The sequence below is a fragment of the Leptodactylus fuscus genome, chromosome 2, assembly GCF_031893055.1.
Source record: "Leptodactylus fuscus isolate aLepFus1 chromosome 2, aLepFus1.hap2, whole genome shotgun sequence".
NCBI classification, from domain to species: Eukaryota; Metazoa; Chordata; class Amphibia; order Anura; family Leptodactylidae; genus Leptodactylus; species Leptodactylus fuscus.
Window position 1 is genome coordinate 97,024,839 of NC_134266.1, and position 72,089 is coordinate 97,096,927.

Below are 72,089 nucleotides of genomic sequence, written 5' to 3' on the forward strand. Positions count from 1 at the left end.
CTATATACCAGTAGCAAGAAATGAGGGTATTTATAACCCCAATATATTCTTTGAATTCCCAGTCAGACAATGGCACTGTATACCAGTAGTAAAAATTGTGGGTGCACGTAACCCCAATATATTCTTTGAATTACCAGTCAGAAACTGGCACTATATGGAAGTAGCAAGAAATGAGGGTATTTGTAACCCCAATATATTCTTTGAATTCCCAGTCAGAAACTGGCACTGTATACCAGTAGTAAAAATTGTGGGTGCACGTAACCCCAATATATTCTTTGAATTACCAGTCAGAAACTGGCACTATATGGCAGTAGCAAGAAATGAGGGTATTTGTAACCCCAATATATTCTTTGAATTCCCAGTCAGAAACTGGCACTGTATACCAGTAGTAAAAATTGTGGGTGCACGTAACCCCAATATATTCTTTGAATTCCCAGTCAGAAACTGGCACTATATGGCAGTAGCAAGAAATGAGGGTATTTATAACCCCAATATATTCTTTGAATTCCCAGTCAGACAATGGCACTGTATACCAGTAGTAAAAATTGTGGGTGCACGTAACCCCAATATATTCTTTGAATTACCAGTCAGACACTGGCACTATATGGCAGTAGCAAGAAATGAGGGTATTTGTAACCCCAATATATTCTTTGAATTCCCAGTCAGAAACTGGCACTGTATACCAGTAGTAAAAATTGTGGGTGCACGTAACCCCAATATATTCTTTGAATTACCAGTCAGAAACTGGCACTATATGGAAGTAGCAAGAAATGAGGGTATTTGTAACCCCAATATATTCTTTGAATTCCCAGTCAGAAACTGGCACTGTATACCAGTAGTAAAAATTGTGGGTGCACATAACCCCAATATATTCTTTGAATTACCAGTCAGAAACTGGCACTATATGGCAGTAGCAAGAAATGAGGGTATTTGTAACCCCAATATATTCTTTGAATTCCCAGTCAGAAACTGGCACTGTATACCAGTAGTAAAAATTGTGGGTGCACGTAACCCCAATATATTCTTTGAATTACCAGTCAGAAACTGGCACTATATGGCAGTAGCAAGAAATGAGGGTATTTGTAACCCCAATATATTCTTTGAATTCCCAGTCAGAAACTGGCACTGTATACCAGTAGTAAAAATTGTGGGTGCACGTAACCCCAATATATTCTTTGAATTCCCAGTCAGACAATGGCACTATATACCAGTAGCAAGAAATGAGGGTATTTATAACCCCAATATATTCTTTGAATTCCCAGTCAGAAACTGGCACTATATGGCAGTAGCAAGAAATGAGGGTATTTATAACCCCAATATATTCTTTGAATTCCCAGTCAGACAATGGCACTGTATACCAGTAGTAAAAATTGTGGGTGCACGTAACCCCAATATATTCTTTGAATTACCAGTCAGAAACTGGCACTATATGGCAGTAGCAAGAAATGAGGGTATTTGTAACCCCAATATATTCTTTGAATTCCCAGTCAGAAACTGGCACTGTATACCAGTAGTAAAAATTGTGGGTGCACGTAACCCCAATATATTCTTTGAATTCCCAGTCAGACAATGGCACTATATACCAGTTTCAAGAAATGAGGGTATTTATAACCCCAATATATTCTTTGAATTCCCAGTCAGACAATGGCACTGTATACCAGTAGTAAAAATTGTGGGTGCACGTAACCCCAATATATTCTTTGAATTCCCAGTCAGAAACTGGCACTATATGGCAGTAGCAAGAAATGAGGGTATTTATAACCCCAATATATTCTTTGAATTCCCAGTCAGACAATGGCACTGTATACCAGTAGTAAAAATTGTGGGTGCACGTAACCCCAATATATTCTTTGAATTACCAGTCAGAAACTGGCACTATATGGCAGTAGCAAGAAATGAGGGTATTTGTAACCCCAATATATTCTTTGAATTCCCAGTCAGAAACTGGCACTGTATACCAGTAGTAAAAATTGTGGGTGCACGTAACCCCAATATATTCTTTGAATTACCAGTCAGAAACTGGCACTATATGGCAGTAGCAAGAAATGAGGGTATTTGTAACCCCAATATATTCTTTGAATTCCCAGTCAGAAACTGGCACTGTATACCAGTAGTAAAAATTGTGGGTGCACGTAACCCCAATATATTCTTTGAATTCCCAGTCAGACAATGGCACTATATACCAGTAGCAAGAAATGAGGGTATTTATAACCCCAATATATTCTTTGAATTCCCAGTCAGACAATGGCACTGTATACCAGTAGTAAAAATTGTGGGTGCACGTAACCCCAATATATTCTTTGAATTCCCAGTCAGAAACTGGCACTATATGGCAGTAGCAAGAAATGAGGGTATTTATAACCCCAATATATTCTTTGAATTCCCAGTCAGACAATGGCACTGTATACCAGTAGTAAAAATTGTGGGTGCACGTAACCCCAATATATTCTTTGAATTACCAGTCAGAAACTGGCACTATATGGCAGTAGCAAGAAATGAGGGTATTTGTAACCCCAATATATTCTTTGAATTCCCAGTCAGAAACTGGCACTGTATACCAGTAGTAAAAATTGTGGGTGCACGTAACCCCAATATATTCTTTGAATTACCAGTCAGAAACTGGCACTATATGGCAGTAGCAAGAAATGAGGGTATTTGTAACCCCAATATATTCTTTGAATTCCCAATCAGAAACTGGCACTGTATACCAGTAGTAAAAATTGTGGGTGCACGTAACCCCAATATATTCTTTGAATTCCCAGTCAGAAACTGGCACTATATGGCAGTAGCAAGAAATGAGGGTATTTATAACCCCAATATATTCTTTGAATTCCCAGTCAGACAATGGCACTGTATACCAGTAGTAAAAATTGTGGGTGCACGTAACCCCAATATATTCTTTGAATTCCCAGTCAGAAACTGGCACTATATGGCAGTAGCAAGAAATGAGGGTATTTATAATCCCAATATATTCTTTGAATTCCCAGTCAGACAATGGCACTGTATACCAGTAGTAAAAATTGTGGGTGCACGTAACCCCAATATATTCTTTGAATTACCAGTCAGAAACTGGCACTATATGGCAGTAGCAAGAAATGAGGGTATTTGTAACCCCAATATATTCTTTGAATTCCCAATCAGAAACTGGCACTGTATACCAGTAGTAAAAATTGTGGGTGCACGTAACCCCAATATATTCTTTGAATTCCCAGTCAGACAATGGCACTATATACCAGTAGCAAGAAATGAGGGTATTTATAACCCCAATATATTCTTTGAATTCCCAGTCAGACAATGGCACTGTATACCAGTAGTAAAAATTGTGGGTGCACGTAACCCCAATATATTCTTTGAATTCCCAGTCAGAAACTGGCACTATATGGCAGTAGCAAGAAATGAGGGTATTTATAATCCCAATATATTCTTTGAATTCCCAGTCAGACAATGGCACTGTATACCAGTAGTAAAAATTGTGGGTGCACGTAACCCCAATATATTCTTTGAATTACCAGTCAGAAACTGGCACTATATGGCAGTAGCAAGAAATGAGGGTATTTGTAACCCCAATATATTCTTTGAATTCCCAGTCAGAAACTGGCACTGTATACCAGTAGTAAAAATTGTGGGTGCACGTAACCCCAATATATTCTTTGAATTCCCAGTCAGACAATGGCACTATATGGCAGTAGCAAAAATAGTGGGTGTATATAGCCCCAATTCTATTGCTAGGGGACTTGCAGGGTATTTCTGGGGTGAAGGTGGGGGGGCACACCGTTGGAACGGGTATCGGGGGTATATATCGGGTATACGGGAATACACTGACAGTGTATTCCATTCAGGATCCTGGGAAAGCTGGGTTGCGGCGATTGAGCCCGTCAGTGCCACGTTACACTGACAAGCTTCTCCCTGGAATTTAGCTCTTACAAGAGCTGTTGTGGTTGTCTTCTCCTTCCTATCCTAGCCTGTCCCTGCCTACCCAGAATCTAAGCCCTAGCTAGCTGGACGGAAACCTCCGTCCTCGGTGAATTGCAAGCTCAGAATGACGCGAACCTGGGCGGCGCTGTTCTTTTAAATTAGAGGTCACATGTTTTCGGCAGCCAATGGGTTTTGCCTACTTTTCTCAACGTCACCGGTGTCGTAGTTCCTGTCCCACCTACCCTGCGCTGTTATTGGAGCAAAAAAGGCGCCAGGGAAGGTGGGAGGGGAATCGAGTAATGGCGCACTTTACCACGCGGTGTTCGATTCGATTCGAACATGCCGAACAGCCTAATATCCGATCGAACATGAGTTCGATAGAACACTGTTCGCTCATCTCTAGCTGTTAACTATCATCAATCTTTTAGTCTCTCTCGAACTTAATCAATATTCTGTCCCATTTTACGACATTATCAGGCCTTAAACTAAACACATTTATATTCGAAATTCATCACTGTATTGTCCCTTCAGCCACTGCCAAGTTGATTTCCCTGAATTTTGGCTTTCGGTCAAGAGACAAATGTCTGCCCTAAGCATTAACCTTTGAAGCCCATTTTAAATGGAATTATGCCATGTTGATCCCGACTCCGATGTCTTCTACCTCCTTAGCACCCCTCCAGAAAGAAATTTTTAAATTTATTTGGACCTACAGTATGCCAATGCTTGTTTAGAGCGGTGGATAGAGGCTCCCTTTATTTCACATATGGTTTGCTTAACACCCCCTGATAGTAAGCTTGATTTTATGGTGGCTTGGGAGCGAGACCTTAATACTACCCTGACTTAAACCCAATGCATTGGCCCGTTGTACGTCCATTAACAAAGGCAGTTGGAAGATCAACCTTAGGTCCTATGAAGGACTTTTACAGAAGATTCCATATTTGGTCCATTATTGACTAGTCTTTGGACAGTCTTTTTCCATATTTCTTCTCAACCTTATGCCAAATATATTCCAAATTTTTGTTATTTTAATAAATTTTGATGGCTGTCCAGATCCACATTGTCTTCATCTGAAGAAAATCTTTTCTCTCAGTAACAGATGTTATACAATGGGCTGACACCATCATGCTACATGAAAAGATATCACCCGATATTTGAAAAGGTATAGGCACCTTGGGCCTACAGGTCTTCCATATTGTCTTCAGTTCAGATCGTATAGCTGGATTGAGTACTTCCCTTTAACACTCTCAGGTGACTTCCTGGTTTTCCCTTTTCACAAGCTGTATGGGCCATTTACCCCCTCTCTTTCCTTGCCCAAGTTGGTTGTCAAGTTTTTAATATCCCCTTACCCTCCCTTATGTTATGTTTACGCTGATGGATGTATAACAGGTTTACACTTGCATACCTTTGTATACGTGCACTTATATTATGTTTACCTTGATGTTTACTCTGTTTTCTGTTACTGCAATATTTTAATAAATGACTTCAAAACTATGAATTTGTGTGATATTTTGGAACTCCTTGTGTCCTGTATTTCCGCGACCTCGGCCTTCTTTATGCGTTGAGTTTTAATTGTTTTTAACCATATATTTTTTGGCTTTGTAACAATAAAATTGTTATTTTGTGGTATTTTTTGTGTTATTTTTCAGATATTCAGTACACCTAATACATCTGTATAACATATTGGAGCATATGGTATATCACAGGTTACAGTCCTTCCTTCTAAATACATCACATTATCTTTTTGTACTTATTTAGTCCATGTCTTTCAATTCAATGATATATAAATTTCCTGTGCTGCTATAAGGCTAGGTTCACACGGGGTTTTTTGGCCCAGATTTTGACGTGGAATCCACATCAGATTCCGGCTCAAAAAACTGTCTCCCATTGAATTCAATGGGTTCCTTTTTCCACGAGCAGTTTGTTCCTGTTCGCGGAAAAAAGAAGCGACATGCCCTTTCTTCAGGTAGATTCCACGGCTGATTCAGCCATGTACGTCTGCAGCGCAACACTCTCTCCCAACTAGGACCTTTCATTTGAGCCTAATCTGGAGTGGAATGGCGGGGCACTGTATGCACTGCACCAGCATCCAGTCACGGCTAGCCATTTTTTGGACCAGATTCTGAGGTGGCCTTCGCCTGAAAATCAGATCCAAAAACCCCCCATGTGAACCTGGTATTACACTTCATAAAAACTGCATCCATCCATCTCCATTCTTTATAGAGGGGATAGTGCTTCCCTTCATGCATTCCCTACATCATAAAGGGGTTTTCTGGGCATTTTTCTTTCTTATAAAAAAGGTCTGTTACAGCTATTAATGGGTTAAAAAGTGCCCTCAAATACTTTTACTTTTTTAAAGGGATTTCTAGATTTCTCTGGAAGCTCTTGGCATCCTCTGCATTTGTTTACAGTTGTAGCTTCCTGCCTAACTTCCACACTACCTTCATCTCAGTCCCCCTCTTCTCTCACTCCCTATCCCACTCACTAGTAGACCTTCCCAGCTAACTACCATTGCCTTCTCCCCCCCATACTTACCGATTTTCCTCTTTAGACAGTAACACCTCCTATTTTTCTTTCTGCTCTCCTGGCTGTGCACAGGCTGGAGACACCTGCGCAGTAGAGATGACACCTTTGACAGTGCACATACAATCTCTACTGCGCATGTATCAGAGGTACCTCCAGACTGTGTAAGCGCCAGCAGCATGGAAGAAGGAGAAGGAACCATTCCCACACAGGAAGACACATAAGTATGATGGCGCGGAGGGATGGGGTGGGTGGAATACTGATGATGTTCTGTTTTGGGAACAGGGAAACAGAACATCCCTGGATTATTAGAAAGAGTCCCTGGGGCGGTTACATGACCGTCCCAGAGATATGGCTTATTAGAGATTATATTTAAACAAAGTAAATTAGAAATTAGGCGGGGGGAGGAGGTTAAGTTTAGAGGTTAATTTTGATTTTATCCCAGACAATCCCTTTAATAATAAAAGATTTTGATAGGAATAGACACTTTTGCACTTGTTGGCATTCTAGACGCAAGTACAAAATACATAAAAAACACAAACACAGGGTAAATAGAATCTTAATTTGGCTTTATTTTATATTGCTTACCTGCATGGATCATTGTAGTATTAGATTCATTAGAAATCATTCACATATATATAAATAAAATAAAATCTCTGTCAAGCAGATCATCATAACATGCTGATAAAGGAGTCAGTATTTGGCTGTGCGTGTCTTACAACTATAAGGGTTGTGTCAGATTTCAGCCACTTACTCAATTAACAATCACAGACAGCAAAGCAGTATTTGTGAGCTTCTATTCTCAGGGACAGTCTACATGTGCACCCCAGCAGAGGTTACAAGAAGGCAAATATCACATGCATAGCATGGGACTTCTTGAGCACCATGAAGCCAAATCAAGGGCTGTTAATTCACATTTTAGGAATATGGCGTTTGCTGGAGATATCATTATAAATTATTGCATGGCAGGGCACATAAAAGGCTAGCTAAGAATCACATTCATCTAAAACTCAAATCTATTGCTAAAACAGCTATGTCTGGAAATAAAAAGGGAAAAGATCACAAGCCTGAGATTATGATTCAAGGATAAAAGCAAAGCTTATTGTATTCACACTCTGAGCTCACAGTGCTATACAGGGTTATGTGTACAGTGCAACGGTGATTTAAGAAAACTCTGTCACAGAGGCAAATTGCCTTCCTGTGTAGCTTTCAAGGAAATGCCAACATGCAGCTGCAAATGACTCTACAGTATGTAACTCCAAGGCGTTGACGTGTTCTGCGAGTCATCCACAATAGCCTGACACAGAGAACTGGGACAGCACTCACAACAGAGAAAAAGTGCATATCTTAAAAGGGGTGTTCCTATCTTTGACAGGTTTCCAATCTCATCCATTAAAAGTCTCTGTGGTGGCCACTAGTGGGGCGTTGTACACTGATTGTAAACTCCCCCATAGAAGTCCCATTCACCTCTATGGAAGTTACAGAAACAGTCTAAGGGTCCCTTCACGTGGCCTAAGCGCGCCGCTCATTGAAACCCGTACACGTGAGCGCTTCAAAACACATCCCATTCACTTCAATGGGAGCGCGTGTAAAGCCGGCTTCACGCGCGCTCCCATTGAATTGAATGGGATGTGTTTTGAAGCGCTCGCGTGTACGGGTCTAAATGAGCGACGCGCTTACGCCATGTGAAGGGGCCCTAAGAGTTCCTGGACAATGATTTTGACATTCATTTAGCAGATCCATTCTACTACTACCTTCTTTTTTTCGATTAACACCACTGTTCCATTGTAATCCCGGTTTATTATTTTATGCAAATGAGCCCACCGAGCACCCTGGGCGTTTCCCAGGGCCTCCAAGGACCTCCCACGTCATAACTTTATTCACAGCCCTCCATTGCTTGTGCTCTGTCTGCCCTCCTCCTCCATGTATGTTCTTCCGACCAGATCACACAACATGAGGTGGTGGTGGTGGGGGGACACGCTGGGGAACGTCCAGGGTGCACGGTGGGTTCATTTACATAGATAATTAAACCAGAATTACAATAGAATGGTGGGGTGAATCGAATAAAAAGAAGGTAGTAGTAGAATTGCCTTTTTAAAGGCTATCCAGGAATGTCTTTATCTCAAAACCACTAATACCAATAATAGAACATTTAACAGATCTGCCTACATCCATATGGATATATTTTACAAATGGATCTGCTAAACGGATATTAAAAACATGGTGGCTGGACACTCGACCATCACAAACCATTGCAGAGATTGGCATTTCTATCTCAGGGGAAACAAAATTTATATTGATAGTTTTATGGCTCACATAAAAATTTTTCTTTAACTTGCAGCTCCGGTAAATATTTCCCTGTGTTTTTTCACATTGTGTCATGTGTGAAGTTTCTTGACAGCACATCTCATTTTAGACATATAGAACAAACAGCCGGTCCTCACCCTGGACTTACAACCGTGGTGATAAAAGCAAACTATTGCTAACCTGGATTATTCAGCCAATAACATTTAGCGGCCACTAGCCAGTGACACACACAATGGCTTATTGGGATTGTCCAGCTCTGCTTACAGACATACATGAAACTAAATAAAGAATGAAAAATAAAGAGGTACCATAGTGAATTAAGGCAGCAGTATTGCCAGGGCTCATAGGAGACATTCTTTATATTAAAAACAAAAGACTTAAAGGTCAAGTATAGCCTAGATATGCAGTAGCCTACCAGGATCAGAAGTGCCAGAATCTGCCATCTTGACAATTGATTTACTCTATCTTCTGAAATACACGCAACCTCAGGCAAAACAAACAAATCACATGATACTGAATAACTCAGGTTTCAATATCATGAAAGGATTATTATATTTTCAAATGAATTGACCAGTGTCGAGTAAGAAGGCAAACAGAAGAAAACTCTGAACGTTGTCTGAGATAATCTTGGTGCGGCTGACATTAAGTTCAACAATGGCTCCTTTATGAATATAGCATTCCCAAATACTTGAGCTTAGGCACCAAGGACCCAAATAAATTGAAGTGGTCTCGCAGATCTAATAGTTAAAAAAAATCAGATTTAATGACAGGCGCAGGCCTATTTGCATGCATAGAGCAGCCCACTGAATGTCATTTTTTTCAATAGATTTTTAGCTTTTTTAGGATTCTTTTACTCTTTTAATATATATATTTTTTTCTAATATCCAGGTGATACTTCCACTTTAAGCTTTAACACTGTCATTGGAATATAAAAATTACATTCCAGGAGCTCTGCACTGCAAAATAAACCTTCCCACACAAGGAAGGGAAAACATGCAAACATACAGACACTGACATGATAGAAATGTACAAACACACAGACAATGAGGCTGGTGGTTTTCGTTCTAAAGCTGTCTTGAGATTTCACAGGTGATTTGTCCAATTTCAAGTATTAGTATCTAAAACAAAATCATCACAAGACGTTAAATGATCGCAAGATAACAAAAATACAGGTGTTAAAACACTATAAAGAGATATATACAAATTTTAATATTTTATATAAAAGACATTTATAGAAATTTTAGGACATAAAAAAGCTCATATCTCCTGTATGCACATGAACATTTATATTAACTTATTATTTTTTTTTAAAGGACCAAACCATAGTGCTATACAGTGACTGAATTATATCACAATACAATAGTCGAATAATTAGTAGGGTTTTGTACAGTTGTGCTAAAAAGTTTACATACCCCCGCAGATTTTTTGGCCTTTTTAAATCATAATGACAATCAAAAACATTAGGGTGTTTTTTTACCATAGTGTGTTGGACTTGACGGACTAATGTCTTTATCCAACCTCATCTACTATGTAACTATGTTTCCACTATACTGAGTTTTTGGGGGGAGGGGAAGGAGGTTGGCCTGAAGTTTCACGGAGTTAGACATATAGTCTCGGAGCTCTGTTCTGGCGAACATTACATGGGCAAGCTTTTCCAGAGCTCCTGAATTGTCAATAAAGTGGAATCTGCAGACATGTGAAACTACACCACTGAAGGGAATTACCAAGTGGCGTAATGAGCATTTTGCAATTTTTTTCAGAGCTACGCCATTTCAGTGCATCAGCAGAGACACACATTCTAAAAACTGTTAAGCAGGTATCCCAGGCACAACAGCTTTTAGAGAACTCGTCTCTGGCAGTCCCATAAAAGTGAATTTAGAAGCAACACGGGTGACCGGCTGCTTCATTCATTAAGGATATAAGAGACCCTCCTCATGATCAGGGGGGATTCCAATGTGTCAGATGACCAGTAATCTAGTAATTATCTCCTATCCAGTGGAAAACCCTTATAAGATGCAAGTCAGCTATGTATTAACAGTAGTTTTCAATAGATTTACCATTAGACTGAGTTTATTTAAACCTATAGATTCTAGATTTTATCAGCCTAACATTTTACCTGTAGTAGTTGGGCTTAAATGGTCCATTCTTGTTGAGTCCGAGATATTTGGCTTGGTCATCAGTTAACTCAGTTAGATGGGCATCAAATGAAGGCAGATGCAAACTGGCAACGTATTCATCTATAGAGAAGAAAATTGATCTGATTATTATGTGCTTTACAGTAGCGAAGTAATTTAGTGTATCCATGTGGAACATTTGGGAGGGCCATCTGTCCATCCACCTAACTACTCTCTCTAGGAACAAGGATTTTTTTTTAAGAAGGATCATAGTCCAGTGAGACCATTGCTCTTCATTCGGTAGAAGCATAGTTAGGAGTGAGAGGGACTGGCAGTCGGAGTAGTGCAGATACTATGTCTATGCTTTTCATTATTTTAGTTGGTTTAGCAGTTATACTGCTGACATACTGAAAGTGACATTTAGAAAGTGTTTCCCACCATTTCAGATTTTTTTCAGTAATCATATAAAGTGAATGTATACAACACTGTAGTATCGCCAATGAATAAATATATCTACAGTTCCATAACCTACCCATTTTCTTAGGTAGGAGGTACACATCTTGCTTGTATCTGCCTTCAGGGGCATTGTATAGTTCAATTAGCGCTAATGCCTATGGGGAAAAAAAAGAGGTTATAATAACACATTCAGCATATTTGTATTACAGATAAAATGAGTAGATGGGTATTATTAAACGAGAGTTGGATTTTGCAAAAATGAAGCTCACATGCCACCATTTTAAGGGGAGTTCCAATGACAACATTTAGTATGATGTCAATTAGACAAGTCAAAAAGGTAAAGTATCCTGTGGGCTGAGTGAGATACAGTACACTTCCAGCACTCACTCACTCTTCAATCAGTGGAAGTGCTCTCCCTCTCACTCTTGCTTGATACAGCAAGAACTGTAAAGGGAGCCAAGATTATCAAGGAAGGCACAGAATTGTTCAGAATAAGGGCCCTGGCAAGGCAGTACTAAGATATTTGCTGATAAAATGTCTGCAAAAATCATAGCCCATAAAAATACAGGTTAGAAAAGAGATTTTCTCTCAACAAAGAAAACAGTTTTATTTTATATTCATAGCATTTTCAACTTCCAGAGATCTGTACGCATAAAATAAAAAAGGAAGTATATATCATAAACACACACGCAAGTACAGCACAATAGTAACAGACTGAGGCACTGTGCACTCTGCATATCAGTCCAAAGTTTAACATATATGCCGAGAACATATTCATCAATTCAAAATGTTACATAAAGGAGAGGGAGCCCTACCTGAGGTCCAACACACATATACCCTATAATATACATCCCATTTTTTTTTCATTCTGGTCACTACAAATCCACATTCGCATACACAAAAAAAATGATATTGTAGAAATCTAAAGGTATCTTCCCATGGTGGAAAATAAAGAGCAATTCCTCTTCATTTTCTGCCGCCAACATTTTCACCCACGGTTGTCTGCGGTCATCGGCATTCAGTCGCGGCTTCCAGCTGCTGATTAGTCCCAGATGAATGGGCCCAATCAACAGGGAGTCTCGAGCCGTGGACTGAATGAAAACAATCCACCCCCATCCGCAAACCGCCCCCAAATCCGCCATATGAACATGCAATGTTCCAGGTCATCCGCTAGACTGAATATCAGGAATACCATTCTTTGCAGCCAGTTTTTCTCTCTAACTTAAATTCAATGGAGGGGTACCAACTGAAGACAACACTCTATTACATCTATTTATCCTAATGTAATGTATGTAAAGGAGTTATAAAGAATACCCAAAAGAATATGTACAAGTTTTTACGTGCCCAAATTATGAAAACAAAAAAGAAAGGATAGGTAGGTAACTATCAGGGACGTATTAAAAACACACTTTTATTGATATATATTAAAAGCACAAAATGTCCAAAGACGTATTAAATCAAAATTAATGATAGTAATATATATAGTATATAGTTACTATCATTAATTTTGATTTAATACGTCTTTGGACATTTTGTGCTTTTAATATATATCAATAAAAGTGTGTTTTTAACACGTCCCTGATAGGATAAGTAAGTAACTTTCTTTTATGTAAAGAAGTTACTTTTATGTCTCTTAAAATTTCTAAAGAGATTTACACTTACCTCAGTAGTTGCAGTAATTGACAGTACAAATGTTGGAATGGTTGAGCAACTCAGATTTAGAAGACGGCCCTAAAAGACATAACATAGTTAATAATATGTCCTGAAACTATTGTATCACACTGCAATTGGGCATGTGAAGATGGCTGCCAATGCTGTTGACAGTATTGGTTTATAGGGAAAAAACTAAAGCAGGAAACGGTTTTGAAAAATGCTGCTGTGGTAGATATTTTCCACGAACTGGAAAGCCTGAAAGATGATAACATGTAATATTAACTTCTGTACAAATATATTAAAGGGGTTGTCCCATCACAAGGATCCTATCTATACTGCTAGTATATGTGGATTTAAGACTTTTCCTAAATGTATTGCTTTATCAAAACTGCTTTGTTTGGCCGCTATTTTAATTTATTCACTTCATTGTTTACACTCCGTTTCTATGGCCCTTGGGATTATCTGCTCATTTGTCAAGTGATGTAGCTGCCTGCTCTCAGAGGGGGAGGGAGGGGCTGGGAGCAGCTCTGAGCTGTTTGTGTCTGATAAGTAGCGGAGCTCCTCAGATAGGGGAGGTGAGAGCTCCGGGATTTCTGAGCTCTTATCAGTCGGTTTAATTGAATTTGGCTGATAAGGGCAGAGATAGGGAGTCCGTTACCTCTGTATGTAATGCAAACTGACTCAAATCCAGCTCTGCTACATCAACTTCACACTGTGGTAATTCATTAACAACCAATCCCGTGCAAGTGAAACCCCGCCCACCTATGTGCCGAGAAAAGCAGGAAGTGAAGAGAGTACAACAGCCTGAAGGTTAGTGAACAAGCGTCATGGGAATATCCCTTTAAAGGGGTACTCCCACGTTGCATACTCACCCGTCTTCGTTCCTCTAAAATCTTCTGTCTTCCGGCTTTGTTTCGTCATTGGTGGGCGGGGTCACATATGCAAAGCCAAGCGGTGAGATGCCGCTGGCCCTGCGTGCGCACTCATAGACCAGTCTAGCCTTCACAATGCAAATACAGACCCGACACCCTGCGGGTCTGTATTAGCATTGTGAAGGGTAGACTGGTGTATGAGCGCGCACGCAGGGCCGGCGGCATCTCGCCGCTTGGCTTTGCATATGTGACCCCGGAGCGGAACAGCATCGCTTCTGCCGCTGCTGTCTTCATGCAGGGCAGAAGCATAGCGATGTGCCTGTGCCGGCGTCTAACAGTCCCCAGCATCCGCCTATTACAGCGGATGCCGGCAACATCGCTATGTGCCTGCCCTGCATGAAGACAGCAGCGGCAGAAGCGATACTGTTATTCCGCTCCTCCGACCCCCCCCCCCCGGCGGCCCCTTCCCCCAAAGGGTAAACTACCCCCCCCCCCTCCTCCCACCAGGCTCGCTCCCGTGCACTTAGCCCCTCCTCCCTCCCCCCTCAGAGCAGGCTGACACATCACTTGACTCAGGAGCAGCTAGGTCAGGGCTGTGGCCACAAAAAAATGAATAAAGTAAGATAGTGGCCAAACAAAGCAGTTTTGCTGAAGCATTGTATTTAGGAAAAGTCTTACATTCACATTAATAAGCAGTATAGATAGGATCCTTGTGATGGGACAACCCCTTTAATGTTAAATTAGGGAAAACCCATTTCACAAGGCTTACAAATAAACTGCCTATCTCCAGGATTAAACGATTTGGAGTCAGATCCTTCTGCCATGCAGCCCTTACTCTCTAGAATGTGTTACCGGGACCGATCACAAGAACTCATCTTTGAATAATTTTAAATCAAAACCCAAAATGCATGTCTTCAGTCTGAAATTTGAGAGCAAACAACCCCCTCGCTATTCGTAGGATATCGCTAAATGCTGGTTAGTTAACTGCTGGACTGCACTCTGAGTCTATTGTGAGAAAAGTGCATTACAGAAAGTTGCTGTTGTTTTACCTCAGCCAGTAGAACTATCCTCTTTCCATCTGGCCAGATTACATGATCCACTTGAGATCTGATACGTTCCCATGTAAGCTCAGGAGTGCGTAAACTGGTCTGAAAATAAAGTTATAGATTAAAAATAGGGCAAAATAAATTATAGAATTAAAAGTAATAAAACTGGTCTGATATTTCAAGACACTTCCTAAAGTTGGGAGCTTACAATTGTCCAAAATGTCTTTGCATGCTAAGGTATTAAGATTCTCATTCACAGGAACTAAGGGGCCTAGGCAACCCCTGGCAACTCCCCCCCCCAAAAAAAACAAACACCCCCCCCCCCCCCCAAACATAGCTTTATCCCTCCTTCAGACAGGTTGCATCCTCCTGGCATTTGCCAAACCAAGACTTCATTACTGCCAGATAGAGAAGTGTGATTTACCACTCCACAGATCACTTGTTCAGTACTCCAGAGTCTAGTGGCAGAATACTTTACAACACTCCATCCAAGGCTGGACATTGAGTTTGGATGGAGCTTTCTGCAGCTGCTCGACCAGGGAAACTCATGCAATGAAACTCTGAAACAGTTTTTGCATAGCTGTTAATGCCAGAGAATATTTGGAACGCTGCAGTTATTGAGTGAGCAGTACAGTGCCAGCTATTAAGCAGTAGGCAGCTCAGTACTTGGTGACCCTGCTATGTAACATTACATGGTCTGCTGCTTTGTGGTTCAGTTGTTATGGCTCCTTTACTTCCTATCACAGTACCACACTTAAATTCAATGGCCTCTTTAGAACACATTCTATCATAACTGTCCGTAAAGACGACTGCATGACTGTGCTAGATTTTGTATACCTATGGTAACACCTGAATTCAATAAATAAGAGGTATCTCCAAGAATCTTCTCACGTGTGTATAGATAGATAGATATTTGCTAACTGTTCTGAATATAACAAAGTGATAATGATATTGTATGACTATTAATGGTAAAATAGTATAATGCTTACTACATCGATCTCTGTATTAGAGTGTCCCATATTACATACAATGCAACCATTCTTCATACGGTCAAGATGCTCCCGCATGACCACATTTTTGTTACCTATAGACCAAAGTAAGAAAGATCACAAGGCTTATTGGGAAATAAATACTAATACCATCTTGAAAACTTCCAACGTTGTCTATTTCTTCATTTTAAACTCTGCTTTCATCTCTACTGGCTATGGGATTTTATGGTCTATACCTGAAAATCCCAGTTGTCATATACCTGTTACCTGTACAAGTGATGACCACATCCACTTGTCTTATAACTTCATTGAGTTTCACCACACGAAAACCTTCCATGCTGCATTGGAGAGAAAAGTATTTACTGCCAATGTAACAGCCCGCAAACATACAAAGGGGTATTAACATTCTACATAGATTTTATTATTAAAGGGGTTCTCCAGTTCACCTAAGTGTTTATCATACTGATGAACAATGCATAAGGCATGGACACTGCACTGATCATCTGATGTAGTTGCCTCCAGGGGCAGAGAGCTAGAGAGATGGATAGAGCAGGACGCAGCTTTGCTCCTATTCAAGTAACAGGTCATCAGCACAACAATACTTGGGGGAGGGGGCAACCCTTTTAGAAAGCCAATTTCATGTATCCATTTTGAACACTTTATAGAGGGGAGTTAAGATCTTCGTGTCTTAACCAGACTGGAACGCAGTTACAAAAGCCCCCTCTCTGGAAGACCTGTTTACCATTACATAGACAGGACATGGACACTGTGTAATACTTAATTATCCCTGTGGTGGCAGTACAGGAAAACTGGACACTTACTGCCAGATTTATCAACAGATTACAGCTCATTGCATCACTTTGTGATCAACATATTGTAAAAACACAGCAAGCAAATATGGAAATAATGGGTATCCTGACATTTTGATTTTCATCAGTAAAGAGAGGAGAGAAGAAGACTGAACCTTTAGGACCTTGATTAAAAAGCTGTATTTGTGGCCTCTCTTCAAAAGCTATATTTGTGACTCTACCTCCTACTCATCATTGCATATACATAGTACTAGTATATTTTACAGAATTTGTATACACTATAAAAAGGATAATACATTGTAATGCCTAGTCATGATAACAGGACATGAGGGTTTAAGGAGTTTTAGGATAGAACTCAGATTATGAATTGTTGGAGGTACTTGAGAAATGAAGATAAGAAACACTGACCTGCTAGGATTAAGGAATATGTTTATACCATTGACTGAGAGAAATGTAGATGTAGTGTGTGTCAGCCTTACAAGTGGTTTACGGACCATGGTCATGTGACCAGCACACAGGTGCACAGCTGATTACCAGGCAGATGTCTGAATATTGTGCTGTGACTGTAACGAGCGGCACCTGTATTCTCATCACATGACCATGGACCGTAAATCACATGACCATGGTCAGAGTTTTATCCTCTAGAAGTAACAGAATGAATGACAACAAGCCGAAATCTAGAAAACCGTGAGGAATTGATACAGAAAGTATATTGGAAAATTGTATATCTTTTTTATTGTACATTTGTTTGTCAATATTGGTCTGAAAGCGGCCAACCCCTTTAATGTCGTGTTTTCTGGTAACAACCTATATTAATACTACTAGGTGGCATAACTCATAAGCGAAGCAAACCGATTGTATAAAGAATAAAGTGCCAACTCTGGAACCTATTTATTTAGAGTAGCCACTACTTCTTACCAGGCTTGTAGGGCACAGATAGGATCAATCTCTGTGACATGCACAATAGCACCTAGGGCCTTTAGTGCTGCACAACAGCCTTTTCCAACCTGTATAGAAAAGACAAAAACATGTAGAAAAACATGGCTGAATTGCCTATTAGTCAGACAGTTATGCTCAGTTAAGTCTTCTATACTCATATTCAATATGATGTTTGTATGCAGTACTGATACCTGAATCAAAATGTGCACCCCTCAAAACTAGCTAGACACAGTACTGTGCAAAAATTGTAGACAAGTGTGCTGCCAAGTCAGAATGCCTTCAAAAACAGAAATATTTATTTTTGTCAATTAACCCCTTCCTGCTCTGCACCGCACAATTACGTTGCACTGAGTGTATACTTAATGCTCAGCACCATAATAGTACAGCGCTGTAATGCCGTGGGAACACGAGATGTGCCTGTAGCATTACATACGGCTGTCAGCTGAGACCCAGGACTAGCTTCTGGAGTGAGAAAATATCCCCACTCTGGTGGCTTAATTCCTCAGGCGCCATGATCAATAGTGATCACTGTATGTGTGGTTCAGGGGCAAAATCAGTATCCCTCAGAAATTGCGGGGTCCAAGAGGTTGCTATGGCAGCCAGGAGGCCAAGCCCACCTTTTTCTATTGAGTGTCTGATATACACATGTGAAATATCAGTTATCTTTGCTGTTCTAAAGGAAGTTTGCTACCAGAACCCAGCCTCAGCTTACAGTCAAACTGTTTTCCCTTTGTGAATTGGCTTCTCATTTGCAGAATTGTTTTTTCAATTTGTCATTTTGCAAATGAACTCTTTGGAGCAATAAGCCGGCCTGTAGAGGAGTTGGTAGCCAAAACTACAGACTCAGACTCTTATTTCTCCACAGACTAACTCCAACATAAGAAACTTCATAGCTTGTCTAATTTACAAAAAAGCCAGCCACTAAATTCTTATGGATGTAAATATACAATAAAATCAATAAGTGTATAATAAAAGTATAAATAAATCATATTAATTTGAAGTAGGAGACACTAATTGCTTTCCAAATCCAACTCCACCCAAATGGCCCTGAATCCAATTCCACAGCCCTGGCTATAGGAGTGTACTTACCTCTTTTGAGCTATGGCAATGCCCTTGTTGCTGAAAGGGGCTTATCTGCATTCTGACAAAAATGGCAATATATTGGCAACGGAGGCACCAATTCACAAGGGGAAATCTATTTCAGGAGCTGGGTTGATATACTAATTAATTTATACATTGATTAAACAAATTGGATCATGCCTTATACGTTACTCACCTCTCCATATCCACACACAACAACCTGCTTTCCACCAAACATAACATCTGTGCTTCTTTTAAGTCTGCAGAAATAAAATAAAATAAATACGTCACCTCCAATCACAGATATTGCCAGTGAGTACCTGCTCTGTGAAACAGCAGAGAACAAGGGGGTATAACAAAAAAAAAAAAAAAAAGAGATTTAGCTAAGAAGACAAACATATTGATATAACCCAAATATTCCAGTGTAACCTGTAAGACAAATGGACAAAAAAATACTGAAGTGTATAATTAAAATAATTACAAATAAACCCTCATCTTATACTCACCTACAGGAGTCTTCAGTGGTAACTGAATAGAGACCAGAGCTCAATGAACTAAGATTTCTATTCTGGTGCAGGGGAGCTGTAGATGAGAATTATGTCTCTTCTTAAAGGTCCATTAGTCTGTTCCATAATGAAATAGTGCAGAGTGTGTTTTTTTTTTTTCAGGTTACACTGGATCACTTGGAATACATCCGACTCCTTTTTTTCAATTTTGACAAAATTGTCAAAGAGGGTTGTGTGGAAGTTTATTTATTTCAATAAAAAAAAAACTCTTAATGTCTGTGTGGTTTTTTTAATACTATTTCCCCAGTTACTCAATTATTACCCCAATGCCCACAGTCATGACAGGTGAAAAGCTAGGTATCTGCCAATACTCTACCTTCTAAAGGGAGGGCAATGTAATGGGACGGTCATAGGCTGCTGTTACTTGTTGCATCAGGCTGTTTTTTCAAAACCAACCAGAAAAAGCAAGCAGCAGCCTGGGTGAGAAGAGTCAAGGTTTTTGGAGATTCTCTGTCTAATAAAACCAGCCTTCGAGTGCCCCAGTATCTAGCCCTTGCTTTAGATGATGATAACAGGTACCGGAATAAAAACTGGAAGCAGCAGAGTCCTGGGAAGAAGTGAGTACTTTTTTATGTTTATGGTCCCACTAGCAGCACTATTAAATAGTAAAAATATGAATTGGACAACCCCTTTAATGATCAAATCGGCATAAGAGGTTATTATAGTTATTCTTTAGGTACATTTTGCTCTTAAAAGATAAAAAAAAAGTCTAGGTTTTTTTAAATGGTATTTAGTGTTACTTGGACTAAATTGCATATAATCACAAATATCTTACCCATCCAGTATTGATTCACGACAGCAGTATAAATTGTCAAATTTCTGTTTGGTGACAGAGTCATTCACATTCATGGCAGGAACACAAAGCTTACCAGCCTTGGAAAGCTGATACAGGCTGTAAAAATACATAAACTATAATGTAAAAGGTTTATAAAGTATATAAAAATATGTTCTTTACTATATTTAAGAAGCATTTCAATGAAATAATACAGAATATAAATAAATACATAAAACTACAGCAGTACTTCATAACCAGCACCAAGACCTGTATAAATAGAGCTTAAAATGCATGGCTGCTTTTTATTATATATACACATGTGAATTTGCTAATTTTGGTTTGGTTGGTGTCTGAAAAGTAAGTACACAAAATGAAAGGGTGGACTTTAGGCGCTATATGAAGCGTTTTTTTTTTTATTAATGAACATGTGACCGGAAATGCACCGTTGTGGCGCTGCATGTAGACCAAGATGTTGGTTTCCTATCCCTCGCTGAGCCATGTGAAAGGAGAAAACGAGAAGAGAAAGCACTTTAATGGGAAATCAGTTTAAAGGGGCTCTATCAGAAAAATTATGCTGATAGAGCCCCACATGTGCGTGAATAGCCTTTAAAAAGGCCATTCAGGCATTGCTAATGTTATATTAAACTACCCCCCCCCCCTCCATTTTAAAATAATACCCTAAAAAAGAATATGATAATCATACCGTATTGTGCACGCTGGGCAGGCATGCATGTCCTCGGGTCCCGTCTTCTACTTCCAGCGTCATTGCTTGTAATCCCGCACCGGCGCAGTAGCAGGGAAACAGTAGCAGGGGAACTGAGCATGCTCAGTTCCCCTGCTACTGCGCCGACGTGGGATTGAAGATGATGAAGATAGGACCCAAGGAGTAGCAGGGGAACTACTCTTCCCCTGCTACTGCGCTGGCGCGGGATTACAAGCAATGACGCCGGAAGAAGACGACGAGGAAGACAGGACCCGAGGACATCGCTGCAAGAAGACGTAATCGTGGCTAAAGATGACGTCGGACAGTGCATGCCCGATACGGTATGATTATCATATTCTTTTTTAGGGTATTATTTTAAAATGAACGGGGGAGAGGGGGCAGTTTAATGTAACATTAGCAATGCCTGGATGGCCTACTCACGCATATGTGGGGCTCGATCAGCATAATTTAAACCGTCTCTATCATTGGGAAAAGTCATTTGTAGATAAGAACATCCTTGCATAGCCTTTAGAAAGACTGTTTCATACCTACCTTTTGTATGTAAATCACCTCAGTAGTGTTTGAATAAGTCTGTTTTTATTCATATGCTAATGAACTTCGATTGTGCACCGGAAGTCTCACTGTGCACTGTCTGCTCTATGTGTATGTATAGCAGAGGATCCTGTGCTCATGAAATCTCTGCTGTACATACTGTACACATAGAGCAGACTGTGATCACAGACACTTCCTGTGCACAATGAAAGTTCATTAGCATATGAATAAAAATGACTTATTCAAACACTACTGAGGCGATTTACATACAAAAGGTAGGAGTGAAACAGCCTTTCTAATGGCTATGCAAGAATGTGCTTATCTAAAAATGACTTTTCCCAATGATAGAGCCCCTTTAATCACTGTTACTTATTTACAAGAATTGCTCAAAGTGCTGCCCGCCTGCCTCGATGCAAGCAGTGCAACGCCGGGAGATGGATTGACGCACCAGTTCACAGACTCCTGGCATGGCCCTCACTGTGACAAACGTAGCCCAGATGTGGTTCATGAGCTCTTCATGGGTTTGCACAGACATTTCGTATACAACGGCCTTGACATACTCTTTCTCTTCTTTGTTTCTCCTTTCACATGGCGCAGCTAGGGATGAACAACGGTGAATTTCCGGTCACATGTTCATTAATAAAAAAACTCTTCATATACCGGCTAAAATCCACCCTTTCATTTTGTGTACCTACTTTCCGGACACCCTGTACATAAAAATTTGAGGTTCTTCATATACATAGTTAATCAAGCTTGTAAAAGCCTATCTGCTACGACAAGGCGACCTCATTCAGATAGGACCCTACACTAAGGCATACCTCTCCTCCACTTACAACAGGTCTACAGTGTAAATACCAGGCAATTAGGACCCAGAGCCATGCTCCATTTCAATTAAAATAGCCTTGAACAGATAGGCGTCTTAAGGAGAATCTAAGAGCATGCTCTATTCCAATTAAATAGTCCTATGCAAGTGTAAGATGTGCAAGTCCAATAGAGGGGGGCCAACCCTCCAAAATATTATACATAGCACAATATTTAGTCAGCACATCCCAATGTAAACAAGTGCAAACTGCTATGGCAGTAATATAGATATGTAAACTACAGCAGTGCTTTATATAATGGAAGATATTTATTGAAAAGCAGCTAACCATGCTGCTATGCCCGCTGCATGAGCCATTACTGTGCAGGACCACTCAATGGAAACTCAGAATAAACAGGGATTTAAATTAATAAAAATTACACAGAACCTTTCCCACAACACAATATATCAACCCACTTACCTACTCCTGCTCTATAACATGTTGCTGAAAGACCAGGCAGCTTGGTCAACAAGATAGATTCCCTTTAAGCAATAGGTAACTGTGGGTAACACTTGTGCCTTTAAAGTGTAACTAAACTTTCGTACATTTCATTTTCTGATAGTATTTGTGTCAATAAATTTGTGTTAATAAATTTATAATATACTTTATTAACAATATTTGTCTCCTTCCTGTGAAATCCTGTATCTCTTTATTCTTTCCCTTGCATCTGCACTGATAGCTTTTCCTGCCGCCTGCCTGTACAGCAGAGTCCTGGACTCAATGCCTGTGATCCTGTTCCCATGACAGCCGAAAGCCTTATGTAGGCTCCCAGGTTTGTCATAGTAATATTACTATATAGAACAGCCTCAGTACTGATGTAGAGAATCTCCCATAGACTGAAGCATAGTTGTGTTGCAGTCTATTGGACATATAAAATGGTCATTTGGGCTTTTACTCTTGGCTGAAAACCAAACTAGTTATAATGTATAGGGAAGGGATCCGACTGCTCCTTACTGTTTACAAGTAGAGATGAGCGAATAGTATTCGAAAGAGCAGTTTCCAAATCGTCGCTCCATAGGAATGAATGGGCGCTTAACCCCTTGCAGTTCGCCCGCTCCCATTCATTCCTATGGGAGCGAGGTATTCGAAACTAGAGTTTCGAATAGTATTTGTTCATCTCTATTTACAACCCCTGCCTCAGAGATAAACTGTGGTGTAGCCATAATGTGATTATTAGCATCAGAAAAACTGATAGCACACCAAGCTGAAGTTTTATACAGCTTGACAATATTATATTGCCTAGCAAGTCCCTGCAGATATTTCAAGTTTTCATGAAAATTTCTTTAAGTTTCAGGGAAAATAATAAGTTTACCGATGCACCCCAGTCACACTCTCTTCCACGATACCACGGATCTTTTTATAAACATTTGGATATTTCTTGTAGACCCAATGAGTTAAATCTCCTCCATCATCCAGGATCTAAAAAAAAAAAAAAAAAAAGATGCTAGGAGTGATATCAGATTTGACAATCATGGTCATTACAAGTAATAAAATCTAAAGGGTTTCTTAAAGGGAGTGTATAACCTTCCCGACCCATTTAAACAGCCCCCATGGTGATATAGATGTCATAACACAGCTAAAAATCAAATTTTTTATGTATTGGTCACTTGTAGCACAGGGGGTATTCCCTCGTCCCCAAGCACTGATCTAACCAATGATTCCACACTTTCGTTCATGTTTGTGACATCCCTGTACATTAGGAGCTGATCTGATGTCACCATGCCCTTGCCAAGATGCTCTTACTGCCCTCAGCTTGCATGAGCGTATTGCACCAGAGCCACCTGCTCAGCGTGACCTGCACCCAGGAAAGGAGAAAAGCACCTTCACTGGGAAGACTGAAAGAGTGCATCATGGGCACCCATCAATGTTATAGCATCTATACCACTATGCGTGAAGTTTAAAGGGGTTGGGGACATCATAGACTCCCTTTAAATGAAATAAGAAGCTTCTAACTCCCATATACCATATTTGGCTGCCAACTATCACCATTCACAGAGCGATCAATGCACCACCAGAAATCGTCTTCTGATTCTCCTTTCCAGGCAAATACTGCAACACCTACAGAAATATGGGAAAAAGAAACATATATTTAGCAAATGTAAACAACAGCCATGAGCAATACAATGCATCTTGACATTAGGCTTTTTGTTGTCAGCTTCACATGTATTTCAGATTTCAGTCATACATTTTCTCTGCTTAGGATAATATTGAATTAACTAAGACTTACTGTAAAGTTAAAGGGGTGGTCTAACCTTAGACATTTATGTCAACGCCATAGTACCATGTTTTGAAGACAGGTACGTATCCCAAATATTAGGATCAGACATTCAGAAGTCTCCATATTTAGAACTCTGCATTGTGCCAATCCTTTGTCAAACTGACAATTGAGATTTGTCCTTCCCTTTGTCAGTGGTGTGTACCTTTACACGTTAAAACACTGTAAAATCAGTGCTGACAGAGTTACAGAGAGTCTGAACACACTACTTTTCCAATGAAGAAGAGAGAGGTTAATATATATATATATATATATATATATATATATATATATATATATATATATATATGTAGTAAGCCGATGGCTGGTCAGGTAATGGAGGGGCTTACATCTCACCCAGACTACTAAGGTGGGTGAGATGAGAAAACTCCAGAAAGAATGTTTCTCAGCAGACAATTTTGTCTGCTGAGGGTCATTTCAGAGTTCCAGTTACTGGGCTGGATTTTTAGGAATGGCAGGTAGGTTGGTAGTGGGACCTGTCATTCCACACCCCCCTCCAGTCCACACTTTGGGGATGTTCTGGAAGACTCTCGGCTGTTGAGAGTCTCCTCGTCAAGGAGGCTTTAGAAGCCAGCTCCAGCAGTAGATCTTTGGCAGAGTTTGGCTGGAGAGCCAACAGAGAGGTCATATTTTTGGAGCTGTGACCTGAATGACTCAACTGGCTTTTGATTTCTGTGATTCTAGGTGAGGTAACCTATTCTATGTTTAGGTAGAGCCTAGCCGGGCCGGTATTTATTTTTGCATTGTTTTCTTTTGTTGCTGCACTACCTTTTTTTGTGTGGAAATAAAACTCTACTTTTGTTTTGGACTAAAGAAACTGGACTTGTGTGTCTATGCCACCCCACCTAGCAACCCCAGACTCTGACAATATAAAATAAAATAATATATATATGCATGCATCGTTAGTCAGAAAATAGGGAAGTGCTGTTCTGCTGGAAGAAGCCTGGAAGGTAGAAGATAGGCAAGTAGTAGTGACGTTCTATTTATGGAAACAGATCATCCCCGGATAACCATAAAATGTCCCTGGGGTGGTCATGTGATATGACTAAATATACATACTTCCTAAAATATATTATTTAGGAAGTAGGTGGGAGGGGGGGGGGTTAGATTAGTGTAGGGATTTAATTTTATCCCGGGCAACCCCTTTAAGAGCAGATTGAGCTCACAGTAAATATTCCTTAACTAACTTAGCTAGTTTAGGGCCTCCATCTCAGATTCCATACAGTACTATTTTTGCCATTAAAATAATGGACACCAGCACAAAACCTGACGGACCCAATTATAACTCACTAAGGTCTATTGCGCACCAAAAATACTAAACATGCAAAAGCAAACAAAGCCCAACATGGATATTCTCATATATTCTCAGTGTTAAGAAGCAAGCATTGTAGTAAATACTGTAAAAAAAAAATGTTGCCAAATGCAGGCGCAAAATTTTTTATTTAACCCTTTACATGACCATACTTCTTACATGTACATGCCTGAAATTCAGCTATGCCATTCTATGCTAAATATAATGTGATATGTGCACCATTAAATTTTATTTTTCAGACGCTTAAGATAAACAAAAAAAAAAGATGATCTATACAAAAATAAGAACATAGGACGATAAAATAAAAAAATCTGAGGATATAGTTGACTAAATTAATAAAAGACAGCAACATATACCAGCAGGGAAAGGATTAAGTGTTCACATTCTCACACTGCCTCATTAAAGATTATTTTAAGCACATTAAGAAATTAAAGGAAGGTCAGGATTTCCCCATCTGCTCAAGCCAATAGAGCAAATATCAGAGTACCAAAACATCATTTATGGATACAATGCAGGCACTGTTATACTTAGTTTTATCTAGCATTGCAGGAAAGTACAGAAATGTACGACTAGTAATAATCTAGACATTTATGTATCACTAATAGTGAAAGCTGTTGCAATCTGGCTCTGTGGGATAAAAAAAAAAAAAAAAGTCTCACATCAATTGATGGAAATTTCAATCCAAGTTTTGATTTAGTTTATGATTTGGCTAGCAACCAGACCACGAGCACATGACCCTGAGAGCAGTGCCATAAATTTTGTTTTTAAAGAAATACCAGAAACCAATTACCAGAAAACGTGAAAGAAACTGCAGAAATGCACCAACAAATTTTTTGCAAATTAAAACTGGGTATCACATAAGTATATCATTTTTAATAGGAATTTTGTATAGGGCCCTGCCTTCTTTTATTAAAGAAGACTTTTCACCACCTTCAACAAGTCAAGCTCTCCATATCAATTAATAGGTGAGCACAGGTTTTTTTTTTAGCCTCCACCATTCCAGAGTAATCAGTGCTGTTAGTTTTGGTACCTGCTATGTACAGTAGGGCGGTGTCAGGCAGGAGCAGGCAAGGAATGTGATTCTGAGCTCTGACTCACAACCCACCGCCTGACACAGCCCTTCTGACAATACAGAACGTCAGGTAATGCCGGGTTCACACCAGTATTCGGGTGACCGTTTTATGCTCTCTTCGGTGAAACGGATTTTTTTTAAACCAGACACGAAGTCCTGCATGTCCGACTCTGTGTCTGGTTAAAAAAAAAAAACGGTTTCAGCGGGGAGAGCATAAAACGCTCACTGGTGCTCACGGCCGGACATTTTTCATACCCATTCAAATAAAATGAGTTTGAAACATGACTGCAGGTTTTCGTCTCCTTCCAGTTTTGTTCAGGAAATGGAAACCCACAGAACGGAGACCCAGGGCGCAGATGTGAACGAGCCCTAAGTAATAATGATACGCGTATTAAAGCAAGTAACTCTGGCTCTCAGTTTAGTTGCCCATATGCTTCATTTTTATTACATCCATATTATAAATGATAAAATGTTTAGGTCAGTGCATTCTGACCTTCATCATTAATCTGTACTATTACATAATAATAACAAAATCAGAACGATGAGTTGAAAATTATCCAATATGGAGCCGCACATAGCTGTGAGTTTAAATCTATTGTCCCATGAGTACTGTAGATACACAGAGCATGTATAAACTCATAGGAAAACAACTTTATGCGCAAAAAAAAGTGATCAACCAATCAGTAGTCCAAACAATGGACCTGATGTAAATTTTTTTGCACATAAAGAAGTTTTCCTACGAGTTTAAACATGTTGTGTGTATCTACATATTATCTATTTAAACCATAAAGATCATTTACTGCTACCCAGTTGTCTATCTGTCGTACTTGGTTTATGGGTGATATATAGAGATGAGCGAGTAGTATTCGATTGAGTAGGTATTTGATCGAATACTACGGTATTCGAAATATTCGTACTCGATCGAATACTACTAGCTATTCACAGTAAATATTCGATTTAGAGCCAGCGTTGACTGGCTGAATGGTATACAGTGTATAGCATTCGGCAAATCAACGCTGGTTCTGCAGTAGGCTCGTTCTTGCTAGTCGAGAGCGCTGGCAGCTTGCTGATACGAGGGAGCTGACTTTTTCTCATAGGAATGAACTGACCAGCGTTGATTGGCCAGTGTACAGCATTCGGCCAATCAACGCTGGTTCTACCAGAGGCTCGTCTGTGGAGTCTAAAATCGGACCACAGCATTGGTCCATAGTCTCCATTGTGGTCCGATCTTAGACTCCGCCTCCTCACAGACGAGCCTCCGGTAGAACCAGCGTTGATTGGCCGAATGCTGTACACTGGCCAATCAACGCTGGTCAATTCATTCCTATGGGAAAAAGTAAGCTCCCTCGTAACAGCAAGCTGCCAGCTCTCCCGACTAGCAAGGACAAGACTGCTGCAGAACCAGTGTTGATTTGCCGCAGGCTTGTCTTTGCTAGTCGGGAGGGCTGGCAGCTTGCGGTTACGAGGGAGCTTACCTTTTATCAACGCAACTGCAAGCACTGTGCAGTTAAAGCGCACGGACCCCACAGACTATAACGGGGTCCGTGCGCTTTAACTGCACAGCGCTCCTCCTAAACACTCTCCTCCTGCTATTCGTGGACTTGATGACTCTCCTTTAGTCGAACAGTGGTTTCCCCTGAAACAAGCATTTTTTCCCATAGACTACAATGGGGTTCTATATTCGATGGAGTAGTCGAATATTGAGGCTCTACTCGAAACAAATATCGAATCTCGAATATTTCACTGTCCGCTCATCTCTAGTGATATATCATCTTCGTAATTTACCTTTACATTTTTAGTAGCTTAATGTGGATAGCTCATACAGTTTTATTGGCCATCCAATAAAGTTTATAGTTTTAGGTAAACCCAGATAGGGAGTGATTCTTCCACATTTTTTATTATTCCTCCCAAGGAAAGAGGCAGAAATAAAAGTAAATATATGACATTAATTTTATTGTTATTTTATCAATAGTCTATTAATTATCTGCAAACATATATCACTTACCTGACTCTGCCAAAGCGGCAGCCACTTCATTTTGAGTTGAATAGATATTACAAGCAGACCAGCGACATTGGGCACCAAGCGCACACAAAGTCTCAATAAGAACCTAAAATTATTACAAATAAAGTATAACTCACAAATATACAAGAAAGCTGAAAATAACACTATCCATAATTCTATTCAAACTAATAGAAATCTAGGTTAGAAAAATAATGTACAAATAAGTACACAAGTGTTAATAGAGCTTTTATGATATGTTCAAATGTACAGTGCTGTACAAGTTATCCCGACTACCATAATACCTCATATGTGAATGTACACTGATATATGGGCGCACAGAAAGGCACAGAAGGGAAGGAGAAACAATGAGCTTTTGCAGGGTAGAGTTTGCCGTGATCAGTTTCAGTCGTCATGTCGCATTTGGAGAGACTTGAGGTGCCAAAACAATGGAAAGCCCCAAAAAGTGACCCCATTTTGGAAATGAGGCTGTACAAAGCAGTCTATCATACAAATGAATTCCAGACAAGCCTGAGAGCCTTGAATAGGCTCCTGACTGTCATGGCAACAGATCACCGGCCCCAGATCTTGTAGTGGGTGCTGGTGATCCTCGGCAAAATGGTGATGCCCAGGTGCTGCCGGCAAGATGGCTAACCGGGGCAAAGCTAACTGATATGCCAGGGCCTTAAAGTTTGCTGTATATTTAAATACCTGACATCCACCATACTATTAGTATATAAGATGAACTAATACTGATTAAACCTTCAAAATTGTTAAAAGATACATTTTAACTACTGTATGCGCCCCTTTATTCTTAGAATTTGTGGGTGTCCAATCAATATGTCATAATTTAGTACAATGTGAAAACCCTTTACAAAGAACGAAAAAATGTAATTGTAATAAACCCAATTAGGTTGCTGCAGCAATGTTTCTTCAATAAGAGATAAACAGATACAACTGAATTAAAACATTTTTTTTCTATGAACAAAGTTAAGCATTTCTGAAATTATAAGAAGTTAAAAATTTTGCAGAATTGTAAAGATTTTCTCTAAACATCTTAGTGGTGGCAGTCAGTTGTCTTGACCAAAAATGCAAGAACTTTCTACATTCAGGCACTTGCCAGAAAGCCAGCCATGATTTCCTTATTGTGACTAGGTTATCTTTTCCTGCATGTAATTATCCTTGACCGGTCCCAAATAAGGAAATTATACCACGGGAAATCTTTAAAAAACTGCTAAATGCTTACTTATTTATATTTACAAAATGTTTAACTTTCAATTGTCTACATATGGTTCTGTTCATGTTAAATTCCTCTTCATTACAATGTACCAACCCCAGTTTGTGCTGTAATGTGTGTGCAGCCAACTATCTTCGCTCCGGCTAGTGGTTTCTCCCCCTGGGCTCGTTTCCTCAGAGAGATTAGCGCTGTCATTTCTGAAAACAAAGTAAAGATTTATATCAGTAATAACAATTGACCGGCCTGTTTGATGATGAAACCATTTTTTTCCCATTGTCATATACCAAGCCCTTTAAACTTTTTTATTTTTCCATCACTGTTATAGTACAAGAGCTTGTTTCATTATGGGATGTGATTAACTGTTATTAACACTTTCTGGGACGCAATAGAAAAAGATAGCAATTTTACCAATCACCATGTGGCTTAAGTAACCTGATAAACCTGATTTATTCACTGGGTCAGGGTAATAAAATTAATACCTAATTTATATATTTTTTTCCAAGTTTTACATTTGCTGAGTAAAAATCCTTTTCATAATAATTTTTTTCTCGTCAATACTTTCCAAGACTTAACTATGGGGTTATTATTTTTTTTTTTTTTTACTTTTAATCCCTTTTGATCATGCTTTTCAGTGGCCAACAGGAAAAATACCCCATACCCCCCCCCCCCCCCCAGCAATTCTGGCATTTTTTTTTTTAGCATACAGTTAAAATAACATTACAGTTGTATTGTTCAGGTTCCTTAAGGACATGCATTAACCAATATGTGTGTTATGTTTTTTTTTTTTCAATCTTTTATTAAATATTTTGAGATGGATGGATTAATGCAGTGTTATGTTTTAAATGTTTTCTTTACAAAAATGTTTTATTTAATTAAATTATTTTGTCCCATGGGGGTTTTTAATCTTTTATAATGTACTGCACTAACTTTGGCACAGCCTAATAGGGTTACACATAGACAGCCTTCATTAGGCCTTTATCTGCCATGTAAAGTTAGTGAACTGCAAACAAGATCGCATTAGTTCCGATGCCTACAGAAAGGAGGCCCCTCTGTCCAAAACCCCTTAGATGCTGCTGTTGTTATTGACTGTGGCATCTAGGGGGTTAAATGTCCGATGATCAGCGTTTGCTCATCCTAGATGTTAGGAGTAGATGACCAGCTGTATACTCATGCCTGTCTGAGTGTGCAAGAGACCCTGCATTATTTCAGCACAGTTGACATAGAAGGTCACTTGCAGCACAATAAAGATAATTAGTGACCTACATAGAAAGTCTATACATCAGCCACTAATGGGCTAAACTAACTTTGTTCTTTGTAAACCAAGACTTCCTTGCTAAAGCCATGTCCACATAAGCCTGTGCCAGTACCAGCACAGTGCATGACATTCACCAAATATTATACATGTTTTGCAAAAAAAAAAAAAAAAAAACCCCTTCTCAGAGCAAATGTGCCTACTTTACAAGTTTCCAAACCTGCATCGTGGATGATGGTGTGGAAGACCTGCTACAATTCCTTCAAGTTTGCTGCCGCAAACTCAGATTATTTTAGGTGCAGCAGCAGCATGCAATGCATGAAACAGACCCTTAAATATCTATTCAACTCAGCAGTCACCTTGCTCTGCAATCTCAATCTCTCTCCGTCCAAATTCAGCTTGCTTAACGTTCTTGACGCAGAAGTCACTGCTGCCTTTTGAGGTGGTTTGCTGTTTGTCACGAGGAGACATCTCATCATCTGAACTGTCTGTGTAGGAAGCAACTAACAGAAGAACAATGCAGAGAAACATGACATCAATACAAACAATATGTGTTGTTGCTACTTTCGTCTTTGAAGTTAGTACTTGGATTACGGAGCAGGAAGGCATAAAAATGTAGGCAGGAGCACCACAGATAATATCTGAAGAGTGCAGGTTGTCTCACAGCTGGGCGAGAATAGGGGCGAACACTGGGCGCTGGCTTGACTAGGTGCGGACAAGGCCTTTGATTCTGTAGAGCGATAGAAGTACTCCATAGATTTCGCCTTGGTCCACTGCTCTGTACAAAAAACCTAGAGCAAATTTGTTGGTCAATGGTCAGTGCTCTTCCTTCTCTTATCTTGGCAGGGGCACACATCATATTTTTGACTGAAACAGAAGTCTCACTTTCTAGAACTATCCAGCTTCTAACCCCTTTATCTGGACCATATTAATGCCTGTATGGAACTCTGACTATAATAATCTAGCAGAGGTCAAGGCTTTTAAGTATATTATATCTATCACTGAAACCGCAAATAGTTATACCCCCATTTATACCCCCTTCTAAGTTACGAGGGCCTTTACTTCTGTCCACATGGGGTTGTATAAAATTTATTAAAAAGATCTGTCTCCCCAAAGGTTTATACCTTTAAGAAAATTCTGCAAGCCACATTCCTAAATCCTTCTTCAAGACACTAAATTCTATCATAGAGTAGAATAGAGGGAGAATCTAATTACAAAACTTATTAAAACGTCACTTTTAATGATAAAGATACAATAAAATCAGGGGCAGGAATAAAGCGGTGATACTGGTAAGCATCTAAACCGTGTAATATACCATCAAAGACACAGGGATCAGTTAAACAGCTCAGGGCCAATTTACTCCCATTTATGTCAATTCTGTCTACACTGATAGCTGAACTATCTCCCTATGTACATGATAGGTTATGTACACTGTATGGACAGCTCAAAGGGTTAAATCAAGGATCCAAATATAAACACTTCACCTTATGTCCTGAGGTCACTGGCCTAATGCCACGCCAACAGGACAAAAGGGATATTATAACATATATCAGAGCAACAAACCTAGTACAATAGGGAAGAATAGCGGAAACCCAGACGAAGGCAGGCGTGCCGAACCGCACGTCGGGTGAGAGCTGGCAGACACCTGTGCGCCCCATGTCCCTCCACTTACATTCACTGCTATATGGGTAAGACAATTACTTTTTCCTCATATACTATTCCTGCATGGATTCCTACAATAATATAGGCAATAATATAGGTTTACAGTGCATTTAGTAGGAATACATGTGTCGTAGAGATACTATGTGTGTAACATTTGCTAATATATACGGTACTTGGCTTGTACCTTATTATTGCTTTCTTTTTTGAACACATTGTATTCCATGCAGTATTTATGTATTTTATCATGGAGGTTTTATTTCATGGGGTCGCAGAGTTTCTTTTTCTGCTGACTCTTTTTTTGTGTATGTTTCCTGCATCCCCTACATCAATTTTGTATATGCATTTTAACCCCTTAAGGACCAGGCCATTTTTTGGTTTCGCATTTTTGTTTTTCCCTCCTCACATTTCAAGAGCCATAACTTTTTCATTTTTCAGTTCACAGAGTCACATGATAGCTTATTGTTTGCGGGACAAATTGTACTTTGTAATGGCACCATTCAATATGCTGTGCAATGTACTGGGAAGCTGGAAAAAAATTCAGAATGAGGCGCAATTGGAGAAAAAATGCATTTGCGCCATTTTCTTATGGGTTTAATTTTTACAGCATTCACTGTTTGGTACAAATGACATGTTACCTGTGTTCTACGTGTCAGTACAAACGCGGTGATACCAAATTTATATAGTATTTGAAATTTTTTGATACTTTTAAAAAAATGATAAACTGCAAAATAGAAAAAAAAAATTGTGTCATCATGTTCTAACACCTGTAACTTTTTCATATTTCCATGTATGGAGCTGGTTGTGGTGTCTTTTTATGCGGGACAAGATGACGTTTCTATTGATACCATTTGGGGAAAGATCCGATGGTTTGATCACTTTTTATTCAATTTTTTATAGGAGGCAAAGTGTTGAAAAAAACGCTTTTTGTCTGTTTTTATTTTTTTTGCCGCTACGCCGTTCGCAGTACGGGATAAATGTTTTAATATTCTAATAGTTCAGGCATTTTGGAGCGCAGGGATACCTAATATGTTTATGTTTAATGTTCTTTAATTACTTTTATAGCTGATCTAGGGAAAGGGGGGTGATTTGAACTTTTATATTTTTTTTATTTTTTTAATACTTTTAAAAACTTTTTTTTTTCTTCTGTTACATTTATGATCAGACCCCTTAGGTACCTTGAAACCTAGGGAGTCTGATCGCTCATACTATTCACTGCAATACTACAGTATTGCAGTGAATAGGAAAATCGCAGCACTTCTATTAGACGATGCCTCTGGCGGAGGCAGAGACAAGCCTGGAAGCCTTCAATAGGCTTCCGGCTGTCATAGCAACCGATCACCGCCCTCTTGTGACGTTCAGGAGGGCGGCGATCGGCAAAACATGGCGGCGCCCATGCCGCCGGCGCCGTTTACACACTGCGGTCACGTTTGACCGCAGTGTGTAAAGGGTTAACAGCAGCGATCGGCTCGGGCACCGACCGCTGCTGTTAGTGGCAGGTCCTGGCTGTATGATACAGCCGGCATCTGCCGTGTATGGAGCGAGCTCAGCGTGTGAGCTCGCTCTATACATCCCCATGCGACCCATGACGTACAGTTACGTCAAGGGTCGCTAAGGGGTTAATAGTGGATTAATAAAATAGATATTTTGATTACTTTGAGTCATATTGTTTATGACAATTATTTTGAGTGTCTCATTTACCTAGCTTTGGTTTTACTAACCTATATCAGAGCAATGTCCTTCAGTAATACATAGCACAATAGCTTTCTAAACTGCTATAAACAACTGCCCATCATGTTTCATCCATTAGACTCATCAGGGACCAATATAATAGCAGGAAAATGGCAGTAATAACTGCTTGTGAAAATGTCAGTATCACTGCAGTAACAGCATGATCGCTCTGATGCCGGTGGTGGTCATTTCAGATGCATGGTGTGGCTCTCCATTGACTCAACTATCCTTTAGGTTACTGAGGGCTGGCTCTCATCTAGACTCAGGAACCCCCAGTAAGGGCTAGTTCACACGTGGGCAAAGGGGAGGTTTTTGACAGCGGAATTCGCTTCAAAAACCTCTCCTTTAACATGGTGGTCTATGTAGACCACTAGCTTTTTTTTTCCTCCTAGCGTTTTCCGCCTGAAGAAGCGACATGACCTTTCTTCAGGCGGAAAACGCCTGAAGAATTGCATAGAAGTGAATGGGAGGCGAAAACCGCGCGGTTTTCGCCTGCAGTTTCTATAGCACATATAGGAAAAAAAACCCTAGCGAAAACCGCTAGCGAAAACCGCGTCAAAAACCTCGTCAAAAACCGCGTGGAATGCAAAAAACAGCGTCAAAAAAACTCCTCGAGGTTTTTTACCTCGCACAAATAAGCTAGGCGGTTTTCACATGTGAACTGACCCTAAGAAGATCTTTAGGGCCCTGGGAGGATGCCCTTAGTCTTTTCCTATGTCCTGATGGTGTCCAGTGGTGCAGTATGATATCTATGTAAAGTATGATTATGTGCAATGTTTTATTATGGAAATTATTGTACACAATGTAACAGTTTGGCGCATTTGATCATTGATACTGTATTAGGAACTGAAGGTAACTCACTGCATTTACCTAGAACACAGTTTTCCAACATATGTTTTGAGTTACCCAATATGCATTGCTTTGCCTCACATTAATTGTATAATTGTACAACTTCATTAAATTCCCCAATTTATACACTGCTTTACATTGCGAGTTCACTAAAATGTATTTAAAAAAACAACATAAAAATATGGTCTGCAAACAGTTCTGATATTTTATAAATATGCAGGCAGTTTACACTGTATCCAGCAGTGAATAAAGTGCTACATATATATACATATATACATACCGGAGCTATAGCTGTCAGTGGATGACTGAGATATTGAGCGTGACAGGGATCTACGCCCAGTCTTAGTTGGAAACTTGCTAAACTCCTGCATGTCATCTGCAAATTGGATCTGCTTCAGGGAAGATAAAAAATGTATATAAATTTATTATCTAGCAGCCCTTTCGAACTACATAGAGCAAGTCATCAATAAACTATATAGTTAAAAAAGACAATATTTCTAGATTTTGTATACAGACTTCCCTGTGGACACGGGCAGACTCAGCCATTACCACTCAGTCTATTTCAGGGGTCTCAAACTCGCGGCCCAACTTTGGCCCTCGGGACGATAGTTTGGGCCCCCGGCGGGCGCTTAACTATGGCGGCCACCCAGGAGTCGGGCGGCCGCCATAGTTGCCGGGTGTCTACTGTCACAGTAGACACCCAGCGCGAATGCCTCCGGTCGGTGCTCGCCCTCAGGCGCCTTGGTCATTTTGCCTGGAGCATGCCTTGTAAATGCCATGCCTGGAGCCTTGTAAAGGTTCCCTGGCCGGTCTGCAGTGATTTTCTTTTGTAGGCTGCTCTATGCAGCCTGCAAAAGAAATAATTGTTTTGCAATGTATTGCAATGCATTGGCATTGTAATACATTGCATCAGTGATCAGACCCCCTGGGGTTCAAGACCCGTAGGGGGTCTAATAAATGCAAAAAGAAATTTAAAAAAAGTTTAAAAAAAATATTTAAAAAATTAAAAAGTTTTAAAAATTCAAATCACTCCCCTTTCCCTAGAACACATATAAAAGTAGTTGAATACTGTGAAAGACATACATGTTAGGTATCACCGTGTCCGAAAGAGCCTGCTCTACAAATCTATAAAAATATTTTTCCTGTATGGTAAACACTGTAGTGGGAAAAAAAAGAAGTAATATCACGAGGCAAACATAGCACTTCGCCATGCTTGCTATATAATATCTATAAGCAACATGAAACTGATCTGAAATCCACATGGAGAAATGTGTGCTGTATATGGTACAGCATTGATTTACATAGAAATCAAAGGAACTCAAATTTCACATCACATCAACACACCCTTATCGGGGCCCTACATCTGGCACTATTGTTGGAAGCCGGGTGCTTTTATAACAATTATTAACTTAAACCACAGACACATTGTGTAGCCGCTACCTACTACTAGCACTATTGCTACTCCTTACCTGCAGGTCCTTACAATCCATCTGCTATTATACAGGTGAGCTGTAGTAGGCCAGGCTGCCTATTCCATGTGTGAAGAATAAAATCCTGTGCTCTCAGAGCAGGAGCATGTGCTGCCTGGTATTACCCAAGGCATCTGGTTGGGCTTTTATTAAGGCCAGAAGTCACCGGGCTACTGTTCTGTCCATGTGTCAAGCAGCAGCATTTAATCCAGATACAGATAAAGGCTGCTAGTAACACAGCAGTGTCTACTCATGTAACATCACAGCTCACTACACCCTTGTGAGCAAAATTTGCAGAAATGTTATGTATCATTTTATATTCATAAAATTGCAGTCTACTGTGTCAGAAGATCTCAAAACACATTCCAGTAAAATAAGGTCATGGAAATAAAGGTCTTGTAAGCAAGTATGCACATTTCAGGGAACATTTGTGTGTATAATCGACATGACCCAGGCACTTCAATCTACGCTGGGAAGAACATTTAGTATATGCTGCTCAGCTAACATTAAACTTATGCTGGGCTCAGAAATCTGCAAAATGTCCATTATGATTCATTCCAAGCTATGTGAAAGTTCTGGAGAAATAAGAGCTGTTCTGGAATCCACGTGCTGTCGCATCAGCAATGCAGTACAGGAATCAACACACTGAGCACAAGTGGGGGAGCTGGGGATTAGCAGCGCGTAATCCTAACCCTTCGCATGGGCCTGAGCAATGCTTAGCAAATTCTAAAAATATTAAATATATCCAAAGCAGCTTAAAGAGGTTCTAGAGTTAAACCAGCATCAGTCAGAGATCTGAACAATGGGGGGAGAAGCACAGAGTCTTACGGATTATAACACAAGCACTCAGAAAGCAAACGTGGGGGCAGGGTGCCTGTACAACTATTATACTACAGTCCTAGACGTCCATTTCACATTGCAGGTAAATAATAGGCAGCCAAGAACGTAATATATGTCAAACAGAATGAGACAGGCACAGAAATAAATATGTAGGCCACAGGCATCAAGAGATCAGTCTTGTAAGTGTAATGTATTTAGTATCTGAAAGAAATATACACTGTATACACTTCACAGTGACATTGGTTGTGTGGCATAAAGATCACAATGAAGTTCAATATTACAAGTAATGATTGTAAAGGTGGACACAATGCAACATGCAACACTAATAAAAAAAAAAAAAAACCTTGATTTTTGGTTGCAGATCGCATGCAACTTTAATGGCAATGCACAAACCAAGGTGCGCAAAGGGTATATTCACAGTGGTCACTATAAAGTCATGGGGGCCAACTCACTGAGATTTACAATATTGATGAATGAGTTTTAAATAAAGCTATTAATTTGATTATTTATTTTTGGATACTTATATAGCACCATCATGTTCCATTATGCATTACAGAGATATTGTGAACACTGTCCCAATGAGGGTTCAATAATACGAAAGGCCTTTCAAATAACGTACAGGGACCACAAAACTACCGTGAACAAAACTAATAAAGTATAGGATAGAGTTCATGACCTATTATAAAGATAACACTTTTATTTTTTAAAATTAAAAAATTCAATTAGGGAGACAGAACCCACAAAACGCTCCTGCTTCGATCTGTTATGTAGGATAGCGGACTGCACGCTTCCTTGTTCATGGGGGTCTCTGGAATGATTTATGGGATGGATGAATGAATGAATGATTTAACTCAGAAATATTTGGTCTATTTATGTCAACCAGAAGACTGGCTAAGAGGAGACTGAACCCCTGTTAACCCAATATATGGGAGTGAGCCAAAATAAAATCTGTTCCTTTTACTATAACAGTATTCCAGAGGTCATAATATTGATGACTCTTTGTGACCTTATGGGCTAATCAATGTATCCCTATTTAGAAGCCTCCAATGCACGTCTTCTAGTGCCACTACGAAATAGCACAATATAGTGGTTGGTATATACTCTGAGGCCCTGCATAATAAGTATAGCATGCTATATGGACTATGTATGTGGCTGCCAATAGGCTGTGTATATATGTCTCTACTCCAAAATAGTGAGAAAATAATCTCCACCCCAACCATACCCTCACCAACAGACTTCAGTATTCTATGTTTTGTGTGATCAGTCTCCCTAATTGAATTTTTTAATTTTCAAAAATAAAAGTGAAGTTTCCCATGTAGGGTTCACAATCTAAGTTTCCTATCAGTAAGTCCATGGAGCACAGGGGGAAACTAGAGTACTCAAAGGAAACCCACAAAAACATGGGGAGAACATACAAATTCCTTACAGATACATTGCAGACACTGCTTTGTAAATACCCCAGTGCAAAGTGTAATGCAAAGGCTCAAAATGTGGCCAACGATAAGGAAAAGCACAAGACTTGTTCACTGCAAGGACTGTTAATCTGTGGAATAGCCTAACCCAGTAACTGGTCAAAGCAACAACAGCTGACAGCTTAAAAAATGCTTGGAAGTATTTAGAAGTAAAATAGCACTGATACTTATGGAAAGGAATAGAATACACTTATGTCAGCCATGTCCTTTACCATCCTTTGGTTGAACTTGATGGGCATATGTCTTCTTTCACCTGTACTATCTTAGTTAGCCATTAAAAAGGTATCAACTACTGAAGACTCAAGGTTTTTGTTTTTTTTTATATTTCCTACCCACAGGCTAACACAGTAAGAGAACAAACATTTTCCTTATGTTACTGTGGAAACCAAACAATTATGTTGCAGCGGCTTTTCTGTGGGATCGCACCTGATGGACTAGTGTTTGCACACCACATGTATAGAGGAACCTTGAACTCCAAAGACTAGGGGTGAACTAGACTTTCTGCTGCCTAAGGCAAAAATAAGCTCATTATGCAAACAACTATCTTTGGTTGCATAATGGGTTCCCCAGATCTTAAAATCCCCTTTTTTGGCCTCCACATGATATACAACACCTTTTTTTTTGGTCCACCACATAACACATGATCCCTTTTTCTTCCCCCGCACACACAGTATATGTATAAAGCAGAATATATGCAGCTCTGACCACCATGGAATGACCTGTATATGTATTACTGGATCTATTGTACGAGCAAATGGGCTGCACAGAGAAACCCCCGGACTGTTTCACAGGGTAGGCAATAGACAAAAAAACAAAAAATTACTCTAGCATGCCCAATTATATATAAAATCTAACTTTTACTTCAAAAATGTAAAAACATAGTACAGACATGGATCCAGGCACGTACAAAAAACAGATAAGCTTATCTGTTTTTTGTACGTGCCTGGATCCATGTCTGTACTATGTTTTTACATTTTTGAAGTAAAAGTTAGATTTTATATATAATTGGGCATGCTGGAGTAATTTTTTGTTTTTTTGACACATGGTACATGACCACTTTTTTCTTGCCCCCAGACGGTATATGATCCCTTTACCTGATCCATCAAACAGTATATGACCCCGTTTTTCTGGCCTGTCACACAGCCCAGTCCAAATTCCCTAGCCAACCTCTGTCCTCCTTTGCCTATACCTCTAAGCCAGCACAGGACAGGGCTTTTAAAGCGGCCTGTCTTGGGCTGGTTTAGGCTAAACAAATTGTCAAAATGCTGCCCACCCTAGGATGTCATGAGTTGCACCGCTTGGGGTGGTTGGCTCATGTCACCTTATTATAGGTGTGCCCCTGGGCAAGACCATAATGTCAGTTCCATGCTCATCCTTCCTTGGACCATTTTTGGTAGATACTAACTACCATAGTTGAAACATCCACAAGACTGGAGATGCTCTTTCCCAGTAATCCAGCCATCACAATTTGGCTCTTATGAAAATCACTTAGATCCTTATGGTTGCCCATTTTTCTTACGTCCAGGACATCAACAATACTGATGGTTCACTTGTTGCCTACCATACCCACCCCTTGACAGATGACATGGTCACAAAATAACTAAAATTGTTAAATGTTTTAATGTTATGGCCAATCTCCACGATAACATTACGATCTGGGTGTATCACTCAAGATATTCATTACGGATCAGTTGCCATCACAGCATCTATGGGATGAATACAAAGGGAATTCACTTTTAAGAACCAAGGCCAGCAAGCAACCTGATCACATGGACATCACATGTTGCTTTTATATGGGGGAGTCAAGGGTCTAATAGAAAAGGCCCAGAGCCAGGAAGCACTATATTACAAAAGTTATTACATAAAGCCTTACATCCCCCTTAAATCTCATCGAACTGCGTTGGTGTTAGCGTGTCATCACTTCCAGCAGGAAAAGCATTAGTGGGCTCTGAGGGGATTCAGGAATGTTCCAAGTCACCATTTACACACAGAGGCTTCATTAAAATGTCTTATTGTCCTCTCTGACCTTCGTCATTTGCTCTTGTCTGTAGGACTGAGGTTTAATCAGTGGTCAGAGCACAACCTTTTCTCTACTACAGCAGCACAATATGAACCCACAGATCTGTCATTTCCTAACCGCTTGTGGGTAAACACAATGTAGACAAGCTCATGACACAGACCTTTCTCACTTGGCATAGCTCAGTGGGCCTCACATTGTAAAATGCCATAATAAATTATAGTGTCTATATCTTGGAATCTTGGACACTCACTGTAAGTGAGGACTGCATTAGACGGCCTAAACTGGAGGTCAAGTGAGGGGGCATTCACACTTGCGCCTGCTGTCCGCCTGCCGTGATTTGTCCGAAATTACACAAAAACAGCCTGCGGATGGCTTGCATTCGGTCAGTTTAAAAACCCATTTATCTCGGGGCCACACGGTGGCTCAGTGGTTAGCACTGCAGCCTTGCAGCGCTGGAGTCCTTGGTTCGAATCCCACTCAATGAGTTTTTAAAGCAAACCGCCGGTGTCCGTATGCAGCCTCTCCACCGTGAAACCGCTTTTTTTGCACAGACACAAAGTCGGACATGCACAAGACTCTGTGTAAAAAACGGTTTCACAGTGGAGAGGCTGCATATGGACAATCTGGGTCCCAATTTTTCTGCAATATCAGCGGAATCACGACGGGCAGACAGCAGGCGCAAGTGTGAACGCCCCATTAGTGTAACCCCCCCCCCAAAAAAAAAACAAACAAACAAAAAAAAACAAAAAAACAGCCACTAAGTTGAATAACTGCAGAACATGATCTCTGTAGTTTACAAACAGGGACAATACTGAATTCTTTATAGAGGTTTGTCACCTTGATCGTCAATAACATGGCTTACAAAATGTAGGTAGGTGGAGACCTACATAACAAAGGATGTATTGAGGAATGGAGTAGAAGAGTAAAATAAATAGCTTTAGTAAATAATTACAAGTTAGACATCTTATGTTTATTCCTAAAGGCTGCATTCATACAACATAGCATTAGAAAAAAAACATGACATATCATTCAGAGTGCAAGGTCAATTCTACTTCATAAGCTTAGCAAACACTGGATCATACTGAACACTAGATAATGGGATCCGCCAGTGTCTGGCTGTGTGTAATCACTGGAAGACCTGAACAATAGACACCACAGCACTGGTATAAACCTAACATAACTCAGTCTAACCCCACATTCATAAAACATAGTTTTATCCGTGAAACTCAGCCTGTGTGTGTCAGATTTACTTCTAGTATTATAGTTATCTATAGACCTGTGTTCTCTGTGTAGGGCCTGTGCTTACTACAGCTCAGCAACTATACAAGAGGACAGAAGTTGAGCTGTAGTCACCCAGCACAGTCTCTACACAGAAAGCAAAGCTGTCCACTTCCAGCTCCATTCTCCGTATGGCGGCCAATGAGAACAGCCTATGCTAAGGGCAAATATCAATATCATTTGCTTGGAAATCCCCTCTAAATACGTTGTATGGTTTTGAAGGTAAACAACAATATCTCCAAAAACGTGAGGCCTTTATTAACCATCATGTTGATAACTGGGCTGATAAAGGGGTAAAAGTGCATGTTAGTACTCTTCTTTTTTTTTTCTTTTCCAGCTAGTAAGTTTCCATGCACGCCGACGTGTATCACATGCATCAGACTACATATTCTCTGTAAATTGTGTCTTATTAAACAAAGCCTGTATACAAATCTTTATGAGAAAACAGGGATAGAGAAAAATATCACTAGAGCATGTGCCAGTGGCTGAGATTCTGTCAATACCAAAAGACAACGTAAAATCATTTGCGTCAAAGATGCCTGAGAAACATTTATTAAAATGCAAAACAAGCCAGCCCCACCATAAATAATACCAAAAATAAAAGAACTTATGGACTAGTTCACACAGGGCAAGAGGGGGCGGATTTTGGCGTGGAATCCTCCTCAAAATCCGCCCTCTCACAATAGCGGTCTTTTGTCCGCTAACGGAAAAAAGAAGCAAGCTGTCCTGTCTTCAGGCGGATTCCGCGACTGATTCAGCCTGCGGTGTCCGCCTCGCGACAGCACCCTCCATTCATTTGGGCCTAATCCGGAGCGGAAAGCTGCAACGGGATGCCGTCGCTTCAGCCGCAATAGAATGTGTACATGCAGAATCCCCGTCGTGTGAACTAGCCCTAAGTGTGTAAGGTAATAAAATAGAGCAAGAGAAAAAAAAAAAAATACACCAAAAAGTGTACACTCAAAATGGAGCTAGAAAAGATATATACAAAATATTTTTACTTTCTCTTTACATAGAAATTTAAACCATCTAAGGGTGCCTTCACACGGAGTTACGCTCCGTGCATTTTGTGTGTAAAAATGTGTGTAAAAATACACGTGTAAAATGTAGCAAGCATTGAGTTCAGTGGCTTACGCGCATATTTTTGCGCACATAATTTTATAAAATATGCGCATAAGCCATTGAACTCAATGGATTACTACATTTTACACGTGTATTTTTACACACAAAATGCACGGAGTGTAACTCCGTGTGAAGGCATCTTAAGGCTGAGGCCCCATGTTATAGAAATGCACCGTTTTTGTTGCATCTTTTGGATCCAAAGTCAGGAAGGGATTGAGCAGAACGTGGAAGTACTGTATAAGGACTTCCTATATATTTCCCATTCCTTCTGTAGCCACTACTAGGTTTGGCTCAAAAAACCACAGCAAAATCTGAAACAAAAAAAGCAGAGTTTCTGCAATGTGGGGCCTTTAGCCTAAAAGGATAGAATGCAACCCGTAAGTGAATTATAAAGCACTAATAATAATCTGACATCAAAGGCACATTAGTACCTAGACAATCACAAAAACAGAAATACAGTATATGGAACAGCAAACACTAGAACAGCTCAACATAATAGTGCATAGCAATCCAACCAATCAAAAAATACTCTGAATATGTCAATACGTCAATATAGAAAAGTGAATGTGTATAACAATAAATATAGACATTAAGAACTGGTACCAGGGCAATGGAAACAGGAGCCCCATTGGAATGCTTCATAGTGGGCTGTATTCTCCCTTTTACATAATTTTTTGGGGTAAAGCAACAATTCAGCATTTGTATATGTGTTTCTGCCTACTTTTATGGGGGTGCACTTTTTATGAGTGATCTCTCTCTGGTTCTACTATATTTAATGAAAGGCCACATAGCAATGAACACGCTATTCTATACGCTATAATGTTAGGGCACAAGGACTAAAAGCAAAGCTGTATACTGTATCATGCTTGCCATTACTGTATCATGCTTGCCATTACTGTGCCATGGTGGTAACACTGACCGCTGTGGCCAGAATCCTACACAATGCTTCAATCTGTACATGGCTCTATATGTGACAACCATGTGCCTTCATACAGTATTGCTATAGGAAGTGTCCTATACACATATAAGGCCTCCTGTGACCAGGTAGAACATTGGATTGTTGTCATTAAAGTAATTAGCACTAATTAGTCATTACACTTGGCAGTGGCTTAGTGACAGGACTAACTGGCTACAATTTCATATACTGGAGAGAAATGGCGACTGTCCTTGAACCTAGTACAAGAAAGAGCTTTCTAAGGTTTATCAGGTAGCACAGAACAACATGGAGAAGGAAACAGAAAAAGACCCCCTGGGACAGGAGGATGGGGGGAAGGGATGACGCCCACAATCGTCAGGGCTAGTGGGTGTGGCGAGTGAATAAGTGACGTCATTACCTTCTTCGGGGTCTTGCTGACAGCAGCCATGAAAGAGAATTTGTTGGATGCCTCTGCTTCGTCAAGTGCAATCGCGTCAGGGGTCGTCATCTTTCTGTAATCGGTACGTGTTCCCCAAGTAGTTACGGAAGATGATGTGTGTTACTACCGGAATAAGTGACAGGAGCACCGGGAAGAATGGACGTCACGACTGCGTATTACCTCATCGCGTCAGAGACTGGCAAGAAGAGCTGCGCGGATAGTGTGGGCAACGTTGTGGTGGGAGCGATCACTAGAGGGCGCTTGAAAGACGTGGTTGCAAAGTGTGAGCAGCTGTTATATTATGCAACATACTGGATGGAATGTGCAGGCAGTGGAGGTCACTAATAGAGTTACATTCTAAAATGGCTACTTTCTATTATATTCTATGTATTAGCTAGTTCTACTTCTACTTATCACATATATACTTATTACATATATAAGGGCATATTTGTTATGCCTCATAAGACAGTTTTCTGGCATACATGACATAAAGAGTTGCAAATATTTGAGCAAACCGCTGAATTGCTGACATTGATCACACCAGTCTTCATAAATCTGTGCCATAGAGTCTATCTCATAGATTATAAGCTCTTCCGGGAAGGGTCCTCACTCCTATTATGTGAATTGATATATTACACTAGGTTCACACTAGCAATCGGGGTTACATAGTTCAGTTCTGCATGGGGATCCAAAAGACGGAGAGCCTGTCCACTTAATAAGTGGTGAACCGTGGAAGCACGTGGATCCCATAGACTATAACGGGGTCACAGGATTTCCGCTGGTTTGATACTGAAATTTTCAGTGAGAAAAGTCTTCGTTGCAAAATTTTTCTCTCCAACGATTTTAGGCATAATCTGCATTGAAGTCTCCTATGGAAACTCCAAAGCAGATGTCAGTCTTGCCTTTCTCTGTAATGTCTCATTTTGTTTGTTCTTGGACCCTACGGTTTGTAAAGTGCTGTGTTATATAAATAAAAATGTATCGTTATTACCTATCTGCTGATGTAAAGTTTAAGGGATGGGGTTGGGTTAAAGGAGAAACATCAAGTTTGGCTTCCCAGCTCTATATATTAAAAGTTTATCCAAGTTTGTTTTTTTAACGGATGTCCTATCCATAAGATCAGTCATTAATGTTAGATTGTTGGGGGTGACTAATCTGACTAATGGCAGATCCAGTATTTCGGTCCAGGTGCAGGGCTCACTTGCCGGACTTTTAATAGTGACAACTGTATTACTATGGTAGTACTACTCTTAAGCTGCCCTGGACCATTAATATCTGCAAGACACCAATCTAGTTAGGGCTAAAGCCCCACGGGACGACCTGCAATTATAAAGCGCTGCGGGAAATACTGCGGCAGGAACACATCACGGTTCTTCCCGCAGAGCTTTAAACAGAAAGTTCACAGAGTTCACTGACTTTCTGTTACTATGATATCTCCAGGGAAGCCGCCGGCATTTCTGTAGACATAATTGACATGCTGCGATATCCAAAACCGCACCAAAACTGCAAGCCACTTCAGGCCTGCGGTTTACAAGAAACCAAGAAGACAGACACAAGACATCTGCTTCTTGGCGTGACGTGATGCCATGACATCATCGCGCCTCCTACACTGAGACGCAGATGTCCTGTGCGCCGTTATCCTGGGTGAAGAAGAGGAGACAGGAGCTGCATCAAAGGATCGCAGGTAGATGAGCATAACTTCTTTTTTTTTTTTTTTTTTTTTTTAGAAGAGTTTTAGGTATTAAAAGGGGTCTTTAGGAGGGAGAACTATATATATATTAAGAGGTGTTATTTATATAAAGGGCTATTAGGGGCATTATTAACACAAGGGGGTTATTTATATAAGCGCTATTAGGGGCATTATTAATACAAGGAGAGGGTATTTATATACAGGCTTTTAAGGGCATTATTAACACAAGGGGATTATTTATATACAGGCTTTATGGGCATTATTAATACAAGAGAGGTTTATTTATATAAGGGCTATTAGGGGTAATACAAGTAGGGTTAGTTATATAAGGAGGCATTAGGAATCATTGGTGGGACTATTAAAGGGTTATATTATCTTATAAGGGAGCGTTCACACTACCATCATCAGAAGAACAGGGTTTTTCTGTCCGCTTGAGAAGTCGGACATCTTCACTTGTGGACAGGGAAGGACAGGCACGGAGTGCAAAAGAACGCACCCGATGCCCATTGAAATGAATGACAGGTGTCACGGACACATCTAGTGTCCGCTCCTAATGTCCGTGACAGATTTTGAGCGGACACTAGGAGCGGACACTACCTGTCGGACACCGACGGTAGTGTGAACGCCCCCTAAGGGGGTGGTTGTTTATATAAGGGCTCATTAGGAGACAGCGGGACAGCAAATGTAGAACTGTCCTGCTGTCCAAAGGAGGGCCTCACTACCATAGGGCCTGATGCAAGTGGGCAAGAAATTTAGATGTTTTAACAAGGAATCATACCCTTACTGGCTTTCCTGCTGTTTAACAAGTATGTGAGTTCTCTCCTGTGCTTATCATGTTCCTCTGCCCATCTACTCCCTTCTTTCTCTTTTTAATGTTTCTAGTTTTGATGGTATTAAGCGGCTTGTTACTACTAAATACTTCCAGTAATAAAGCCCATAAAAGGTATGTAATATATTATAAGCATTTGTGCCAGAAATGGAACAAAAAGTCATCTCTGATGAATTCTCATTTGTACTGACTAATATACTAAATAATTAGGAATAGGGTGACAGTGTCTTTAAAATGAGGTGTAAATAACAGTCTCGGGACACTTCCACTTCCCATATATTTATGAATTTGTCTGACTCAGATTCTATTATGGAAGAGGGTAAATGTCATGTGCTATATGACTGACTCTTCTAATGATGCCTCTGACCACCCTCTATTTCCTGTGGAAAATAGTGAACAGCTCCTCAAAGCAATTATTCAGGATCAAATGTTTCAGGGCCTTTATGACAACAAAGGAGACGTTTTTTCCAATCCACAAAATAGTTAAGAAGTTGATTTAGGCTAAGGCCCCACTGGACAGAAACACTGCATTTTTGGGCATTGCAGAAACGCAGCAGAAAAAAACGCTACATTTTACAGTACCAGCATAGTGAATGCCATTTTGTCTAATCCTAGCCCCATACTGCGGATAAAAATGCTGCGGAAAAGCTGCATTTTTGAAAAACGTTTGTGTTTTTTCAAAAACACAGCATGTCAATTATAGTTGTGGAAACGCTGAGTTTTTCTCTCCATAGATTTCTATGGAGAGTGTGAAAAACGCAGCATGATAATGTGTTGCGGAAACTCCACATCAACGCCGCGGAAAAGCATCAAAATCCGCAGTCAAAAACTCAGTGTTTTGATTGTATGAGGCTAAGGCTCCACAGGCTGGAACCGCAACGCTAAAGCGCTGCGGAAACTACCGCGGCGTGAGCGCATTGCGGTTCTTCCTGCAGCGCTTTGAACAGAAAGTTCACAGAGTTTTCCTCTGCGGACTTTATGTTACAATTATATCTATGGGAAAGCCGCTGGCGTGTCCGCGCTGTGATTTTTTCTGCATGGGGTTTGCATGAATCCAATCCACTTTGCAATTACTGTGAAACACTGCAATTTTTCCAAATTGCGGCGTTTCCGGCCTGTGGTGCCCTGGCCTAAATAGCAGAGGACCATAATTCCTTAGGATTTTCAACATAGCCTTTCAATTACCTTTATTGCACATAAGAAACTCGAGCAAAAACGCGATGAAAACTCAACAGAAAACTCATATGAATTTCCGCAGCACAAAACTGAAAAACGCGATGAAAAACGCATGTACATGTGCGTTTTTTCCGCGACAGAAAACACAGCATTTTCTCTGCATTTTTTTATGCTGCGTTTTCGCCCAGTGGGGCCTTAGCCTAAAGGGGATTTCCAAACATACAACTTTCTTAAAACTCGAACAACCATGCTGATGACTGTACTGTACCTGAGACTTCACCCACCTCCACTGTGACTTTACCCACCAGTGACTTCTGCTCGTATTATACCTATTCAGAAAATGCCAGTGTTTCCGCAGGTATAATTGACATGCTGCAATTTTCAAAAATACAGGCGCTATTGCAAATGCAGCTTTTCCACTGTAGATTTTTGTTCTGCAATGTGTGGATAGGATTATCCAGAATCCCATTTGCTGTGCAGGTACTGTAAAATGCAGTGTTTTCGCAAGTTGGGGCTTCAGCCTTAAAGGCAAAGACCTGCATAGAAAAGATGTTGGCTTCCTTTCCTGTTCTTAAAAATGTAATTGATATAAAGGGATTGTGCAATCCCATTTTTACTGGTGACCTTAGCTTCACTTTGCAGGGGAACATGTTCAGCAGACAGTGTGCACGGTGGAGAAAATAATTTTTTAATCCCCTCTCCTGTGACTTCAGATAACCCAAGGGAAGGGAGTACCATAGACTTTTGTTTATGATGTTATCCCCTTGTCTTGACTGGTTGCCAGTGGATACGACCATGAATGCAGAACTAGAGTTGAGCGAACAGTGAAATATTTGATATTCGTTTCAAATAGCCCCTCAATATTCAACTATTCGAACGAATAACGAATGCCATTTAAGTCTATGGGGAAAAAAACATTAATCTCAGGGGAAACCACTATTTGACTCAGGAGAGTCACCAAGTCCACTATGACACCTCAGCAAATGATGACAACACCTCTGGAATGCAACTGGGTCAGCAGGGGAAGTATGCCTGGTGGCATCTAACATGCCCAAGTCACAGTATTACGCCACTAATAATGCGGGAGCTGACTTTTTCCCATAGGAATGCATTGACCAGTGTTGATTGACCGAATGCTGCTCTGAAAAACAGGCATGACATCCGAAAAACCAAAATGGGCTCCAAAACCCAAAATAGCGCTCCTTCCTTTTTGTGCCTGGCTATGCCCAAACAGCAGTTTATACCCACATATGGCATTAAGTACGTTATCCTGAGTACTCCAGTGTCATACATGTGGCCATAAACTGCCATTTGGGCACACAGCAGGGCAGGGCACAGATGTGAAGGAGCGGGGCTGTGCAAAAACAACATAGTGTACAGAAAGTAAATCTAAATCTATACTCCAAAAGCTAAAAATATGCAGCGTTTTTTCTCTTTTAAGCCCTGCTCTGTGCCCAAGCAGCAGTTTACACCCACATATTTAATTTTTTGTCCCTGAGACAGCCCACTAGGTTAGGAGTGCATGCCTCTGATGACAAAAAGTGGCTGCAACGTATTAGGCACTGAAATAGCATATTTCTTAAAAATTTTAATTCTCACTTTTTGTACATTAATTTTTGGAAAGCATTTTTAGGCTCAAAATGATATTACCCTTTGATACGTTTATTGAGGGAGGCAGTTTCTAAAATGGGGTCACTTTTGAGGGGATTCCATTGTATTGGTACTTTAGGGGCTCAGCAAATGGGACGTTTTTTTTTTATTTTTATGTCCCAATATTAATAAGATCTATGAAACAGCTATGTGAAAATATTCACTATACCCCTTGATATGTTCTGTGTGGAGTGTAGTTTCCAAAATGGGGTCACTTTTACGGGGTTTTCAATGTATTGGTACTTAGGGGGCTCTGCAAATGCCACATGGCACCTGAAAACTATTCTATCAAAATCTTGCTTCCAAAAGCAAAATAGTGCTCTTTCCATTCCCACCATGTACACATACAGCAGATTATGACCACATATGAGGTATTGCTGTGTTCAGGAGAAATTGTTTAAAGGGGTTGTCCCATCACAAGGATCTTATCTATACTGCTAGTTTATGTGGATTTAAGACTCTTCCTAAACACATTGATTTATCAAAACTGCTTTGTTTGGCCGCTATCTTAATTTATTCACTTCATTGTTTACACTCCGTTTCTATGGCTCTTTGGATTATCTGCTCATTTGTCAAGTGATGTAGCTGCCTGCTCTCAGGGTGGGAGGGAGGGGCTGGGAGCAGCTCTGAGCTGTTTGAGAAGCTCCGCTACTTAAATGACACAGATAGGCGAGGTGAGAGCTCGGTTTAATTGAATTTGGCTGATAAGGGCTGAGATAGGCTGATGTAGCAGAGCTGGATTTGAGTCAGTTTGCATTACCTCTGTATGTAATGCAAACTGACTCAAATCCAGCTCTGCTACATCAGCTTCACACTGTGGTAATTCATTTACAACCAATCCCGTGCAAGTAAAACCCCGCCCACCTATCTGCTGAGAGAAGCAGGAAGTGAAGAGAGCACAAAAGCCTGCAGGTTAGTGAACAAGCATCATGGGAATACCCCTTCACAAACTGTGGGGAGCATTTTCTCATTTAATCCCTTGTAAAACTGAAAACTTTGGGGATAAAGTGATATTTTAATGGCGATGCGACGGCGAGGGTTCAAGTAAACAGGATCCTCTCGGAACCTTTTCCGCTGCGGAACAGCACTCAACAAGGCTGTCCTCTGTCACCACTACTGCATGCCGAGGTTATGGAGCATCTAGCAGTGGCAATACAGCCGTTTCTGGACATTCATGGCCTTCAGATGGGCAGCCGCCAGGTTTAGGTGGCACTATATGCTGACGACCTCTTTCTTTACGTGTGTAAATTCCAGGTGTTATTCCCATCTATCCTATACAAGTTCAGCTGCTTTGGTCACCTAAGCAACTTTAAAGGGGTATTCCCACGTCACATACTCACCAGTCTTCGTTGCTGTGAAATCTTCTGTCTTCCTGCTTTGTTGTGTCATTGGTGGGCGGGGTTACATATGCAAAGCCAGCGGTGAGATGGTGAGACCAGTAGATGGTGAGACCAGTCTAGCCTTCACAATGCGAATACAGACCCGGCATCTGCTGTAATAGAGAGGCGGATGCCGGGGAGGGTTAGACGCCGGCACAGGTGCCTGCAACATCGCTATGCTCCTGCCCTGCATGAAGCCAGCAGCAGAAGGAGCGAAGCTGTTATTCCGCTCCTCCACCCCCCCCCCCCCCCCCGGAATAGCAGCATCGCTCCTGCCGCTGCTGGCTTCATGCAGGGCAGGAGCATAGCGATGCTGCAGGCATCTGTGCCAGCGTTAACCCTCCCCGGCATCCGCCTCTCTATTACAGCGGATGCCGGGTCTGTGTTGGCGGCCCCTTCCCCCCAAAGGGTAAACTACCCCCCCCTTCCAGGCTCGCTCCCGTGCACTTAGCCCCTCCTCCCTCCCCCCTCAGAGCAGTAGATACATCACTTGACTTATGACCAGATAAGTCAAGGGATGTGTAAAAAAAAAAAGAATAAAGTAAGATAGTGGACAAACAAAGCAGTTTTGCTGAAGCAATGTATTTAGGAAAAGTCTTACATTCACATTAATCAAGCAGTATAGATAGGATCCTTATGATGGGACAACCCCTTTAATGTAAATCTCTCCAAAAGTGAGGCCCTCAACGTCACGTTACCCTTTGCAGCGGTAGCTCATCTTGCAGATAACTTCTGTTACATGGCAAAACACTTTCCACAAATACCTTCATATCCCCCTGACTCTTCCTACTTGTATCAACTTAATTATCTACCATTACTTGAGACGATCGCAGAAATATGGCACATATGCCTTTAACTGGTTTGGCCGTATTCACACCCTCAAGATGGACGTGGTTCCTTGACTACTGTATCTGTTCCAGGCACTCTCTATTCCCATTCCATGTATTTTCTTCACTAGAGTTCAGTTTTGTTTGGGAGATTCATGTGGGGCTCAGCACAGAGTAGAATAAAATATCAGACATTAACCTGCTGCATAGATGGTGGGGATGTGGGCCTGCCGGATCCTAGACTTTATTACCGCTCCGTGGTTTGGCTTCTTCTTTTTGACTGGCGCTACTATAGTGCACATAAGCAATGGGTTTCTATCGAGGTTCACCTGCTCTCGGTTCCTGTTCTCTTGTTGTCGTGGATTCTGTCTCATTTTCATCCGAGATCTGCCGGGCACTCATTCCTCTCTTTACATTTCCTTAAGACCTGGGATTCGGTGTGCTCCAGCGTGAGGGGCTAGAGTTCCTGGCCTTCTTAGTTTCCTTTTTTGTAATCCTATGTTATCCCCAGGTTATTGCATAGACAGATTCTGTTGTTGGTGAAGCGGTGAAAATGTTAGACTTAGGCAGCTGGTTGGGGACCCACCCCTTCCTCCGTTGATCCAGCTGCGCACTTGTTATCCAGAACTCCATTGGCCTTACTGGAGTAGAGCCTTCTTGTGGAAATTCTCCTTGTCTCCTCTTCTCTCCATAACTATGACTGACCTGGAGCACGTCATCTCCTACACTGATTCTTTCCTGCGAGCACTCTTGACTCCAGTAGCGTGAGGGCACCGAGGCGAACTTTTGACATGCGCCCCCCCCCCCCCGACACCGAAGACCTCGACCGGCCCCCTCCTACGCATTCCTGCGCGCTCTATTATGCCCCATAGTGGCCCCTTCACACAGTATTATCCCCCATAGTGGCTCTGCACACAGTATTATCCCCCATAGTGGCCCCTGCACACAGTATTATGTCCCTTAGTGGCCCCTGCACACAGTATTATGTCCCTTAGTGGCCCCTGCACACAGTATTATCCCCCATAGTGGCTCCTGCACACAGTATTATGGCCCTTAGTGGCCCCTACACACAGTATTATACCCCAAAGTGTCCCCTGCACACAGTATTATCCCCCATAGTGGCCCCTGCACACAGTATTATGTCCCTTAGTGGCCCCTGCACACAGTATTATGTCCCTTAGTGGCCCCTGTACACAGAATTATCCCCCATAGTGGCTCCTGCACACAGTATTATACCCCATAGTGGCCCCTGCACACAGTATTATCCCCAATAGTGGCCCCTGCACACGGTATTATCCCCCATAGTGGCCCCTGCACACAGTATTATGTCCCACTGTGGACACCCATAAACAATTATTATACTCTGGGGTCTTTTCAGACCCCAGAGTATAATAATCGGAGACCCAGGGGGAGAAAAACATAAAAAAAACTCTGTTACTCACCTATCTCCCGTCTCCAACGCCGTCGGCCTCCGAAGTAGTCGATTTTCAATGACGTCAGACGTCACATGACCCGGGACGCAGGCCGGGGTCATGAGATGTCAGACGACTAGGCCGAAGCCTTCCCGGATTGTGAAGAGGTAAGTAACAGTGTTTTTTATGTTTCTTACCTCTCCCGGTCCGCCAATCATTATACTCGGGGGTAGCAGCTGTCGCCGGGCCCCTAATGTCCCGGGCCCTGTGGCAGTAGTTACGCCACTGCTTGATTCTTTACAGCATTTTTCTCTGAGACGCTACTCTTGGGTCCCCCTCGTATACAGGCCCCTGGGAGTCATTCCTTCATGCAGGTCTTTCCCCTGCTGATTTGAATAGGTCTTTCCTGTTCACACATAAGCTTCTGTTGTCTTGCAGTATGCAAGAAAACTATTTCAAGATTCTGTCTCTGTGGTACTGGTGTCCTGACTTTCTCCACAGAATTTATTCTGCTGTGACCGGTGTTAGCGCTATGGCACTGAGAAATGTACTCTATATCACATCTGGTGGTAGTGTGATGTTCTTAGGCCCCTCTGGGACACTGTGTTTGCTAAGGTGTGTGGTCGCACCGTCGCAGCAACTCCCCAACTGGCCCTTCTTTCAGTTATTCCTGGCAGGATTTCTGCAGCAAAAAAACATCTGCGGTACTTTCTCACACCTGCCAAAACCATCATTCCTAGCCACTGGTGGAGCACTATTGCACCCTCCCTGGTTGAATTCCTACAGGAGCTTCTCCTAATAAGGAGAATGGAGGTCCTGGTGGCAAAGGATTTCTCTGATCCTGCCAAATTTGACACTATCTAGCATGGTGTTTGTAAGGATTGGGGATGTTTGGGCACATGACAGCGCACGGAAGGGAAGGAGCGACACTGGGGGTATGAAAAGCAGATTTTGCTGGACTAGTTTTCAGCGCCATGTCTCATTTGCAGAACCCCTTGAGTACCAATACAAAGGTAATCCCCAGTAAGTGATCCCATTTTGGAAACTACACCCCTGACAGAATTCATCAAGGGGTATAGTTAGCATTTTGACCCCACAGCCTTTTCACAGATTTTAATTAACATTGGGATGTGTAAATGAAAAATTACTAAAATATTAATTTATCCCCATAATTTTTATTTTCACAAGGGGTCAAAAGAGAAAAAGCACTCCACAGTTTGTTACACAATTTCTCTTAAACATGGCAATACCCCATATGTGGTGTAAGCCGAAGGCCGGCAAAATAATGGAGGGGGTGTACATCTCACCCAGACTACTCAGGTGGGCAAGATGAGAGAAAGTCCAGGAATGACTTGTTCTCAGCAGGCAGCTTTTGTCTGCTGAGCATTTTGTTACATGCTCAGTATTGGGCTGGATTTTTTAGGAATGGCAGGTAGGATTGGCAGCGGGACCTGTCATTCCACACCCCCTCCAGTCCACACATTGTGGATGTTTCTGCAGCGTGTCAGCTGCTGTGGATTGTCCTCATCAGTGAGGTTTATAAGGTCAGCTCCGGCAGCAAGACTTAGGACAGAGGTCACACTATGGGAGCTGTGTCTGTACCCTTCAATATTTCTATTGAATCTGCTATTATAGGTGAGGTAACCTATTTATGTGTTTAGTCAGAGCCTAGCCGGGCAGGTATTTATGTATTGTTTTTTTCTTTTTTTGGTTGCTGCACTTTTTCTCTACCTTTTTTGGACAAAAAATCTGTACTTGAGTGTCTATGCCACCCCACCTAGCAACCTCAGACCCTGACAGTGGTCATAATCTGCTATATGAGTACATGGTGGGGCTTGGAATGGAGAGAGCCCTATTTGTTTTTGGAGGGTAGATTTTGCTGGAATAGTTTTCAGGTGCCATGTCGCATTTACAGAGCCCCTAGACTATCAAAACATTGGAATTGCCACAAAAGTGACCCCATTTTGGAAACTACACCCCTCACAGAACATATCAAGGGATATAATGAGCAGTTTGACCCTACCGCTGTTTCACAGATTTTATTAATATTGGGACATGAAAATGAAAAATTACTTTTTTTCAAATGAACTGTCAATTTAGTCCCAATTTTTTGTTATTTTCACAAGAGGATAAAGAAGAAATAGCACCCCAAAGTTTGCTACACAAATTCTCCTTAACACAGCAATATCCCATATGTGGTTGTAAACTGCTGTATGGGTACATGGTGGGGCGCATGTAAAAGCACTATTTGGCTGTTGTAAGGCAGATTTTGCTGGAATAGTTTTCAGTTGCCTTGTAGCATTTGCAGAGCCCCTAAAGTACCAATAAAATGGACACCCCTCAATGAATTTATCAAGGGGAATTATCATTTTGAGCCCAAGAGTGCATTTCAGGGTTCTGCAAAAGTATAATGGTGTCCAAAAACCAAACCATCTAAATCTGTGCTTCAAAAACAAAAATAGCTCCTACACTTCTGTGCCTGGTTATACCCAAGCAGTAGTTTATATCTCCATATCACATTAAGTTCGTAATCCTGGATAAACCAGTGTCATACACGTGGCATAAACTGCAGTTTTTGTATACAGCAGGAGCACTGAAGTATATATTTAGATGTTTGGTATCTGAAAACCATGTAATGTTTCCAGAGCCTCTAAAGTACCTGTAAAGTGGAATGCCCTAGGGCAGTGATTTTCAACCTTTTTTGAGCCGCGGCACACTTTTTACACTTAAAAAATCCCGGGGCACACCACCAACCAAAATGGCACAAAATGACACTAAAACAGTACATATTATACATATAGTTAATAATATAGATTCTAAATGGTTGATTCTTTGGTTGAAATAAACTGCAGCAAAATCTGCAACAAAAACGCTGCGTTTATGCAACGTGGGGCTTCAGCCTTACGCCTCCTGCATACAAGTGGCACGCATGTGGTTTTCACTGATATAAACATTTAAAATTAATTGACAGGGCCACAAATGCAGACAGATATAGGGTATATATAGGACAGATATAGGGTAGGTAAAGGACAGATATAGGGTAGGTATAGGACAGATATAGGGTAGGTATAGGACAGATATAGGGTAGGTATAGGACAGATATAGGGTACGTATAGGACAGATACACTCACCGGCCACTTTATTAGGTACACCTGTCCAACTGCTCGTTAACACTTAATTTCTAATCAGCCAATCACATGGCGGCAACTCAGTGCATTTAGGCATGTAGACATGGTCAAGACAATCTCCTGCAGTTCAAACCGAGCATCAGTATGGGGAAGAAAGGTGATTTGAGTGCCTTTGAACGTGGCATGGTTGTTGGTGCCAGAAGGGCTGGTCTGAGTATTTCAGAAACTGCTGATCTACTGGGATTTTCACGCACAACCATATCTAGGGTTTACAGAGAATGGTCCGAAAAAGAAAAAACATCCAGTGAGCGGCAGTTCTGTGGGTGGAAATGCGTTGTTGATGCCAGAGGTCAGAGGAGAATGGCCAGACTGGTTCGAGCTGATAGAAAGGCAACAGTGACTCAAATAGCCACCCGTTATAACCAAGGTAGCCAGAAGAGAATCTCTGAACGCACAGTACGTCGAACTTTGAGGCAGATGGGCTGCAGCAGCAGAAGACCACACCGGGTGCCAATCCTTTCAGCTAAGAACAGGAAACTGAGGCTACAATTTGCACAAGCTCATCGAAATTGGACAATTGAAGATTGGAAAAACGTTGCCTGGTCTGATGAGTCTCGATTTCTGCTGCGACATTCGGGTGGTAGGGTCAGAATTTGGCGTCAACAACATGAAAGCATGGATCCATCCTGCCTTGTATCAACGGTTCAGGCTGGTGGTGGTGGTGTCATGGTGTGGGGAATATTTTCTTGGCACTCTTTGGGCCCCTTGGTACCAATTGAGCATCGTTGCAACGCCAAAGCCTACCTGAGTATTGTTGCTGACCATGTCCATCCCTTTATGACCACAATGTACCCAACATCTGATGGCTACTTTCAGCAGGATAATGCGCCATGTCATAAAGCTGGAATCATCTCAGACTGGTTTCTTGAACATGACAATGAGTTCACTGTACTCCAATGGCCTCCACAGTCACCAGATCTCAATCCAATAGAGCATCTTTGGGATGTGGTGGAACAGGAGATTCGCATCATGGATGTGCAGCCGACAAATCTGCGGCAACTGTGTGATGCCATCATGTCAATATGGACCAAAATCTCTGAGGAATGCTTCCAGCACCTTGTTGAATCTATGCCACGAAGAATTGAGGCAGTTCTGAAGGCAAAAGGGGGTCCAACCCGTTACTAGCATGGTGTACCTAATAAAGTGGCCGGTGAGTGTATAGGGTACGTATAGGACAGATATAGGTCCTGCTCTATAATTTTCAGCTCTTCAATTTGGTCCAGATACACAGCCACAAAATGAATGGCTGTATATATGGGTCCTTAGAAATGTATAGGTCTGTACTTTTATCCACAGTTGTGTATAAAAAGTCTGGTCATGTATATTACAGGTTACAACTCAATGTGCCTCATATTAATAGCAGTGAACCCCATCATGTCCCTCACATTAACCCCCTGTGTGCTTTACATAAGGGACACTGATATGTGAGACATATGGAGGTAATAATTAAGTAAATATCTTCATTATATAGTACCCCCATATGTCACACATGTTATTAACTCTTATGTGAGCCACACAGGGGTTAATATGAGGGATATGATGGGGTTAATTGCTATTAATGTGAGGCACATGGAGTTACTAAAACTAAAGTAATAACCCCAAATGCCTGACATTAATAAGAATAGTTACTAACCTGGTGTTTTCTTTTACTTTCACTTTGTTCAGCTTCCTCTCCTCTTCTCCTATTCAGGGCTGCAGACGGCAGGAGCTCCTCACGTGTAGCAGCAGGTCCAAGGGGCCCTTATCCTGTGCAGTGAGAGGCTCATCTCTGATTGGTGGGCAGGGAGAGAAGGGGGCGTGTCCTACACCTGAGCTCTAGCAGAGCAGTGAAGGGACGCTCCGTCTACATTTACAAGTACACGAACGTCGGGGACTGGCTGCTGTGCCAGCAAAATAGGTCGGCACGAGTTTGGGGAACTTTCCCCTCGGCACACCCGACCATGTGTCGCAGCACACTAGTGTGCCGCGGCACACTGGTTGAAAATCACTGCCCTAGGTAATGATCGCGTTTTGATCCCTCAAAGGGGTGTAGTGAGTATCAGTATCTCAGGCATGAATGCACAGTGGACGGTGAACAGTGAATATCTGAGATGTGCGGAGTACATTGGGAACAATTCTCCACTATATCCCCAGTAGCTCCTATGAATGAGGGGCACTCTGGGGGTCACTTCTGGTGTCTTTTCCCTTGTAAACTCTAAATCTGGGGTGTACCCCAATATATGCTCACACAGTTTATACATTTCCTTGCTGCCGCAACCAGTTGTGTTCTAATGATTTGTCAATTTTGGGGATTTTTGTCTTCATATTGTACAAGCTATATTTTCAGTATTTTTTCTGGTGATGTAGCCATATGAGAGCTTGTGTTTTTTTGCAGGATAAGATGTATTTTGTAATGACAACATTTCTGGGTGTCTATAAATTATAGAATACATTTTATTAACTCTTTGTTGGTGGATTAAACCCCCACCCAGCAATTCTGATATTGATTTTTACCATGCAGCGTACAGTATAAGTAACATATTACCTTTATACTGCAGGTCGATACGATTACGGTGATACCTCATTTATTTAGTTTTTTTTTATACATTACTAATCCTGCAGAACAAAAAACCATTTCGAGAAAGAAATCAATAATTTTTGCATCACCATCTTTTGAGATGAGTAGCATTTTTTTTTTTTTTTTTCATTTGACAGCGTTGATTGAGGGCTTATTTTTTGTGGGACGACCTGTGCTTTTTATTGGTACTGTTTTGGGGTACATGTGGTTTTTTGATAACTTTTCACAGCATTTTTTTAAGGCGAGATGGTAAAAAATTATTATTTCTTTGCTTGATTAATTAATTTATTTTTTAATACAGTTCACTTCTTTTTTTTTCTACTTTTTTTTCTTTTACTTTTTATTGTTGTCCCACTAGATCGCTGGTTCAGCACTATAGACTGTATTATTGCAGTCTATGCAGGAAGTGATTCTATGAAGACGGATAGGCTGACTTCCTCCCTTCCCAGCAGGATAAATCAGGTATTTGAGGGCTCCATGCAGCCTGGGGTCACTGGCCAGACCCCAGGCTGCAGAAAATACCTATTAGCACCCCTGATCTTACAGCGGGGGTGCCCAGGGGGACATTTAGGATGGTGGAACCCCTTGGATGTCGCAGTCATGTTTGACTGTGGCATCCAAATAGTTAAATCCCCCCATCAGAGCTCAGTTCCAAAAGGGATGTTTAAGGAGCAGGGTGTTAGCTGTCAGTTACAGCTAACACCTGCTCTCAATGACCAAGAGAAGAGGAGTGCTGTTTGAGTGCTGGGAAATGCCTAAGTTCTATGAGAAAACTCATTTGCATAAGAAAGAAAGAAGATATTTCTAAGGAACTGGCACAGATCAGAATAATAAAGGTAATATAAAAGCGGCCTTTTTTTTTTAAGGCTATTCCTACATATATTTATTGTAAAAAGGGTATTCTAATGATAGAATCCCTTTAAGTTTAGAAACCAGTGATGTCAATGAGAACAAAACAAGGTAAGCGTAAATCTAAAGAAGTGAGGCACAAGACATTGGGGACTCCAACAAATGAACCATCCCAAAAGCAGGTTTCAACATTATATGTAGATCAACAACAGATCATTAATATTATTACACATGATTTGACTAGTGATGAAAGGTCATCATTACAAAGGGACCTGACTTTCTTATCCATGAATAGAAAGGGCAAATTTACTCTGGTTAAAGATTTATTTATTTCCTGCAAAAAACCTGTATTACCTTTTTATGTAATCTCAATTGTCAGTTCTTTAGGTAGTCCTGGAGAATGACTGACTTATATTTAAGGATTTCACTTGTTTAAAGAGGACCTTTCACCATCTGGGGCACATGCGGTTTAATACACCGCTAGAAAGCCAACGGTATGCTGAATTTAGCGCACTGTCGGCTTTCCCGTTCTGTGCCCCCAGTGAAGAACTATCGGTGCCAGTACTGTAGCTCGTCACTGTCAGAAGGGTGTTTCTGACAGTCAGTCAGGAACGCCCTTCCTCACAGCAGCGTCTATAGCGCTGTATTGTGAGAACGGTGAAGAACGCCTCTCTCCCCACCTGATAGTACTCCCCACTCAGCATCATCGCTGGGCGGTAAGCAACGCCCCCTCTCACAGTACAGCACTATAGACACTGCTGTGAGGAAGGGAGTTCCTGACTGACTGTCAGAAACGCCCTTCTGACGGTGAAGAGCTACGGTACCGGCACCGATAGCTCTTCACTGGGGGCACAGAAGATGAAAAACGATAGTGCGCTGAATTCAGTGTACTGTCGGCTTTCTAGCGGTGTATTAAACCACATGTGCACCAGATGGTGAAAGGTCCTTTTTAAAGAAAATTAATTGGAACAAGGTAGGCAACATTTTCCAGTTAGAGTGCCTTCAAAATCAACTCAACGCTTTTCAATGTTTCCTGCTGTACAAATATTTTTACATTTTTAACTTTTATATTTTATATTTTGAACTTGTTAAACAGGATATTACTAAGCTTCTGGCTAATTCCCTTAGTGGTTAGAATTTCAGTAACTGTGAGATATTAGCTATTAGACATTTGAATGATCATGGAAGTAGACAAGGATGATAATATAGTTTTATGACCTACAGACATGTACTGTATATCCAGGAGGCAAAAAGGCAGTTGACTAATATCATGAGCTCCCTTCTGATCCCACTGAGGTATTTCAACAAAAATTTGAAAGCCTTTTATCCGCCCTTAGGTATGGCATAAAAAATAAGAAGGGATTTGAATTCTTATTTGGGGCCTCCTTTTTACATGTTTCCAAAAGTGCAGAAAGATGTGAAATGTCCACCTCGTCATCCGTCTGTGTCTGGAATGGGAGACATGTGTGAACATGCATGCTCTTATGTTGACCTTTTTTTTGCAGCCCTTGTTCCTAAAACGACAGTCTTATGTCTATGTTTCAATGCATTTGATACAGCTGATGGAACATGTGGAATTACCTGAAGGGAATCTTATTGTGGTATTTGATGTTGAATCACTTTACTGTAATATTGCACCTCATCATGGTATTCATACTGTTATTAAATTTTGGATCTACAGGACTCTTTTGATAGGATGCATGTTTCCTTTGTGATTAATTTACTTGATTAAAATCTTGGAACGCCTGGTCTATTTTCCTTTAATCTGCTATCTCTCTGCTAACTCTCTGCTTGACCCCTTACAATCTGGTTTCTGCACTCTGCACTCTACTTAAACGGCCCTCACAAAAGTCTCCAATGATCTCCTGATGGCCAAATCCAATAGTGACTTCTCTCTTCTTATTCTTCTGGACCTCTCTGCAGCATTTGACACTGTTGACCATCAACTCCTCCTCACTATTCTCCACTCATTCGGCATAAAGGACACCGTTCTCCTCTTATCTCTCAGACCGCACTTTCAGTGTATCATTTCGGGGCTCTGTTTCTTCCCCTCTTTCCCTTGCTGTTGGGGTTCCTCAGGGCTCGGTCCTAGGCCCCCTGCTCTTTTCTCTCTACACAGCCCCCACTGGACAAATATCACAAGATTTGGCTTCCGTTACCATCTTTATGCTGATGACATCCAATTATACACATCTTCCCATGACGTCAACCCTGCACTAATACAGAACACCAGAGACTGTCTTTCTGCTGTCTCAGAAATCATGTCTTCACTCTATCTGAAACTAAATCTAAGACTGAACTACTACTTTTTCCACCATCTAATAGATCTGTCCCCGATATATCCATTGCAGTCTCAGGCCTTACTATAACTCCTGCATGCCCACTGCCTCGGGGTTGTGTTTGACTAAGACTTTTCCTTCACACCCCCATATCCAATCACTTACACACTTATGTCACCTCCACCTCAAAAACATCTCAGAATACACCCTTTCCTTACCAGAGATACATTAAAGACACTTATTGTTGCTCTGATTCACTCTCGCCTTGACTACTGTAACTCCTTACTAATCGGTCTTCCCCTCACTAAACTCTCCCCACTACAATTCTATTCTGAATGCAGCAGCCAGGCTCATCTATCAGGCTAGACGCTACAGTAACACCTCCGGTCTGTGCCACTCACTAACTTGGCCGCCTATTCATTATAGAATAAAATATAAAGTTATTACCTTTATCCACAAGGCTCTCCATAATACTCCACCTCTCTACATTTCCTCCCTCATCTCTGTCTACCGCCAAACTCGTGCTCTCTGTTCACTCACTGACCTAAGACCTACACTCACCGGCCACTTTATTAGGCACACCATGCTAGTAACGGGTTGGACCCCCTTTTGCCTTCAGAACTGCCTCAATTCTTCGTGGCATAGATTCAACAAGGTGCTGGAAGCATTCCTCAGAGATTTTGGTCCATATTGACATGATGGCATCACACAGTTGCCGCAGATTTGTCGGCTGCACATCCATGATGCGAATCTCCCGTTCCACCACATCCCAAAGATGCTCTATTGGATTGAGATCTGGTGACTGTGGAGGCCATTGGAGTACAGTGAACTCATTGTCATGTTCAAGAAACCAGTCTGAGATGATTCCAGCTTTATGACATGGCGCATTATCCTGCTGAAAGTAGCCATCAGATGTTGGGTACATTGTGGTCATAAAGGGATGGACATGGTCAGCAACAATACTCAGGTAGGCTTTGGCGTTGCAACGATGCTCAATTGGTACCAAGGGGCCCAAAGAGTGCCAAGAAAATATTCCCCACACCATGACACCACCACCACCAGCCTGAACCGTTGATACAAGGCAGGATGGATCCATGCTTTCATGTTGTTGACGCCAAATTCTGACCCTACCATCCGAATGTCGCAGCAGAAATCGAGACTCATCAGACCAGGCAACGTTTTTCCAATCTTCAATTGTCCAATTTCGATGAGCTTGTGCAAATTGTAGCCTCAGTTTCCTGTTCTTAGCTGAAAGGAGTGGCACCCGGTGTGGTCTTCTGCTGCTGTAGCCCATCTGCCTCAAAGTTCGACGTACTGTGCATTCAGAGATGCTCTTCTGGCTACCTTGGTTGTAATGGGTGGCTATTTGAGTCACTGTTGCCTTTCTATCAGCTCGAACCAGTCTGGCCATTCTCCTCTGACCTCTGGCATCAACAACGCATTTCCGCCCACAGAACTGCCGCTCACTGGATGTTTTTTCTTTTTCGGACCATTCTCTGTAAACCCTAGAGATGGTTGTGCGTGAAAATCCCAGTAGATCAGCAGTTTCTGAAATACTCAGACCAGCCCTTCTGGCACCAACAACCATGCCACGTTCAAAGGCACTCAAATCACCTTTCTTCCCCATACTGATGCTCGGTTTGAACTGCAGGAGATTGTCTTGACCATGTCTACATGCCTAAATGCACTGAGTTGCCGCCATGTGATTGGCTGATTAGAAATTAAGTGTTAACGAGCAGTTCGACAGGTGTACCTAATAAAGTGGCCGGTGAGTGTACATCCTCTATTATCACAACATCTCATGCTCGCATACAAGACTTTTCCTGATTTGCACCATTTCTCTGGAATGCTCTATCCTGGACAATCAGACCCTTCTGTACTATAATTACAATACCTAAAATGAACCCTTCTATGTTCCAGCTCCCACATTACCCACATGATATGATGCCGTTTCAGGCTAACTTTATATGTCCAAGCACCATCCTCATGTTAAAGGACACCACTGGTGACAGCTCATACAGTTTTATGTTTGTGTAATGACAGTAACCTCTATTACAAAATTGTCTGACTACTGTATAAGTAACGCTACCTCTGATGTCGCCCCTGCTACCTCATAGATTGTAAGCTCCTGCAAGCAGGGCCCTCAGTCCCATTGTGTGAAGTGACTATTTCTTTGTAATGTATCTTTTTGTCTGTACTGGAACCCTACAAATTGTACAGTGCTGCAGAATACGTTGACGCTATATAAAATTATTATTAATAATAATAACTTCATCTTACAGCACAATTATTTTGTGTTTGATATGTGTTTCTACTGCCAGATATCAGGAACAATGATGGGGGCATGTTGCGCCCCTTCCAATGCAAACCTCTTTTTAGCTTGGTGGGAAGAGACGCACATGCACCCTTCATGTTTCTATTAACTTCGGGTTCTTAGAATTGGGCCCAGTTCATTGATGATATTAATGTTTTTGGACTGGTTTTGAAACAGAATGTCTGTGATTTATTTTTGATCTAAATGACAATGATTTGATTGTAGCTGTAAAGGTTATAATCATGTAATGTATGAAAAACATTGTTTACCTTAAGAGTTGAATGCTAGATATAGTTGCTTATGCTTGAAACAAAAGTAGGATATAGTGGTACGTTGACAAGATGGCACCTGCACTTTAGAGTACAAGAAAAACAAATTGCTTGGCTTGCTGTCAGAAGACAGCTCCCTTGGGACAGGACCGTGAGCAGCCGGCTATATATGGAACTGCTTACACTTTCTGTTTGATTGAAATGTATTATACCAATCACAAATGAATATGAAAATTGATGTTGTTGTTATCTCTCTTCCTTTCTTTGCTGCTATTTAACCCCCAGTTGTATTAAATAAAAGTGCATCAGTTTTTTCTCCACAGCTGAGAGAGGAACTAATACCAACATCGCGAGTGGTGTGACTTCTTTACTGCTGGTACTCAGCCTAATTAATTAGGATGATGATAGTCACCTAGGATTATTGGTCAATTGGTCATAAACACGGTTTGACCTTATCATAGCGATCCCAAAATTGAATCTGTTATTACACTTTTGATAGCCAGACAAACTCCAAATTTAAAGGATAAACTTACTCTGAGTCATTTTATTTGACTGACAGTGAACTTGGGACATGAGATACAATTGTGGAGGGTCATTCCCTTGCAGTAAAATTGTAACATCTGCCAACTCATGGAGCCGACAAGTGAATTTTTCTACCTCTTAGATGGCAGCTGTTATTACAAACTCAAACGTTATATTAATTGTAGATCTCATTGTGTGATTTATGTCTTGACTTGTCCTTCCTCAAAAATGTACAGTATGTTTCTATCTTTTTCAACATTAAAAGTTTTATTGAAAGTTTTACAAATTTTTACAAAACCAGGGGAAGGGGAGGGGGAGGGGGAGGGGGGGGGGGAAATAACGAACAAAGGAGTCAAATAAAGGCGAAACTTGGGGGTGAAGGGAGGGGGGGCAGGGAAAAGGGGATGTTTCTATCTTTAATTTCTGCTAGTTTTAGTTTTATGGCTTCCACGCCTTCTTCTAGGTCATTATGTGCATAGACCAGGAGGTTGTGAAAGCGATGAAATTCACTCATCTTTGATTCTACGTGATCTACGTGTTCTCCAAGAGAGTCGATTGTAGAAGACACATTGGAAATAGCTTTTGTAATATCTCTTTGAATAGTGATATGAAGAGCTAGAATAATGTCTTTCAAAAAGGATTCTGATTCCGCTTCATTTCCAGCAGGAATGATCTTACAGAGGACCTTTCACCTCCTGGGGCACATGCAGTTTTATATACCGCTAGAAAGCCGACAGTGTGTTGAATTCAGCACACTATCGCCTTTCCCGTTCTGTGCCACTGGTGAAGAGCTATTGGTGCCAGTACCATAACTCTTCACAGTCGGTCAGGAATGCCCTTCTCACAGTAGCGCCTATTGCGCTGTACTGTTAGAGCAGTGAGGAACGCCTCCCTCCCCTTCTGATAGTACTCGTCCATAGACGATTACTGGGGGGGGGAAGCATTCCTCACTGCTCAGCGTAATCGCTGGGCAGGAAGGAATGCCCCCTCTCACAGTACAGTGCAATAGATGCTGCTGTGAGGAAGGGCATTCCTGACTGACTGTCAGAAATGCCCTTCTGACAGTGAAGAGCTACGGTACTGGCAACGATATCTCTTCACCGCGGGCACAGAATGGGAAAGCGCTTTGTCCGCTTTCTAGAGGTGTATTACACCGCTGTGCCCCAGGAGGTGAAAGGTCCTCTTTAAAAGTATCCGAAGTGTCAGGGGATGGTTCCTAAGTCTGAGGCTGGGAGTTGGAGGAGATATCAAATGCCATATCCCACTTTATGCACTGTTTAGCTGGACTTTGAGACAGGGAGTTAGTGGGAGTTTGGTGTACTCTCGACTCCACAGGCTGTTAATGAGGAAGGTCTCCATTTGATTTTGAGGAAGCATCCCAGCATACACACACTACTGAGCCTCATTTTGACATGTTTTATGCACATTACTTCAAAGTTGGATCAGCCTGTAGTGTGTTTCTCCACTTTAATTTTGGGGGTGACTCCAGATCCAGGCCTCCATTGGTTAATAAATTTGATTTCCATTGATGATATTTATGTGATTTTGTTGTCATCACTTTCGCTTTCAGATGTGCTGCTGAGGGCTAGAGAGGGATTAGATTCTGCTAGGCAGGGAAAAACTGAATAACAACAACAGCTCTTTTCAAAGCTATACTGCAGGGAGAGGAGTCGATAGACGTTCAATCCAGCTATCCACGCTGTATACCCCAAAACCTAACAGGGATACACAGCAATTGTCAGGCTATATACGCTCAATCCAGCTATCCATGCTGTGTACCCCCAAAATCTAACAGGTATACACAGCAATTGTCAGGCTATATATGCTCAATCCAGCTATCCACGCTGTGTACCCCCAAAACCTAGCAGGGATACACAGGAATTGTCAGGCTATATATGCTCAACCCAGCTTTCCTCGGTGTATAGACCATAAAATTCGCATTTCTATACATCTAAAAATGCGTAAGGCTAGCGCAAAGGGACAGGGACGAGGATGGGAGTGTGGAAATGCAGCTGGAGAGCAAGGTTGGTCAACCAACAGCATATCCCGTACCTACTGCTCTGTGACAGCAAGCATTGCGCTTCCCCACAGTCCCCGGTTTGATGGCCACATTAAGTAGGGTGTAGGGTAAAACACTAACCAGGCCCGAGCACCAGGAACAGGTGTTACAATGGCTAGCGGATAATGCTACCAGCACATTCTCCACCAGCCAGTCAGCCTCTACCTCAACTCCTCCTCCTACCCAACAGTCTAGTCCTCCTTCCTCACAACATGCCCAATCTTCCCAGCAGAGTAATCCCACCTTTCCCACCTCCCAGGAGCTGTTTTCAGGTCCTTTCACCGTCCTTCTCTCTGTCCCACCACTTCCAAAATCACAGGAGCTACCAGATGAGTTTCTGTGTCCTGATGCCCAAACACTGGAGCATCCGCCATCTCCTGTTGATGTTGTTGTTGTTGACCAGCAACCCGCCCTCAGTAACGATGACGAGACACAGTTGCCATCAGGGCAGCTTGTTCTCATGGGCGGTGTGCCGGAGGAGAAGCCGAGAGAGGAATTCGAAGAGGAGGTGGTGGGCAACGAGGACACTGACCCAACCTGGACAGGGGGATGTCAAGCGGGGAAAGCAGTGTAGATGTGGAGGGAAGTGCAGCACCAAAGAGGGTGGCTAGAGGCAGAGGCATGTCCAGAGGCAGAGGACTGCTGCTTCACCGAAGCCAGGCCACAGCCAGCAAGGCCCAAGATTTTCCCTATTCTAGCCAGCCTAGAAAAACTCCCCCATCGAGGCCACGGTCTTCGGTGGTGTGTAGATTTTTCAATGTATGCGCGGAGGACAAATATAGTTCGGTTTGCACACTTTGCAACTCAAAACTGAGTAGGGGCTCTGAAAAGAGTCGAGTCTCAATCCACCCCAATTCCCCCAAACTCTGCTGGTTACAGTCTCAATCCACCCCGATTCCCCCAAACTCTGCTGGTTAGAGTCTCAATCCACCTCGATTCCCTCAAAGTCTGCTGGTTCAAGTCTCAATCCACCCCGATTCCCCCAAACTCTGCCGGTTCGAGTCTCAATCCACCCCGATTCCCCCAAACTCTGCTGGTTAGAGTCTCAATCCACCCCGATTCCCCCAAAGTCTGCTGGTTCGAGTCTCAATCCACTTCGATTTCCCCCAAACTCTGCTGGTTTGAGTCTCAATCCACCCCGATACCCCCAAACTCTGCTGGTTCGAGTCTCAATCCACCCCGATTCCCCCAAACTTTGCTGGTTAGAGTCTCAATCCACCCCGATTCCCTCAAACTCTGCTGGTTTGAGTCTCAATCCACCCCGATTCCCCCAAACTCTGCTGGTTAGAGTCTCAATCCAGCCCGATTCCCCCAAACTCTGCTGGTTAGAGTCTCAATCCACCCCGATTCCCCCAAACTCTGCTGGTTCGAGTCTCAATCCACCCCGATTCCCCCAAACTCTGCTGGTTAGAGTCTCAATCCACCTCGATTCCCCTAAACTCTGCTGGTTCGAGTCTCAATCCACCCCAATTCCCCCAAATTCTGCTGGTTACAGTCTCAATCCACTCCGATTCCCCCAAACTCTGCTGGTTAGAGTCTCAATCCACCTCGATTCCCTCAAAGTCTGCTGGTTCGAGTCTCAATCCACCCCGATTCCCCCAAACTCTGCTGGTTCGAGTCTCAATCCAGCCTGATTCCCCCAAACTCTGCTGGTTCGAGTCTCAATCCACCCCGATTCCCCCAAAGTCTGCTGGTTCGAGTCTTAATCCACTTCGATTTCCCCCAAACTCTGCTGGTTCGAGTCTCAATCCACCCCGATACCCCCAAACTCTGCTAGTTCGAGTCTCAATCCACCCCGATTCCCCCAAACTCTGCTGGTTAGAGTCTCAATCCACCCCGATTCCCCCAAACTCTGCTGGTTAGAGTCTCAATCCACCTCGATTCCCCTAAACTCTGCTGGTTCGAGTCTCAATCCACCCCAGTTCCCCCAAACTCTGCTGGTTACAGTCTCAATCCACTCCGATTCCCCCAAACTCTGCTGGTTAGAGTCTCAATCCACCTCGATTCCCTCAAAGTCTGCTGGTTCGAGTCTCAATCCACCCCGATTCCCCCAAACTCTGCTGGTTCGAGTCTCAATCCAGCCTGATTTCCCCAAACTCTGCTGGTTCGAGTCTCAATCCACCCCGATTCCCCCAAAGTCTGCTGGTTCGAGTCTTAATCCACTTCGATTTCCCCCAAACTCTGCTGGTTCGAGTCTCAATCCACCCCGATACCCCCAAACTCTGCTAGTTCGAGTCTCAATCCACCCCGATTCCCCCAAACTCTGCTGGTTAGAGTCTCAATCCACCCCGATTCCTCCAAACTCTGCTGGTTCGAGTCTCAATCCACCCCGATTCCCACAAACTCTGCTGGTTAGAGTCTCAATCCACCCCGATTCCCTCAAACTCTGCTGGTTTGAGTCTCAATCCACCCCGATTCCCCCAAACTCTGCTGGTTAGAGTCTCAATCCAGCCCGATTCCCCCCAAACTCTGCTGGTTAGAGGCTCAATCCACCCCGATTCCCTTAAACTCTGCTGGTTAGAGTCTCAATCCATCCTGATTCCCCCAAACTCTACGGGTTAGAGTCTCAATCCACCCTGAACACTGCTGGTGCAAGGCTCAACTAACCCCAAGGGCCAAAAACACTGCTGGTGCGTGGCTCAACTAACCCCAAGGGCCAAAAAGTAAAACACCGCTGGTGCAAGGATGTACTCACTCCAAGGGCCAAAAGTCATATTGGGCGCATTAGATGCCCCCAGGCATGCTTTCCCTGCTGTCCCAGTTGCATTCCAGAGGTGTAGTCATCATTTGCTGAGGTGTCATAGTGGACTTGGTGACCCTTCTGAGTCAAATAGTGGTTTCCCCTGAAACGAACGGGTTTTCCCCATAGACTATAATGGGGTTCGGTATTTGTTCGAATAGTCGAATATTGAGGGGCTATTCAAAACGAATATCGAATATTTCACTGTTCGCTCATCTCTGGTACAGACCAAAGTATTCAAAGAGAATATTTCATTCATTCAGATCTAGGATGTGTTATTTGAGTGTTACCTTTATTTTTTTGAGCAGTGTATACAATTTAATTAGATTGCACATAGGAAACAAACTTCTTGATATAGCATTAAACATGCTAGCTAACTAATATAATGTAACCAACCTAAGTATGCTAGAGAAACCAAACCATATGTGTTCAGATGGACATCCAAGCAGTCAGATAGAGGTCCCACATTAGTGTGCAATAACTGGTCACTTTTACATAAGATCCACTTCTATGTCATAATTTCAGGAAAAAGACATTTCTTAAGTGTGGGAAGAGAATATCCATGTTAAACTGGACAAATACCAAAGACTCATATTTCATCCATATCCTGTAGAGACTGGGGTCATGGCAATTTGCTCTGTAATTTACTTGTGAGGTGGTTAGTCTTTTGGAGATAATTAACTCCTTGCTGCCTGTGTCAATTAACCCCTTTCATGTCTTGTAAAACACATCCAGTGTACCCGAGAGAGAGCCATACAACTCATTGTGTGAACTTTGTAGAATATCTTCATAATATATCAGGGAGGGTAAGCGATAGTTTGCCCTGGTGAAGTTGGGGGTGGGGAATGGCTCAATGTGGAGGAAATGGAGGAGAAGGATGGGTCCTGCCTGGTGTGGAAACTGTGTCTGCCCTGCAACCACGAGGTGATGTCAGTACTACAAAACTCTTGGCTTTGCTTCATTTCCAGACTGTGGTCTCCAACGCTCAAAACATCAACCCAGTGGTCCATGACAACTTTGTATTATCTCTGCCTATAATTGCTGCTCACCTATTGACAGTGCTGCGCACCTTTCCCCACATAGACATTTGCCTGTGCCTGGCCCTGTTTTTTTCCGGTCATTTTACTGTACATCTGCATTCTTATTGTAAGCACTTGTACAGGTATTCCCTCCCCCCCCTCCTTTTGCCTGTGCCCTGCCCTGTTTTTGCTCCAGTCATTTTACTGCACACTGCTTAATTATGATAGTGATTGG

General features: G+C 41.6%; 1 protein-coding gene across 4 annotated transcripts; it reads right to left on the reverse strand.

The window, feature by feature from the left end:
- Positions 1–8,093: 8,093 nt before the first annotated feature.
- On the reverse strand, positions 8,094–45,323 carry AHCYL1 (adenosylhomocysteinase like 1). 4 transcript variants are annotated; one of them, XM_075264220.1, is made up of 17 exons: positions 45,075–45,323; positions 35,823–35,931; positions 31,663–31,806; positions 30,148–30,248; positions 28,821–28,923; positions 24,120–24,214; positions 23,469–23,575; positions 20,042–20,158; positions 18,897–18,960; positions 17,600–17,688; positions 16,140–16,210; positions 15,873–15,967; positions 14,887–14,985; positions 12,975–13,043; positions 11,389–11,467; positions 10,859–10,979; positions 8,094–9,860 (listed from the first exon to the last, which is right to left on the reverse strand). In XM_075264220.1, the coding sequence occupies exons 1-17, from the start codon at positions 45,162–45,164 to the stop codon at positions 9,854–9,856; spliced, it is 1,560 nt and encodes a 519-aa protein (XP_075120321.1). In that variant the 5' UTR covers positions 45,165–45,323; the 3' UTR covers positions 8,094–9,853. The 4 variants fall into 4 exon arrangements, with proteins under 4 accessions (XP_075120321.1, XP_075120318.1, XP_075120322.1 ...); XM_075264217.1 differs by having other exon boundaries at positions 35,823–35,934; positions 45,075–45,322; XM_075264221.1 differs by lacking the exon at positions 8,094–9,860 and having other exon boundaries at positions 10,855–10,979.
- Positions 45,324–72,089: the final 26,766 nt, after the last annotated feature.

Coding starts and splice junctions, on each gene's coding strand:
- AHCYL1 (XM_075264217.1), bottom strand. CDS start 45,164: ATGACGACCCCTGACGCGATTGCACTTGACGAAGCAGAGGCATCCAAC. Junction 35,935..45,074: donor TCAGCAAGACCCCGAAGAAG/GTAATGACGTCA, acceptor TCTTCCCTGAAG/CAGATCCAATTTGCAGATGA. Junction 14,986..15,872: donor CTAATACAGAGATCGATGTA/GTAAGCATTATA, acceptor CTTTATTTTCAG/ACCAGTTTACGCACTCCTGA.